Below are 72,089 nucleotides of genomic sequence, written 5' to 3' on the forward strand. Positions count from 1 at the left end.
GGGCATGTTTTCTGAACAACTGAGATAATGAAAACACTACCAATATTTGTTTCGTCATAGAATGCGACAACCTTCATATTCATGAAGACAGTTATGATAATCTCTTTTTTTACAACAAGGACAATGACAACATAAACAGTGTTTGTTCCTTCATAGAATATAATACTACTGAAATTATGTCGAAAGCATTTGAAATATGAACGTGTAACAAAATGTTCAGTTAGACAGGGTTGTGTAATATGAAAAAATTTCGGATGAGGTCGAGAATTGGCAAGAAATATACATCTTTCTACCTTAATCTAAAATATTGTGAAGTAATTCTATTGTAATATATTCGTTCTTTTTCTCTTGTCCTGCATTCTCTTACTCGTTCCAGTCTACTCTTTTTCGTTTTCGCTTTAATTTTCGGCGGTTCCTTTGAATGTTCTCTCTCATGTCATTTTTGTATTTATTCAGCTCCTGATTTCGGCAAATTTGATAGTAAAAAGCTTCTCAGAAATGTAATTTCTCTCGCCGTTTGAACTGTATAACGTCACAACTATACACAGAAGACGCACTGCCCGCCGGCAATCCCACTCCAACTAATGTATACACTAATATGTGCCGATAGCAACGGAAACTATTATTGTGTAGTAACATACGAAAGGTCCTCTTAACTCGTCTGTCAAAGAATTTTGTTTCGCAGCTTTCGAATCACACTTTGGCTAGAGAAGTTTCATTAAAAAATTAAAATTAAAATAAGCAAAAATGTTGGTATTACTGTCGGCTTGGGTGGCGCAGCCGATATAGTGCTAGTCTTCTGTACCCGAGGTTGCAAGTTCGATCCCGGCCCAGGTCGAGGCATTTAAATGTCAGTAGATTTACTGGCATGTAAAATAACTACTGTGGGACAAAATTCCGGCACACCGGTGACACTGATATAAGCTCGGCAGGTGCGAGCGTCGTTAAATAAAACATAATTTATTATTATTGGTATCAGTACACGAAGTCGAAACACATTCTGGACTAAAATAAGCCAAACAGAAACTAAGAACAGAAGAAATGAATACTCAAAGATCAATATTAGGAAACACGAAAGATGGAGTTAAAAACCAGTACATGGAGAGAATGTAACATATAAGATACAGCAAAATTTGTTAACCAAAGAAAAAAATGTGTATTAATCATATCTACAGAACAGAAAGTAGGAAATTCATTAGAATAGTAAGAGATAGAAAATCAAATGGAAAAATAAAACCAAGACGACAAAAGGGAATTTGGGTTCAAAGCCACTGACCGTCATCAAAAGAGAGAAGAAAAAGATGGAATTGGATGATGATGATGATGATGGTGATGATGATGATATAACAATAAATTATGGTCTATTTAACGACGCTTGCAACTGCAGAGGTTATATCAGCGTCTCCGGTGTGCCGGAGCAGGAGTTCTTTTACATGCCAGTAAATCCACTGATATGAGCCTGTCGCATTTAAACACACTTAAATACCATCGTCCTCGGCCGGGATCGAACCCGCAACCTCGAGCATAGAAGGCCAGCGTTATGCCAACTACGCTACAGAGGGCGACTGATGATTATGATGATGATGATGACGATGATGATGATGATTATTACTGAGCTTTATGAAATAATTGGAGTTGCAAAGTTGGAATTGCAATTTTGTGCACCCAGCTCATGTTCATAGTGTAATGTTATACCTATAATAATTCAATATACTGTATAAACAGACAGATTGTAAGGACTCAAAGACCAATAGCAAAACGCGCTTCCCTTCGCGTGTAATAAAGAACAAGAATATCTTGATAGACTTTACGTCTAGTCAAGTCAATTACTGATGGGATAAGCAGAGTATTTTGTTAAATAGCAATTGTAGAAGTCACTGTATTGTCTTCTAAACAAGACTTACTACTATGTACTTTAAGGGGAAAATGATCTCTTTTTATAACACGCACATTTATGTTACATAACGGTAAAGTAGCTCTTACACAAGCTCCATCTGCTTCTAAAAGCTTCAAAACACTGTAATACAAAAAGTTCATATAGGACTTCAAACCAATTATAAAGGGTCTCGGCCTATAAATTTTTATTCCATCAAGATTTCAACCTTGTGGACGCTGTCAGCAGTTTCTTATAGCCTTCATAGTTGCAGAATTTAGTTGTAGCGCAACAAGTATGTAGTGCTTCGACTCCGAAGCTGACGTTTCGGAATCGCCGAACCGTGCCACAGTAGCCTGCTTCATAAATCTAATAAAATTAAGATTTTTTCCAGGGCCCGTCCCTGGACACACTGCAACTCACTGACTTATTGTACATTCTGCTTGTTTTCTCATTTCTCTATCAGAGGATTCTGTGATCTCACATTGTTATACTAAAACAAGGCTGAGAAAATTTTTTCGCAAAACATAGAACTTGATGAGCAGAGAAGCAGTTTTATTTATTTATTTTTATTTATTTTGCTGATAATTGTAACATAAAATATAATGTAACAAGAAAAACTTTAGCTCACCCCTGAAAGAGTAGAATTCGTGCTCAGGGGCGGATTCCTGAATTGAAATTAAGAAGTATATAATACAATTTGTTTGTCTACTACGCAATAAGAATATATAAATTTAAATTTACAATTATTCAATTTTTATAAAATCCATACATAACTTTTTAAATTTAATACTATAACTATTATAATTGACAATATTAGGATATTTAAATATAAATTTGTTATATATTCTTGGGCCTAAATTACTACCATGATTAAATACTGTAGCAGTGTTGCATTTTGGTTCAAGCAATCTTAAAGAATTCATACCTCTTGTTTCATAACTATGAGAATACAATTCAAAATTATTTCAATTTTTATATATGAATTTTATTAATACAATATAATAAATTTGTCTAAAAACCATTTTAGAGATGGAAAATCAATAGCTGACAGATAAATTTTAACAGGGTCTTCTTAATCAGGACAGAATATATTTACGTGACATAAATCTATGACACGAAGCACCCGGTTTTCATTCTGTTAAAAAATACTTGCTCAGTATTTTATCGCTCCCCTTAAAAAATATAGCACACCATCGGGTTTGAACAAGCGAACTTCGGCTCTGCTACTGGGATCAGATGGCTAAAATATAAATAACTTTACTTCCTAATTAGAGAAAGTATTGTGATGCTACAAAAACGACTGCGAGATCTTTACTAAAGTATAATTTTTCAGCATCCCCGACATCGAAAAATGGTTTTATACATGATGCCTTATGTGCAGTGACTTCTCCCAAACTGTTTGAACGGATTTTGTTCATGTTCTAGAGAGTTGTTATCGTTTTGGTTTGCCGGTGTACTGGCGCGCGGCTTCTCGGCGAGGAATGCGGTTGTGGCCGCCAGAATTATTACCGTAACAGTGCAGTTAAACTACAACACGCTTACCTTGTAATAGATGCTGAAAATGTCGAATCTCTTGTTCCACACAAGTGGAATATCGCGTAAATGTATTATTCTCGTCCAATCTTCTCTGTTTTTCTACTGAAATTCTTATGAATTTCTAACTCAATATTATCTCAATTCATGAAACTAATTCGAAAATTAACACGCAAACGTGAAACCAGCTTCTTTTAGAGCATGTACTTGGGCATAGTGATACTGTTTAAGATATAATAAATGTGTTACGTGTCTTGCAGACGATACAAACACGCCAGTAGCATGTTCTGGGGTAAGAGTTAGTGATAAGTCGGATAAGGTTTAAGATGAAAAAAATACATTGCTTTTCTTGCAGATTTAACAGACACGCCAATCTCTTGCGCTAAGTTTTTAAAGTGATTTTTATTGCAAACGTTCGAGAACGTATTTCTTCACACCGACACTTTGTTCACAAATTTATTCACTAACTTGCGTCCTGTCTGTCTAGTCGCTTGTTAATTGTTCAAGTCCGTAAGGTGAATCCGATACTGTTTGTGGGCTATACTACCTCATTTCCTGATACAACCAGGTCCCATTTCGAGGACGAGTAGCCTGACAAGTTCCAGGGGCCAGGAGCCCCAAGTCCTTCCTGATCAGCCGACGCTGACTGGTGGGACATCCTGTCTCAGTCCCTGATAGAGCCAAGTCTCATCCGTATATGAGTAGCCTCATAAGTCCGAGGGGCCCGGAGGTTCAAGCCCTTCCTATATCAGCATCGGAAACGGTCAGCGCGTCTGGCCGCGAAACCAGGTGGCCCGGGTTCGATTTCCGGTAGGGGAAAGTTACCTCGTTACCTCGTTTTTTCGGGGTTTTCCCTCAACCCAATACGAGCAAATGCTTGGTAACTATCGGCGCTGGACCCCGGACTCATTTCACCGGCATTGTCACCTTCATATCATTTAACTCTAAGTAACCTTAGATGTTGACACAGCGTCGTAAAATAACCCAATAAAATAAAAAATAAAATAGACGAAATTACGAAAGATGGAGTGTGTTGTTGGAATGATAGAGGAAACAGGAGTACCCCGAGAAAATCCTCTGTAACGTTTGCTTCGTCCACCACAAATTTCACCATGATCTGGCCGCGAATCGTATCCGGGCCGCCTGGATGAAAGATCAGCTAGTTAGCGTTTAAACCACAGACGCGGCTGCAGACTGATCCTAGACCGAATATTTTTCCTTTAATTTCTTTGATATATTTTTGCACTGACAGCTAAAATAATTTAACACAAGTTTTCTTTTCATAGCATGTTTTCCCCCCCACATACTTTATTACTTTTGAAACATATAGCGAATAAGGAATTTCTGTATTGATTAAACAGTCTAAAGCCGTCTGAATAACTGTCAGACACATAACGAGTCCGGAAACAAACAGAAAGAAACCTTAAGTTACGTAACAACAGAGTACAGTTTCTTTTATGCAACAGATGTTACGACAGATCTATTGGGAATTAATTCCTAAACTATTGTAAAAACATGACGCGCCACGGTAATTTAGTGTGGCTCAATGAAATAGTTTATAAAGTACACGCCTACCTACAAAACAGAATTCTTTAAGTAAATAAAAACAAAATAATATTGCGCGACTCTTTAATACACCATCCTAGAACAAGTGTCATTACCATAATTTAAAACAATGATTTACTGAGGGACATATTAACTTGGATGAGCGAATGAAACTTGTCGGAGGGGACATAAAACAATGAAAACAACGTTAAAAATAAAGATATAAACAAAATAAATGTCTTTCAATATGTTTACTTCACTATACTGAGAATTACTACAATATATTGTGACGCTGTATTAGCTATTTACGATACAAATGTTTAAAGTAATATTTTATTTTTTGAGTAGGAATGTTTATGAAATAATGCCATAGGTCGAGTGAAGCAAGGCAAGTCATATGAGCAAAATAAAATGAATGTTAACATATGTGTTGTACACTATCTTTTAGACAGTCGTTCGTGTTCGTAAAGAGAGAATTCTCACGGCTTCTCCACTACGCTCACTCTATAACACATTAAAACCAAACGGTGTTATAGCCCAGATGCTCCTACATGCACATTACTAAGGAGAATAGTTCTGCTTGGCTCAAGACAATCAGATGTATTTTGATATGCTTTATTATGTAGTCCTCAACATTCACGACCAAGATAAACTACTATAAATCCAACGATTAGTGACCGGCAAAGAAAAAATACAAGATGAATAAAGCAACATATAAACCTTGTAGTGCATAGGAAAAGTTATATCCTCCATAGAAATTAAATACGAGGTGCGTCCAGAAAGTAAATTTTCTTGGGGCCGTTTACAGAAAGAAAACACAATTTCAGGTAAAAATTTTATGGAACAGATACAGCAATTGTTGAGCTATTTTTCAACATATTCTTCACCAGAAATGAGACATTTGTCATATCGTGGGATCAACAGACAAATGCAAAAGGCTGTCGCTCACTGGTTTCCAGAGAGGAGGTACATTCTCCCCTTAAAATATCAAGATTGTCGAAATATTATGAATATGAAAAAAGAAGAAAAAATCAATTGAGTTAAACTTGGAATTGCCTAAAACATGAATGTTTCTCTTTCCTACTTCTTCATAGATTCCAATATTAAATTTCATATTTTTACTCCTCTAGTTATTATTTTTTAGTAATATTTGAACAGATTCATGACAAGAAATCATATGTTAGACTTGAGTTCAAATCGATATCTTCATTTTTATCAAACAAATGGCTATAGCTTTTAACACTTCGAAACAGGTCTCATAATCATAATGCATTTGTTTTGCTCAAAACTGTTTCAAGGGTCATATCCTAAAGTTACGACGTTTCTTCGTAAATCACTCAGCATATATAACTTACATAAACTAAATACTTTGATTTTTCAACATAATTAAATGAACTTTTAATACGTAGTTTCGTTAACTCTAAAAATAAGACCTCCCCTTCTACTTCCATAGAATCAGCAACAATATCCATTGTTTTGAAACAAAGTTTAAAATTCTTGAAATATTAAATATGAAACCGTAATTGTTAAGCAATAGGCCTAGAGCGTAATGAGGTTTATACGTAAAGCTTGCTCTTACTGTGCAAGCAAAAATGTTTTACGACAATTCAAACACAGAACCATAAAATCAGAACATAAATAATAATCTTTCAAACACATCTAGTATTAGCTCTATAGTTTATTCGATAATTATGTTACCTACTGCCAGAGTTAATGAAGACATTAAACTATAACCTGCAATAATTTATCAGACGTCCATAAACCTTAGTGTAGTGAAGTCATACTTCATTCGTCCGTAACAAGAAATACTGGTCGTGAACGTTTGGGCTGAAATCACGACATGCCACATTGCGGAATGTAAGTAGCAAAGAATCTGAAAATGTGCAATGAATCACAACACGAATTCAAAATAAACTGGGCAATAACTTCGTTAATAATAGCACCTCGAACCTTGAGAAGTTGTTGTTGTTGTTGTTGTTGTTGTTGTTGTTGTTGTTGTTGTTGTTGTTGGTGGTGGTGGTGGTGGTGGTGGTGGTGGTGGTGGTGGTATAGGCGAGCCAAGTTCCAATTACCGACAGCAGGAGTCCGAATTACTGAGAGTAGTAAGAAACAGGAGATTATGATGATAGGGGTAAGATTGTAATGGTGAAGGTAGTTATGATCATGGTTAGTTTAGTGAAGATGGTGATGGTGATAGTGATAGTGATAGTGATTTAATAAGGCGCGTCAGCATCTATGCTATTTGCGCCCTTACCTAAATTTCTTTAAGACAGGACACTTATACAGGGTGATTCACGAGGATTTACCGTCCTTCACGGAGCTTATTACTGAAGACATTTTGAGCAAAAAAGTGTCATATCAACATAGTTCCTATTCTCAATATTTTCACAGTTACACTAATTTAAAGTTGTTTGCAAAATATGTATTTTCTTTAGTTTGAAGGTAAAAGAATAGTACAAATAGAGAATGAACCATTCAGAAGTATTATTTCTTTGATTGGCAAGTATTATGAAGCTAAAAATGTGCTGTGAACTCCTTAGTTGCTTCGTACAGACATCTTTTTCTATTTTTAACTAGAAAATTACATTATTCCTACGCATTTATTTCAACAATTATTACAAATCTCACCACTTCCACCGACTTAATTATTTGCAGTTTAATTGTGCATTTTAATTTACAGTCTTGGAGAGTTTACAACACATTAAAAAAAAATATCGCCGTCCGCTTGAGTATACTTGGCCGCACACTTGTGAACGGCACTCGTCGCTCTACGTAACTTTCATTTCCGTAGCGCTCGCGCTGGCTGCTGACTGCACGCTGATCAAGATCAGCTCAATGTCTTCGGAAATAAGTTTCGTAGAGGATGGTAAATCCTCGTGAATCACCGTGTATAATAGCATAAATAAAATACGAACGTTGTCATATTAAAATGAGGCATAGGAATTTATTATTAACAAGGAGATTCGTTATGTCATAAAATGAACAATTTATTATTACACCCAAAACAATGTTTAAAAGGAAAACATACAATTTTCGGATACATAGGATCCGAAATGTAAAGTGTAGGTAAAACAACAGGCAACTAAATACCCTCTGGAGGATAAGCAACAACTGACCAATAGTAATCTAAAACGTATATCATCTTGTCAAGTCCTGTAGTTGATAGAAACCTCAGCACTGCATTTACACAAATTAAACCATTTCCAAGAGCGACACGTAGTGTAGGTCAAATTGCATGTAGACGCCGAACACGACCATTTTTTCTACAGTGTAATAAAATATGCTCTACCGTAAGTGTCACATGGCACATATCACACTCCGCTTGAGGTTCACCAACAAGGAATGACCGTGTCAGATGGCAATGATCTGTCTTCAATTGGGTAAATGAAACTTCTTAGCGTCGTGACGCTTTTATGGACGAATCTCAAACTTGAACATTATTCTTTACACTTCGTAATTTACTTCCGTCTTGTGCAGAACATTCTCCTTCTTACTGCCACTAAATACTATATTTTAAGCACTTTTGTTTGTCTTACCACCTCTCACGCTAATACAGTATACCAGAGAGCAACCTCTCGCTGCAGTATCCGCTGCCTCTTTATTGGGAATCCCAACATGGACCGGAATCCACATTACTCCAATCTTGGAGGTGGTAAGGTGGTAGTAGGGATGATAATAGTAGTGGTAATGGTGGTGACTTTTTGAGGGACACACCAGGGACGGATCCTTGCTCTTAGGTTTCGCTTGGTCCACTGTGCGTTCTATATAGCCTAGATCAGGGGTCGTCAGCACAGAGCACGCTGGAGCTAGAATCTCTTACCCGCGGAAAACGCAGTGCACTATGGTGCACTCCGTAGCTACTAACGGGTATGTTCTCTATCTCTCCGTGCTGCACGATGGTGCACACGGGACGGCACCGCGTACTCTTTGCACATTTCAGCGAGTGCTGACGACCACTGGCCTAGATGCTTCCCTTTTATTAGATAGGGGTGTATGTTTTCTTGCGAATACTTTCTAATGGAAAAGACTGTACCTTGTAATAACATTTTAATGACTGAGTTGCACTAATCATTCAGCGTTCTCTTTTAAATAGAGATAGTATTGAGATTAATGACACGAATATGCGGTGACAGTATAAATAGTTGAGAATGTCTGAAGCTCTGAAAGACACCTTTTTCATACACATTTGTCCAACGATTTCTGAATTATACCTTTAAAAACTATTCATTATTTCCTTTTATTCTTTATTACATTCATTACTAACTTAATTGTCAAAGTTACGGTTTCTAAAAACGATAGCAAATTCTTCCACTACGGTGCGATTTTAACTTGGTCAACGTAGTATTCCATGTATCGTAGTAAACATGTCAAGAGTATTGTTGTCAATTTTTTGTTGCATTTTGGGGTAAGTTGTGTAATATTTCAAGTGCAGTGCACAGAAACCAGTCAAACTGCCAACTAACATACCGGCTTTTCAAAGATCCGGTAGCGGTAGGCGGTTGGTGGTGAGAGTCTCTTTAAACCAGCTACAGACTGTTCAATAATTTATTTAATGTTTCGCAAAATCTCAGATCTGAATATCAACATACGACGTAATATATTTAGATTCTAGTTTAATTAATTACTCTTTCAGGTTCTGAAGGTAATCTATAAATAGATGCAAATAAACAACATTAAATATGCGTTTACAAATAACTCGGTTCCTTTATCATGTTTCGAATGTCGTTATTTTCTTGAAATATTACAATGAAACCTTGGTTGTATGGAAATGAAGGGAAATTATTTAAATTACGCACAACTCGCAACTACGTATAAAAGAAGTTTGAATACAAGATAATTTTCGAATGACTAGGAATCAGTTTAACACAGAATATTGAGAACTGGGAGCAATTAAGGATTGTTTTAACATGTCCGAATATTATTTTAGAAACTTAAGGTTTCATAAACAGTAAATACACATACGCCTACATTTACTATGAAATTTTTTCTTCTAAAAACGGGTGCAGATTTTAAGATATCTTAATTGATTAAGGTTTAATGTACCCATGCGGTGGCAAGCGCTTGGGGTTCGACTCCCGTTGAGATATGGAAATTTTCAGTGAAAAATCCTTACTGACAATTGTGATGGACAAAGCCGCAGTTGAAGTTTTTCTCGCGGTTCTCCCGTTTCCCCATATTGGGCATCTATAGACTATCATTCCGTCAACATTTCTCCATTCCGCCATTATTCTTTAGAATTCCCCGAATGCAGGCTGGCGACGCACGGAGTTGTCTGGCCTGGGAACGAGGAGGATTGCCTGCTCGAAACCTGGAGATGCAGCTAACCTTCGTGTAGTCAGCGGTGTACGTTCCCTAAAAAATATAAGATTCTGGGGACATACTGAGCAGCTCATTTAATTACATACAACAAAATTAAAAATATCGTTTCAGCCAATTTTGAGCTCGTTGTCTCTGTGTATTTTTATTTCAAATAATGACATGTTAATTTTTAGTGTGATTACGTCTTCATTTAAGGCATAAGTGGGAAAAGGTCACATTTTATGTTTAACGCGAAAAGTGACGTCATGCAGTGACTGCGGACTGTCAAATAAACACCGTACAGTACATTCGCTATCCTAGACGACATCGCACCTCGCGCAAACTCGAGCAGCAGTACCTCCACTCAAGCAGAATAAATCTCCGATCTCCACTCATTCCCAGCTACTGTTCAGTAATATATGATATGATATGATATGATATGATATGACATGATATGATATATGATATGATATGATATATGATATATATTTATTCCACTAGCTTACATCGTGATGGCCCTTCACATTTCTGCATACAGTGCCATCACTCCCTTGGATACATAATTTTCTGCTTACGCTTTTTTAAACATCCGGCTATTACATATAAATAATCCTGATCACTTTTCTACTACGTCACTCACCTCTGTTTCTCTCCCTTCTTTTTCTATTTATCCTTCCCTTTCCTAGTTAGGCCTATCTATCTTATTGTGAAGTTCAGACCTGTCTTCGGACAGATGACTAAACAACACATTTTAAGAATTATACTATTGCTTACCTAACACATTTGGTTTTTATTTTTCATAATTTTGTGTTCATGATATTGAACAACTTTACAATTTAATATTATATTGAACTTTTTTTTTCATAAAATTGGTTGTTAGTATAAAGATGACATGGAAACATTTCACAATACTAGACGAAATAATATGTTAACTCTTTTATCTGAACCAAAATACAATGCAAAACCTGGGAAAATTCATTCTTTATATTAGGGACTAAAGATTGAGCAATTACTATATTAAAATAAATCCAGAATTAAGTAACTATTATAATAACATTTTCAGTGAAACAGTTAAAGATTGTATTTCTTTAAATTGAAGCTCTCCATTATTTAATTTTGTCACATAGATTTTTTCCTTTTCGCTTTTACGCTTATGTTTTTTTAGTTTCTATTTGCAATAATTTTAATCACATTACATAAATTCTAAAATAAGGCCTATATTATGTAACTGCAACTGCATCAGGAATGAGCATTTGCTCATTTGAGTGCGAACTGTGCATTTTAAGTAGGCCTATGCAGTATGTAATTTGTAATTGAAGGGTTCTTTGAAAAAAAAAAACAACCATAGTCCAAAAACAAAAATTTTCAGGAAAAAGAAAAAATTATCTACCATGGATGTTATTGACACTTCAAGTATGAAATTCAGCATGTCATTTCTTAAGATGTTGTAGAAACTTGGAAAAACTGAAGCACATATATAACTTAAATTCCCTCATAGAAATGTGTTACATATATAAATGTAGGGAATTGTGGACAATGGTCATTTTAAGAAGAAAATATACTCTGTTGTGGCTGAAGTGTGCCACGCCTTTAATTTTCTTTTTCTTTGTTATATCCTGTTTCTTCTCCTTTCGTTGCTTACATTTTTTCTATGGGATTACTTCCGCACCTAAAGATGACTCCACAACTAATACAATAATTCACGTGCTAAAGTATTTTTCACTGAGCTGACTTTTGCTCCATACGTAAGAAGTAGTACTGCCAGTTTACTACAGTTTAAAATTATATGGATAAATGTTTCAAGATGATAGGAACGGTATATTTGTAAATGCTACCATCGTCATGGCTGGACAATGACTTTTTTTCACAAAAAAAGGTCTTTGGACTCTGATTGTTTTATGAAAACCACTGAAAATTTCCACTGCTATAACATAATCCTAATTCCTCCCCCCTAACAACTAATTCAGTAGATGGCTGCAACAATATGATGAGCATATGCTTAATATCTCAAATTTGCATTTTTTGGACTACGGTTCTTCTTTTTTCTTCAATAAACCCTTCAATTAAAATTCCAATAAATTCAAATATACCTAAACAAATTTCATACGCAACTATACCCTCATATGCACTTATCTCGTGGTTGAACTTATATCGACTGGGCTAAATCTCAAACCTTGTAAAAAATACTTCTAAGAAGACCCATGACCCCTGCTTGATTCGTATGGCTTTAGGTACTCGACAGATATCAAAGAGACTTATCTTTGAAGAAAAGATTTCTTCTCTATTTTCTACAGCTAATGCATTGAATTGTTAAAAACCCTCTTTAAAGCCTGTTGAAAGGGTTAATAGATGGCGAGCAAGATTACACAGTTGTGACAGCTCTCATGAAAAGGTATTCTCCAAATGTAGGTCATCGGTTTGAATGGCGATGATCGTATCACCTCCAGACACCAATCTGCTCGTTCTTCTTATACAGGCGTTGAATGTCTCTTGGCAGTTCATGGTAGTAGGCGGTGATCGACGTTTGCGGCCTTAACACCGTTAAGGTCTTCTTTATATTTGAGTTTGATTGACATGATCTTCGTCTACGTTTAATTGAGTGAGTGTTACACAATATAACATCAATATGATTTTAAATGATCTGTCATGACGCAGACCCAACACTTCTTCATATAGAACTGTTACTGTCTTAAACTTGAATTTCGAATGTAACAAAATAAAGTGAATGCGAGTGATGAAGAGTTGGTTATGCTATCGTAGGTGTTGTGAATTTAATTTGTTGCCATGTCGTTAAAACAAACATGAACTCGTTTTTTAATGCCGACAGAAGAGGAAATTAAACATCTTCACATTCTTCTTCTTCCTTGGCGCTACAGTCCAAATTGAACCCTGGCCTCTTCAATCCTTCGCCTCAGTGGCGGCTCCTGCATATTTCTTAAGAGGAGGAAAAAAGTTAACAGCGCAAAATGACACCTTCTTGAGAGAAACATGCTACAAATTAGCCTACATGCATAAGTTACAGGTAAGACCAGGTAGTATTAGGGTTGGCCTTCCTCCCTTTTATATGGCAATAATCTGTTTTTGTGAACTGAGTTTCCTAAATTGTCCAAAATATAATATGTTTTCACTTCCATTCATTGATGAATAATTGCACAAGTTAACAATTACAAGGAAATTCACAACCTCGCAGCATTTTTCACGCACACTACAGCATCACATGTGTTGGAAGAGACCAGCTACTAACGCGTAATCGAAACAGTTTTACGGAAATGAGAATGAGAAATAATCTGTTAGGAAAGCGAGAACACTGCACCCCCCATGTGGTCTGTGTTGCCACATGTACATTTTACAAGTTCAGTATCACATGCTTTTGAAGAATGTCAGTTTTTGTAAAGTCATACTACCATTATTGTTCAAACCTGCCGGTGGCCGATTAATTTTTTTTAATGTTAAAAATAATGTAGTTTGCAGTACTTTGAATTTCAAACATATTTGTACAAAACTGACAACTTGGCTGTTGTCCTGTCTAGTAGACAATGAATGGAAGTGAATTTCAGGGGCCAAAAAGATCTGCGATACTAATGTAGAACTACTTCCTCTTTGTTTTATATAAATCCAACTTCAACTTTCAGATATCCTTATATAAAGTGCAATGATTTTGATTTATAATTTTTAAAAAGTTTATATGGTGTCTTTCATAGCTTTGCGTTAAAACTGTTTTTATTGTCTCTCCTTCTAGATGTGTTATAGTCTGGTTGAATGAAGCATCGTTAGATGCCAGCGGTAGCGAGCTTGCTGCAAGACCAGTCGGTTTCTATTTCCCGCCCATGCACTGATTCAGAGGAGGATCTCCTCCCTGTCCGTTCATTTACTTGCTTTGAACTCTGCTTTTTTCTCTGGCCGCTAGCGCGCTGTTGTCTATGTGTGTTTACTGCAGTAAAGGAGGAATGGAATGACTTTCCTCCACACAAACAATCTCGCATCCTTCTCACAGTTTTCTAGTAGCACATGAGTGCGCGTCGTTTAAAACTCGATCAACCGAGGTTTTCTTATAGCTGTGAACTTAAAATTATCGAATCTTTCTCGAATTTCAAAGCATATATTTCATTTGGTATTTACTTTCAAAAGAAGAAAAATGTGAGGAGGCAGTTCCTCCCTTCCCTCCCGCGAGGAACCGCCACTGCTTCGCCTCCATTCCTCTCTGTTCCTTGCCCTTGTTTTCCAACTTCCTATACCTAACAGGCTCCTTGCATCCTCTCGCATTGCGTCCTCCCATCTATTACTCGGTCTTCCTCTACCTCTCTTCCCCAAAATTGTATGTTCCAATGCTTTTCTTGGAGCCCTTTCTTCCTCCATCCTAACCACATGCCCAGCCCACTGGAGTCTCTTCAATCTAATGAATACAGATAGTTTAACTTCTTTGTATAACTCATAGATTTCTTTATTAAATCTTATTCTCCATTCTTCCTTTACTTGTTTTGGCCCATATATTCTCCTTAATATTTTCCTCTCAAAAGCATCCAATTTTTAAACATCCTCACATAGACATTGGTTATTCGTAGTGACAGGCAAAATATGAAACTTAATGTTCTAAACTTTTCATGCTAGCGGCTTGGGAACAAGGATTTTCACAATTCACGATAATTAGAATGAAATTATCGCCAAAATACCTTCATATTTCATACTGTGTTGGTAACATTAATATTTTTAAAAATCTGTAACCTTTTCCATGTTTTTTTCACGATTTTTTCCCCCTCAGTATTCTATAACAACTGAACAGACCATTCCAGACATTATAAGAAGAAAATAAAAATGTTTTCCAATGTTATACATCATGTACCATCAGATCGCTATACATACATACATACATACATACATACATACATACATACATACATACATACATACATACATACATACATACATACATACATATTCTGCTCATGGGCAGGTCTTTCACTGCAAACCCAGCATTCTTCAATCTTTCCTACTTTCTGGCTTCATGTTAGTCTCCGCATATGATCCACATATCTGAATGTCGTCTATCGTCTGATATCATCTTCTGCCACAAACTCTTCTCCCGTTCACCATTCCTTCCAGTGCATCCTGCAGTATGCAGTTTCTTCTCAACCAGTGACCCAATCAATTCCTTATTCCCTTTCTGATCAGTTTCAGCATTATGTTTTCTTCTCCCACCCTTTCCAACACAACTTCATTTCTTATTCTGTCTGTCCATGTCACACGCTCCATTCTTCTCCACATCCACGTTTCAAAAGCTTCTATTCTTTTTTCTTCATTTCGTCGTAATGTCCATGTTTCTGTCTCACAATGCCACACTCCATACAAAGCATTTCACTAGTCTCTTCCTTAGTTCTTTTTCCAGAGATCCGCAGAAGATGCTACTTTTTCTATTAAAAACTCAAGCCGATTAATCCACCATTATTCCGGAATTCCCAAGGGTAAGTAGATTCTCCAAACTTCGTTTTAGAATTTTAGAACTTGTGGCGTCATTGAATTGGAGAAGGCAAAACAGAATAATAGTTTCAATAATGATATTTCACGATGTTGGAAAACTGTTTAATGATGCAGATATATATATATATATATATATATATATATATATATAATTTCATAGAATATTAAATATAGCAAAACAATTAGTCTCTAAAATCTTATTTTGTAATGATGTAAACCTCTATAAATAATGTAGGAACGAAGATGCTTTGACATTGAAATGTTTATTTCATATTTTCTTATTTTACCAAAATACATTTCAGAGTTTGGATTTTTGTTATATATTATGCCGTCTATATTTATTTGTCTCTCTTTATCCGTTAGCATTACCAGTATACTGCCAAACCAACAATAAAATTGCTTTGTACAGAGCAGATCATAATATTAAGAATCACCAGACTATGTGGTGTTAGTGCATTATCCTCGAGGAAAAGGAACGGGTTAAATGGACCAATAAACATAAATACAAGTAAGTCAGAAAATGAGTACTGATAAAGAAAGAAAAAGTGAAGTAAAATGTAAAATAAAGATAAAAGACGAAAATTACAAAGTAAGTGAGGAAAATGAACAAAAAGAGTTACAATAATAAATAAATTATAGAGTTAGTAAGAGAGTGAAGATTAAATAAATTAGTAAAAAAGAGAGAAGAAAAAATTAAGGAACAAGGGTAGGAACGAGCAAAGAAATAGACAGGACAATGTAGGGGAAGAATGTGTGAATGAAATGAGAAATATAATTAGGAAAGAAAGGAGATAACGATATGTAAACATAAACAAAATAACAAAGAAAGGAAAAGGAAAAGAAAGAAAGAAAGAAAGAATAGAACCGAACGAAAGTAGGAAGAAATAATGGGAAAGTAAACATAAAAAACAATGTTACAAAGAAAGCAAGAAAAACACAAAAAAATAGAGAAACATAGAGAATGAAACAAAGTAAATAAACGGAAGAAAACAGAAGAGGAATGAGGTGAAAAAAGAGAAAAAAAAGAATTGAGTTATACCAAGAAAAAATTAAGAAAAAGCGAACACAATGAAATGGCCAAGAGAGAATGAATGAAATGAAAAACGGAAGAAAGGAAAGGAAGAAATAAAGTTAAAATAATAAATAAAGAAAGAAAGAACGGAAAAAAGACGAGAAGAAGAGAAATGATTTAAAGCTAAAGGAAACAAAGGCAAGCGAACACATGTATTAGAGAACAGGATAGAAAGAATGGAATGGAAAACACAATGAAGGAAGGAATAACGAAAACTATTTACAGAAGGAAACAAAGGGAGAAAGAAAGTAAAAAGATAGAATAAAACTGAATGAAATTAAGAGAAAAGATAATAAAAAATTCAAGGATACTAGCAAGTGAGAGAGTGAAATTGCTAAAATAAACAAATAAAAGAAAGAAAAAGGAAAGAAAGGTGAAAAGAAGAAATAGATAAAGATTAATAAAAAATAGGATATATATCATTATATACAAAATATAATAATTAAAGAGAAATCTCTTCCGTTGTTCTATAATTACATCTACTTTTCATTCAACTTCTAAGGTCAATATTCCAGCATTCAGTGCTCTGGCTCAACTAGACATTATCTTGGGAGAAAATGGAGTGGAGTTAGAAAGCTGGAACGAGACATGTTCACAACTAAAATTTAGGAGACTTTTAGGGTGTAGAATCGATGGGGAATCGCTTGTCACAGACCGAGCAGCTGCTTTACTAAACGCTAATGAAAATTATTGCCCCTTGTCTCTTTCAACCGTGAGAAGTGGCAGATTAAAGAGGCTCTCACCTGCCCTGCGTCCATACAACCCTCTCTCTTCTGTTCCTACTGCACAGACCCAATAAAACAACTAAGAACATTGTAAATCAATGAACGATACGTTTCAACAATGTGTTTCTTCAGCCAAAATGAATTTCAAGCCTTTTTACTAATAAAAATTGTACACTTCTTGATTCAATCACCACTACCGCCATCGAGGCATGATGAAATCTAGTGGTAAATTATGGTTTCAATTTATCGTTGTGAGTTCTTCTTATAAATCTCTTTCAAGAGTCAATCGTTAAGTTATAATTTTATTTTTAGTAAGAAAACATGTAAAGACTCACAAACAAAATTTGGGGCACCTGAATTTCTCAAAGTTCCAATTATAACATATTGAGCATGTTCAGTATTTTGGGTCTGTATAAAATTACAAACAGAATTCTTCCCTGAATGAGTAAAAACTCGTGCGCAGGGAGTGGTATGTATGTTTCCATCACATCACGATAATACCACTTTAGCTGATATTCCATTTTTATATTGTCGGACTGAATGGTTCAATTCATAGAATAATTATACTAGTTTAGTTGACTATCTCTTTGATATTCTTTAACTAATACTATTTCTAGTACAGTTGTTCCGATTCTCATAACATAATGTCACTTCAGTTGACATTCTGTTAGATACTGTGGCACTGATTCAGTGTATATTGTAGATGTTTCCACTCATAACATGATGTCAGATATTCCTGAATTGATTCCATTTCTAGGGTAGCTGTCTTAATTCTTATAAGGCTAAAATTCACAAAATCGGACAAAATGAGATACGTTCCACAGATATTTTCAATTATGTACAGTAGTGGCAAAAAAACCGGACCGAACCTTGTAGCTGATTTCAGAGCCTTGTTCACTCCAGAGCACGATAGACTGGTAACTAAGACTTTCATGGTTCGGATCCTGCCTGGGAAGGAAACTTTTTTTTTGTTCCTCATTCAAATTTATTCCCAATACTTTTCGATTGCTGGTAAAATTCATGTTCTGGGAATGATAAGTTTATTAAGTAGTAAAATATCGCTGCACATTCTTTCTGTATATTATTTGTTAATGTGTGGATCAGTGTTACATAACTGACCACGATTATTTAAAACATAATTTCATTTCATTTTACAATTTATGTAATAATATCCACAAAGATGTCAGTTCTGTGACGTCTCAGATCTGACAACCACAGAACCGACAAAAATCAATTTTCAATTTGTTATCCCTTAAATTTCATATTGATTATTAAGTTTATGATTAAGTTGAATATGCACAACCACATATCTCACTGTTAACACAAATTTACATGATGTATTTGACAGAATTTATGTATCTCAGAACTGACTGGTATTAAAGTACTCAGCGGAAAACAGTTACAGTATATATGTTTTTCTTCCTCTAATATAAAAATTACAAATAACCCTTTCACTTCTTAGCCTACGCTGTGGCCCATACCAAGAGCTGTTCTGGACTCTTGCAGTCATCCAGTGGATACTTATTTCGCTTGTAGTATGCCTATGTGTCACAGAATTGACATTAACTGCTAGGTACTGATTTAAATAATATGTAGAGTATTAAAGAAACAATTCAATGACTATCTGTTGTAATAAACTAATAAATGACAGGAGTATGCTAACATTTAATTTTGTCAAATATTTTTTCACTCTTTTAATTGCTGTATGGCAATAAAAATGCTTTTGAAGATATAGTCAGGAACACGATATTACTGCACTGTTGTCCAACTGCTAGCGGCAGAAATAGAAAGATAGAGAATGCGTTACTTGTCAAATAATACATATTCACGTCGCACTCTTGTCCAGTTGCCCTGGACAAGCTTCGCCTGTTCTCGCCCGATGTGCCTTCTAAAAGCGTATGAACTATAGTGAAGTTGTATATAAAGATAGTGAGAGAAGACAATTGAACACATGCGTGTGGGACATTCAGGTAAACGAACTGGAAAGTCACGTGCGAAGAAAGAACAATAGAATCCCAGGTCGTCCTCGGTGGTATCATGGTTTCAATAACGCCATATAACTGACGTGAGACTTGTGAATTTAAACGTACAATTGATTCTTAAAAACAATAAAAACAAAAAAAGCAAAATTTCATTTGGAAAGAAAATAAAATTGGAAGGTCTTTGTTGTGCATTTACAGCATAGGCTATAGTAGAATACGGTCCCTGGGAAGATGCTTCTAATCAATTTTTCAGGTTAGAGTGAATGTCTATAGAGAGTACAGCATTCCTTAACAGTCTAAACCAGGGAAATAAAAAGCAGAGTCTAGTAATACCAAGATGATTCTGAAAGATATTTCAATATGTAAATTTATGGAAGGCGTTTGAATGTTATACATCATGTACAATCAGATCGCTATACCTACATTACATACATACATACATACATATTCTGCTCATGGGCAGGTCTTTCACTGTAAACCCAGCATTCTCCAATCTTTCTTACTTTCTGGCTTCCTCTTAGTCTCCGCATATGATCCACATATCTTAATGTCGTCTATCATCTGATATCTTCTTCTGCCCCGAACTCTTCTCCCGTTCACCATTCCTTCCAGTGCATCTCTCCAGAGACAGTTTCTTCTCAGCCAGTGACTCAATCAATTCCTTACTCTCTTTCGGATCAGTTTTAGCATCATTCTTTCTTCACACATTCTTTCCAAAACAACTTCGTTTCTTATTCTGTCTTTCCATTTCACACGCTCTATTATTCTCCATATCCACATTTCAAAAGCTTCTATTCTTTTCTCTTCATTTCGTCGTAATGTCCATGTTTCTGCCTCATACAATGCCACACTCCACACAAAGCACTTCACTAGTCTATTCCTTATCCTTAGTTCTTTTTTCCAGAGATCCGCAGAAGATTCTCTATATATACATAGCGAAAGTCAACCTTATTAGGCCTAAAGGCTAAATTGGCCCAGAGAGTAGCGGAAAGTTAAGGCTCCCAACTTCTATCGACAATAAAATTGGCATTAATGACAGCAGAGATGTCAGTTCTACTCGACCCCACCTTTACACCCATGGAAATGACTTGGTACTCATTTCTGTTAGAGGCTGAGTAGACCTTATAGCCCAGGGACACATTGCAACCAGAAAGATTAGAGTAATGGAGGAAAACCATGACCCATCGAGAATCGAACCCGCGACCTTCCGGCTTAGCAGCGTTACGTCTTAACCTCGAAGCGACCGCAAGTCTCCAGACTGATATATACAGAGGCGAAATAATTTTCATTATGGTATGCAGATTTTACCAGTAAGGTTCTTGCTGGTTTCACATTGGTGAATTCAAAGCAATTAGTATTCCTACATTTCGTATCCTGTTGTCTAAATAAGCCTACAAACTGAAAGAAATATCATCCTCAATATCATATTCGTTATCCTTTTTTCTGCACTTCAGTCATTATTAGATATCTTTATGTCATTTTCACAGTATTCTTGCTCATAATTTATACAGGTTATTAAAAATAACGTTTACAACGCTTCAGGGATGATAGAGGAGGTAAAAACAAACATCTTTTTTAAGTGACAAAACTTTAGCAGATGCACCGTTTTGTCACAAGATGGCCTGAAGGGTAGATGGCTTGACTTCCGTCACAACACTCATTGGTTAGTTCTGTTTGTACTGATGTGCCTTCAACAAGTTAAAAGGGTCCCTAACAGTCTCCGTGGTGGTAATTATTTTGTTTTTCTACGCGACGTCCTATCAGAACTTTTAGAAAATATCTCATTGAATATCGGAGAACGAATATCGTTTCAGCATGATGGTGCCCTTCCACACTTTGATCGTCGTATCAGAAACCACGTAAATGCTACATTCCCCGATCGTTGGATTGGCAGGGGTGGGCCGGTACCGTGGCTACCTCGATCACCGGACCTAACCCACTGGATTTCTTTTTGTGGGGAGACATGAAACGTCTTGTGTATGAGACACCGATCAATACGGCAGAAGACTTAGTTGCTCGCGTTGTTGAAACTGCACATGTTATTCGAGACAATGTTAGCCTTTTTGAGCGTCGCAGACACTCCATAGTACGAAGGAACTAGTTGTGCAATGCCTTCAATGGACAGCAGTTTGAACACCACCTCTAAAACTACAATTGATCTCGTTCCTTATGGATTACACTAACACTTACGTACACAATAAACGGCGCATCTGCCAAAGTTTTGTCACTTACAAAATATGTTTGTTTTTACCTCCATCATCCCTGAAATGTTGTAAACGTTATTTTTAACACCCTGTATAACAAAACATTACGTAACATTACATTTCTCATCTTTTAAGTCTTCACCTTCATTATCATAATCTTAGACTTCATAAACATCATCATCAAGGCCACCGGCGTAGGACAGGCGAAATGCACGTTCGCTTCCTGATCCGAGGGGTTCGATTCCCACTGGGTATGATTACCTGTTGGTTTTATACCGAGGTTTTGCCAAATGTAAGGCAAATGTCAGGTAGTCTAATGGTGGATTCTCGGCCTCATCTCGCCAAATATGATTTCGCTATCACCAATTCTATCGACGCTAATTAATCTACTAATAGTTCACACAGCATTTTCCTTACGGGGATATTGCTCTCCGCGCAACTTTCGATTGCCATGCACGATATGTGATCGTTCCATTCTATTGTCCTATTATCTGCAATCCCTTAGCCTAGTAGAGAATGAAGTTGTAATGATCAGACAACGTTTTTAGAAGACTGATAGCTGATTGCTGACAAATATCAATGGAATTATTAACACCCTGCTCATTATACACTGAACTGTGTACCAGGCCTACCCTTTAACTATTCATAGAGACAGACACAACGATATATTGAACAGGAATCTGAATAGATTATTACTTTCATTCGTAGGTGGGAGTATAATGTTACACCTCAACCAAATATTCCAATATGAAACATAGGGCGTGACGACAGATGACACGTTCGGATATGATGATGTCGATATGGCGGCTTGTTACTTCAATCCTGATTTTTCATCTTTTAATCCGGGAACCGGACATAGATCCGTGTCTTGTATGAGCGAGCATGAAGGTCGGAAAGGAGAAAGTTTTACGTCTGGAATTTAACGGTGTCTTTGTTCCATCCAAGACATAAACTGATTATTTATTCACTGGCTAGAATACTATATGGTAATAGTACGCAAGTAAAACTAAGAGAACACGAGTTACTATATTATACTTTATCATTAAGTTGGAGTAATTGGGAAAACGCGAAAAAAAATACATACAATTTATAGAGAGTGGTTCAGGAGAAACAGTAAATATTTTATGGATGGTAAGTATTATTAGAGTAAAGAGGGGTAGTTTGGATAACGGGGAAATATGAATAATACTAAGACTTTGGCAGCATTAAGACAAAACGCTCGACGCCATGCTGAAAAGTGATAGGTAGTGAAAAGAAGGTGATGTTTGTGAACCCTCACTCTATAAATCAGATCCTTGGAGCTGAACAAGAAATCTGTGGATATTTTTTTTTTTCTGTTGGAAGGTGTGTAGCAAAATCCTACTGGCAGCTTATAATATCCGACTTCATTTACTTAAGCTTTTATAAAATCTGTGATAATGTAGTACACTTTTTTTGACATGTAAGCATTTCATGAATGTCTTTGCATTTGTAGCCCCGAGTTATGACGCTTTCTAGTATATGAGCTTCGTATTATGATCAAATTCTGTTTTGTCGACGAGCGGGGAAATTTGAATAGTCTTTCACGGGGCAATTTGTGTAACATATTTACAACACTATTAGTAATTTATAATCAGTTATTTATTACTCAGTCTTTATTTTCAAGGCAGAATGAAAATAAAACAATATCTTAGACAAAAAAGAAATAACTATCCACTAGTACTCTCAAAAGGATGCGAATAGAGAAGCTTGTAATGGAAAACTCCAGTGACGATTGAGGGCATGAGAGCAGTGAACATGGCTGAAAATGTGGATTCTGCAACAGAAGATATTATTCTGAACTTTCTTCCAAAAAGGGGAATTGAATTTGTTGCCATAATTGGAAAACTTCGTACCACGAGTGTTCTGCTGGAGCAGGAAGAAGAAAGCAGTTCGTTTGCTGTCGGTATGTTTAGAAGATTTCAATACAGTGATAAAAGAGACAATTTTTTAATTTATATTGTATATGATTGGGCCTGATTAATTATTTGAAGGTAATTATCCAGCATTGAAGTAAAACTGATTTTGAAAATAACATTTTCTAACTTTACTTCATATTATTCATATACCCACAATATATCCAAATTACCCCACCTTTTAAGTTCAAACCTGTCTTCGGAGAGTTGAATATATATTATATTATATTATATTATATTATATTATGTTAATATTATATTATATTATATTATATTATATTATATTATATTATATTATATTATATTATATTACATTACATTACATTATATTATATTATATTATATTATATTATATTATATTATATTATATTATATTATATCAGCGGTTCCCAAACTTTTTCAGCCACGGAGCCCTTTTTGAAGCAAAAGTTTCTCGTGGAGCCCCAAGAAATGTTTACTTTTTAGTTTATCTTGTTACGTTCTATGAAGCATATTTCACACGATACATAAACGGAAGTATAAATATATATATATATATATATATATATATATATTTATTTATATTAATAAAGGAAACAATAGTAAAAAAGTACTGGATATAAATTTATTTAAATCTACAAAATGATATTAACATGTAGTTAAGATATTTAAAAAATGTTACAATATTACATGTAAACCCGAAGTTAACGTGAAGAATGTGCCTGTTTCTTGCGACAGAGTTTGTCAATGTCCGGTGTCTTAGAAGTCAGTTGAAGACGTATATAGTCTTCTGTGTCCAAACAAGTTCGATAATTGGTTTTGAGCCGTGTACTTCGAAAAGGTCGTTTCACTGAGGTACACAGTAGGCTACCAAAAGGCAGTGAGAGAAATTTAGCTTTTGAACTTAATATCAAAAGATCATCCCCTAACTTAGCCCAAAATTCGTTAAATGGTTTGCTTTTAAATTATGCCTGACAGTGGCTGTTCGAAACCATGTCTATAAGGACCTCATATCTGAAGCAGTGAGGGCTGCTGGTTTTGACATCACTGGAAATGGATCTACAATCCACTCATATTTCTTTAGAATCGATTCCTGAGTGTCCCTTGGAAAGTATGAATTGATATTTTGAAGCAGATTGTTATGTTATGTTCTTCTATAAAGTTTGAAGTCCATGAGAAACGTAAGATCCTTATTGTCGACGCTTTCTATGTAGAACGCTATCTTTTTCTCCATGCGACAATTTCATCATCAGCATCGAATATAATCTTCCGTTTACCTTGTATGTATGTGCTGAATTCATCTTTGAAAAATATCTGCCAAGTAACATAATTTGTACAACCATTCCTGATCATTCAAATAATCTGCTAGCAAACTGTTCTGGTAATTCAAAATTGAATAAACTTCCGTTTGAAGTTCATGTAATCGGGATAACGCTTTACCGCGCGACAACCATCGCACTTCTGTGTGTAATATTACTAACAATTACTTGTGTATAGTACCATATCTTCACACAGGATTTTAAGTAGGTCGTGCCTTAACAAAGTTGATCATTTTGACGGCGTTGTCTAGTGCCTGCTTTAATAACGCTGGCATTTTTTTCGTTGAGAGGGCGTGTCGGTGTAGTACACAGTGACTACTTGTTCAGTTTTTAAAACTTTCTTGATCCTTGTAACAGCGCCAGCAACAGGACCTACCATGGCCTTTGCGCCATCTGTGCACATGTCAATGCAATTGCCCCACGGTATCGAGTTTTCAATGAAGAAGAAAAAATTTCAGTACCGCTTGTAGTGGATGGCAATGGCTGCAGAACAAACTATTTCATGAAAGAACCTGAAAATTCATACCGCACAAACATCATTAACATAGGTAATCCGGCAAAGACCGTGGATTTGTCAAGTTGTAACGAAAATTTCGTTTAACTGATACGAGAAATCATGATATTTTTTACGTCTTTTCATAAATTCTGGATTCGATTATGCAGTGTTATTTGATAAGGACACACTGAAAATCAGGTTTGCAGTTTTCTCGTCCACCATGCACTTCACTACCTTCACTAATAGTGGTTTCATAAGAGTTTCAGCAAGGGTGAGGTTTACCACCAAGAGTCTGGTCATGACGACGTTTTCAGTGCTTTCTCGTTTGTTTTTACACGAGGTAAAATTTTGTCTGAACTGCATACAGTTCGTCACTTTTCTTTCAAAGTAGTCTGCAGTTTTATTTGTGAATTTTTTAATTGAGAAATGCCGTCTAAGCTTGGCAGGGAATATAGAACTATTGGGAAAAACTTTGTTACATATCACACATTGTGGACGTTCATCAGCAAACTCAGTGAATCCCATGTCCGAATATAAATCGTAATGAAATACATTAAAGGTGATAGGCCTATGTTACAGTTGTATGAATACTAATAAGTAGTGTTCAAAGAACTGTAACATATCACCTTTAATGTATTTCATAAAATCAATGAACACTGTATTATTGACCTAACATGTGTGTTTTATCATTAAATATAAATCACAATATTTTCGTTTGTTACAATACCTCTAAACTAGGCATCGCAGACTCTGAGACAGGATCATGTTCAACATATTCCGAACTCAATTCCGAGGAATTCGCACTATATTCTTTGAAAGTAAGGTTATAGCTGTTATTATCTCCCTTTGACTGAGCACTGGTCTTAGGGAGCCCGTCTTAAGCCACAGTTCCGGTTCAACGAAAGTTTAGCTAACACATCTACTATCAAATTAACATGCAGTTATACAGTATATATATATACAGTATATATATATATATATATATATATATATATATATATATATATATATATCTTTTGAGGTAACTTAACAGTCAATAGATTGTAGATTCCACGAATAACAAACGCTGCCTGCCCAGTATATAAAAAATAAAATAAATTTCGAGAATCATTGAGTACTTGGCAAGCAAGAAAGATCGAGATAGTTCCAGTGACGAGTAGATCTAATATTAATGCTTCCATGTAGCAAGAAGAACGCAAACTACTTTCTCAGAAAGTATTTTTCGCTTGATGGAAGTAGTTTCCGTTTTCCCCGCTAGAGACTAGATGGAATTAGTAATTTTTGTCATCTTCATAACTTCCGCGGACGGAGCCCCTGAGAGTCATTCGCGGAGCCCTGGGCTCCGCGTAGCACACTTTGGGAACAGCTGTATTGTATTTATATTGTATTATATTATATTATATTATATTATATTATATTATATTATATTATATTATATTATATTATATTATATTATATTATACAGGGTGATTCACGAGAAAAGGTAAAAAATTTAGGATACGATATCTTAGGTCATTTTGAGTGAAAAAGTTCACATGAACATAGGTCCGTTTTCGAACGATGGCAGAGCTAGATGTATTTTTTTGGTGAAACGTCTCGCCGCAATGTGAATCAGACGTTACCATATGCTGCTGACGTGAGAACGTGAGACAAGGTCACCGATCGCAATGAATGACGTAACAATGGAATCTGCATTGTGAGCGATGTAGATAAGAGAAAGAAACCGAGTGGTGGGGCATTACAAATGTCCAATCGCCTGCCCTTGTCTGATGTAATGACACAGAACCCGCAGATAACACAAATAGCCTACACTATCACTTATCAATTCACAGCAATTCAGTCAGCTACCTACAGTACAGTAGTTATACAGATAGAGTTATCGGAAGTGTTGTTTTTTTCAAGTTGCCTTATCAATTTTCGACTACAGAATACGCCGATATTATGTATGTTTATGATTTGTGCGATGGTTGCGTCACTGAATATGAACGACGCTTTCCGAACAGAAGGGTACCATATCGAAGAGTACTTACTGTCTATGGGGTTGGATGAAAAACTTGGTATAGCAAAGGAAGGGGGAAACGAGAGAGGAGCTAATCGACCGTATTTTGGATGCGGCATGAAGAACAGCCACGAGCAACTCTCTTGAGCGATGAGCGCGATTCACGCCCGAGCGCAACAGTGCATTGAAGCAGGAGGAGATACCTTTGAAAATGTGCGAAAACATCGACCCCGACGTCTATAATATTAGGTGTGTATGCATAGGTGAATATAAACTTTAAATTTGTCCGTTATCTGTCCCTGAATGCGAGTTAGTACAATGGAATCTCAGAAGTTTTTGTGAAACCAAAGAGACATATCTCCGTAACAGTTCGAAAACGGACCCATATTCATGTGAACTTTTTTACTCAGAATGACTTCAGAATTCACATCCTAGATTTTTTACCTTTCCTCGTGAATCACTCTGTATTATAGTTGAATATACAGTTAAAATATTATATTATATTATATTATATTATATTATATTATATTATATTATATTATATTATATATTATATTATATGTCACATCATTATGTATTGCTGCGCACGTTGCTTTTGCAAACTTTCTATCGGAACGTTCACGTACTTTGTTGAACACCTTGTTGGCACTGCTTTAATTTTACTGCGGCTTCCTAGCTTTGCAAGGCTGCAGAGTCTGCGCTAGACAAACGTAGAATCATGGTTTCAGGACAATAGAGGTACGAGCAGGACAGATGCTAGCGAGCAGGATTCTGTAACTGCGAGATTAGTGAGATGTTGAGGGTGGGAGCCGGCCGGCCGGTCAGCTGTGGTATCAACGTCTCATCAGGTCTGCACTGACCGGCAGCAAGCAGCTGACCACGTGGCTTGTCTTCATTGTCAAGTAATGGCTGCATGTCAGCAGCTGTATCTGACTCTCCTCTCCACATGTTCTCTTCACTTTACTCTAGCCGCTTATATTTTTCGTACACTGTTACTCAAGCTGGTTTGTTTTGTGATAAATAAATAGCAAAGACAATGATTTTAATAGCAGGTGTACTATTCAGCACTCTCAGATTGAGGTTCTGTCCGATATGTACACTGGCGTTCAGAGAGATACCTGACCCTACTAATCGATAGTGATCGATAATTTCTTGGTAAAAGCATAATCATACAGTCACGAAGCTCAATACATAGTAAATATGCATCCATAGATAGTTTCTAACCACTAGGATCGCTACTATCGCTTCATTACAGACAATGCGAAATAGTCTATTGTTCCTACTATCCTCATAAACTCGAGCTTCGTGACTGTATATACTAGACTGTGGTATAAGCGTGGCTTCTTTAGTTATTACTTCTATGAATTAAGATTATAATTAACACTTTGTAGTACTATTAAGATTTTTTTGACATGTTCCATATTCTAGCTGTGAAACGATGTACGAATACTATGGAATGTAAATAGAATACAATACAATACAATACAATACAATGCATAGATGGCGAAGATACTAGTCACTGTTGTCAGTCGTACATAAACATACATCTTCATTTGCTGGTTGTAAGCAACACTGGGTTTAGCTGGAAATCGCCAATATTATCAGTTATGAGAATAATTTATGCTTAACCTACATCATTATTTTCCCGGACATTTTAATCGTTCCCATAGTAGTGTTACCTATTTAGAGCTAACGGACCTATCCCGCGGTTAGAAATTTCGCTTAAACGATCATAAAATCGTTAGTCAGATATCTTTGAACGCCAGTGTACATCTATAATCAGGCAGTTCATCTCGACAATGTGTGTCAGAAGAAAAACAATTATTGTTTGTAGACATCTTAAATACAATAATTAGTTAAGTATATTACTAGTCAGCGATGTTTGCAATGGAGGGGGAAAGAACTGGTCACCCTATCCCATTATCACCTGGCTTAGTTGCCTCATGAGTGATGCTTTAAAATGGTGACATAAGATTCCAACCGGTTTTCGAACTACTGACTAAATAAAAAAAGAAGATTACTGTTCAACAATATTAGTAACTATAATTCAGGCTACTATTGTATATAACAGAATATATTAAATTACCTTATTATTATTATTATTATTATTATTATTATTATTATTATTATTATTATTATTATTATTATTATTATTATAAGAAGAAGAAGAAGAAAAAGAAGAAATAATTTCCGCATCTATATTAGAAAAGTAATTATTAAATTCAGTAGCAATATTTTTTAATCATTTATATCTAATCCATCATGAGTAGGCCTAGGCCTATATATTTCTTTAATTTTATCATAAACCTTGGTTTGAATGTTAGAAGCTTCTTCTTTAATAGTTTACCAAAATACTTTCGGGTTATCTTTACAGTTTGCTAATTTACTAGAATAATATTCAATCTTCAACTTTTTTATTAAGTTTGTCAAAATGTTTCTATACATTTTATAATTGTTTTTTAGGTTAACAATAAAAGGCTCTTTCCTTAATTTTGTTGCAATTTAGTCTTTAGTTCTAATGGATTTAATAACATCTCTAGTGAGCCATGGTTTAATCTTTTTATTCTTACTGGATACTTTTTTTACTAAATAAAGTTATTTTGAATGTATGTGTTTAAATTTTGGTATAATAAATTAAGACATTCATCTGGATCAGGGTTATTTAATATATTAAACTAAGGTTCATTAATTATATCTAATATTAAGTTATCATAATTAATTATAATAATATTATAATCATTATTAGATACTTCATATTCTTTGTCATTAATAAGTGAGATAACTGCACATGTAGTATAATGATCAGTAATTTGACTATGATAAATACAAGGTGTGAATTCTATTAATTTATTGTTGCTTTTAAAAAATATATAATCGAGACAGCTCTTGGTTAACGATCTGGTTATGACATTTAAATACTTATAAAATCCAAATTCTTGTAACATGTTCAAATAATCTTGAGAAATATCATCAAAATATTGCTCTTCCAATATTTGAAGACTTGTCCAGCTCTTTCATCTGTCGGCTTTGTGGATAGGTACTGGGAGGCCAGAGACAGAATGCAGCAGTGCTGACATCCACTCCTTCATAGTTTCATTTACACATTGTCCACTTTATTTCGTTTTCTTTCCTTTTAGTTTTTATCGCCATTGTACGGCCAATGACTCTCGTCAAGTGCCACTGCATTGAATAAAAAAAAAAAGAATGAATATTAATATGAACAATGGTTAATAACATTTTTGTTATTGCGCAAAAAAATATTCAAGATCATTTAAAAATTGTGTTTTGTTTACACTAGGGGATCTATAAATAGTTTTTAGTTCAAATATATTACTGCTAAATTTGAGACAAGTGCAAAAAAAATTTGCATATGGAATATTTAAATCAGAAATTATAACATCAGTGTCATCTTTAACGTATACTACAATGACATCATATTTATTACGTTTATTTAAATAATCCGTGGCGCTACAGCCTACGAAGGGTCAAGACCGACCAGCCGGCTGCTGGCCTCACGGCCACATGCAGAAGCAGAGGTGGACGATCATTCAACCAGAATGGAGGTATCGTGCGGTTAGCACGATGATCCCCCCAGCCGTTATAGCTGGTGTGCGTAACCGGATTTTGCTAACTATTGTAGCTCCCCAAGTGCATCACGATGCTGGGTGGGCACCGGTCCCATACACTGGCCGAAATTTCATGAGAAAATTTCTTCCCCCATGAGGACTCGAACCAGCGCGCATTCCGTAACGCGAGTCCTAGGTAGGATGCCTTAGACCACGACGTCACGGCGCGGGACTATGTTTATTTAATTTAGTAAATTTACGATAATTGGGTAATTCAAACCCTTTATCATTACTAAGCCATGCTTCAGTCAATACAATTAGATAAAATTTAGTAGAAAACAATTCACATCCCTAGCATTTGTTTCTTTGTTTGCCAACATTTCAAACTGCAAATACTTTACGATACTATAAAACATGTCTTGCGATTGTCATTTGTTTACGGCATAGATAGTCAACTGAAAATGGCGGCTCCGTTCAAACGTTTTGGTGAAGCTAATATTAGTGAAATATCATTTTAGTAAATCAGTTAATATTTTATTCTATTAGAGTAAACTACTTTATTTCTTCTAATCGTGTAATAGTCAATTAAATCCCATTCGAGTTCTGATTTTCTCTAGATAAATCAAAGCCTCTAGTGAAATTACTATTGATAAAAAGTTTAACCCAATATTTCCAAAAACAGACAACCTACATAAATAAAATTATTAAATGTACGAATATTTTCTATACTCTCTGTAATCATAGCAACACGTATACACAAATATTATAGTCTATAATAGACATGGGCATTTTTTATTTGTTTTATTTTAAGAAATTTTGTCGAATATGCTTTTGAGAAGATTAACTCCATATGTAGATGAAATTATTGGGGATCATCAGTGTGGTTTCAGGCGTAATTGATCGACTATTGATCAGATTTTTTGTATTCGACAGATATTGGAGAAAAATGGGAGTATAAGGGTACAGTACATCAGTTATTCATAGATTTCTCTCGGTTAAGAGAGAAGTTTTATAAAATATTCTTATTGAATTTGGTATTCCCAAGAAACTAGTTCGATTAATTAAAATGTGTCTTAGTGAAACTTACAGCAGAGTCCGTATAGGCCAGTTTCTATCTTATGCTTTTCCAATTCACTGCGGGCTAAAGCAGGGAGATGCACTAATGCACTATCACCTTTACTTTTTAACTTCGCTCTAGAATATGCTATTAGGAAAGCTCAGGATAACACAGAGGGTTTAGAATTGAACGGGTTACATCAGCTTCTTGTCTATGCGGATGACGTGAATATGTTAGGAGAAAATCCTCAAACGATTAGGAAAAACGCGGAAATTCTACTTGAAGCAAGTAAAGAGATAGGGTTGGAAGTAAATCCCGAAAAGACTAAATATATGATTATGTCTCGTGATCAGAATATTGTACGAAATGGAACTATAAAAGTTGGAGATTTATCCTTCGAAGAGGTGGAAAAATTCAAATATCTTGGAGCAACAGTAACAAATATAAATAACACTTGGGAGGAAATTAAACGAAGAATAAATATGGGAAATGCGTGTTATTATTCGGGAGAAGCTTTTGTCATCTAGTCTGCTGTCAAAAAATCTGAAAGTTAGAATTTATAAAACAGTTATATTACCGGTTGTTCTATATGGCTGTGAAACTTGGACTCTCACTTTGAGAGAGGAACAGAGATTGAGGGTTTTTGAGAATAAGGTTCTTAGGAAAATATTTGGGGCTAAAAGGGATTAAGTTACAGGAGAATGGAGAAAGTTACAAAACACAGAGCTGCACGCATTGTATCTTTCACCTGACATAATTAGGAACATTAAATCCAGACGTTTGAGATGGGCAGGTCATGTAGCAGGTATGGGCGAATCCAGAAATGCATATAGAGTGTTAGTTGGGAGGCCAGAGGGGAAAAGACCTTTGGGGAGGCCGAGACGTAGATGGGAAGATAATATTAAAATGTATTTGAGGGAGGTAAATAAGTAAATAAGTAAATAAGTAAGTAAAAAGTAAGCAAATAAGTAAAAAAGTAAGTATGTAAATAAAAACTTAAGTAAATAAAGAAATATGCAAGTAGATAAAAAAAGTAAACAAGAAAATGAAAATGTAAGCTAGTAAATAGGCCTACAAAATATGCAAGTAAATAAAACACTGAACTAGATTATATCAGTTGTATATAAAAAAGTAAGCAAGTAAAACTAAGTGAGCAAATAAAAAAAGTAAGTAAAAAGTCGTCGTCGTCGTCGTCGTCGTCGTCGTCGTCGTCTTCCTAACAAGCATTAGGCCGAGTGGTCTGTTACGGTCTGAAACTAGAATTTTCAGTCCATCTCTTCTTCGGACGACCTAGAGATCTTTCGCCATGCGGATGGTAATGAAACAGTGCTTTTGGAATTCTGCATCGATACGAGGCTTCTGTTGAGACTTGAAAGCAATGTGAAAATGACGCTCAATGGGTTGCTAGCCCAGAGAGGTACAATTGGTGGATTTCCACCTATGCAGCATTTCCTCTGCATATGACATTTCAGTTATACCGCTGATACTCGGTCCCCAGAGCCTCGTTCGTTCAAAACGGGTTGCACCACGTGAAGGTGAGGATGGGATTTGGGTAGGAGAGGTTGTAGATGGAATGCACATCATTACCTATTAGCAACCCGTAAGTAAAAAGTAAATAAATATGAAAGTATGTAAATCAGTAAATAATTAAGTATACATAAGTACATAATTAAATAAACAATAAACAATTTAACAAATAAATAAATTTATAAATAATTAAATACAAACATAAATACTGTAAATATTTTCTCCAGAAACAAAGCCTTATTTTAAAGACATGCAAATAATTATAGCCGTTAATGAAATAATAAGTAAGTAGGCCTATGTATGCCTAATGAATATCTTAGTGTATAATTATGCTTAATGAGTTGCATATTCCCTAAATAATTATTGTTTATTTTATCTTATAAGTGCGCATTGTATTACATTAGACTGTCTACCCGATAATTAATTTTAATGTTTACTATACTTTAAGTTTCATATGTTACAAATTAATGTTTTTCACCGAGAGATTAAAATATATTTCTATTAAGAAGTCCACACTATCTTCAGAGACTTTTTAAGTCAAGCTTCAGTCATTTTTACTTCCACCACTATATTTATGTATAGGCTCATTTATATAGCAGTCTCAAAATAAAGATAAATTGTAGTTTAATTTTAATTAACTATGTGATCGTATACTATCATCACTTTATGACTAATTGGCGGCCAAATCAAGTTAAAATTCTCTATTTACATATTTTGAGGGCTGAGAGTGACATAGCCTAACGTAGATACCTCGGTAACTTTTGGTTAGGCCTACTAGTTTTGTAGGTTAGGCCTAATATGTCTTGCGCGGTGTGCAGGAAAGAAAATAGATGCTAATCATGTAGATTAAAAATCATCTTTGTTAAAACCTCACTCTGAGGAAGAAAAAAAAAAGCAGAAAAATGCACTAACCATTGTTTTGAAGATGCCATTAAGAAGACTAGTCTGGTAGTAGTTTTGGGTTTTCTCATCTTGAAAAGTTCCATCCCCTGTAAAGAAATAAATACGGATTCACGTAATACAAATCAGACGCTGCTGTAACAAATATATTATGAGTAACTATTTTTGGTCAATGTAGAGTATCCACCGCCCACTGAACGAATATTGGTTAAACGAGCGTTCCGCCGATTTTGGAATAGACACCGACGCACTTAGGTTAGGTTAGGTTAGGTTAGTTCAGGCTTTTATTATCCCGTCAAGATGAAGGTGAAAGCGATTGAGTGTGATTTTTTGTTTTCTATGTTGGCAGTTCAAGTGCGTCGGTGTCTATTCCAAAATCGGCGGAAGTTGCTCAACGCTCGTTTCACCCAAATATTTCACAATTTTATCACTGCCAATGTTTCGCTATAAACCAATTTTCGCAAATCTAATGTAAAAGACTGCCTACACAAGCAACGAGTTATACTAAATGTTTAGGATTAGTGTAAAACTGGCCTATGTCTCCTATAGTGGGCGGGACATAAGTAACATTCACCCTATTTTTTAATTACCGTGTAAAAATTTGTTAATATAGAGCTATATTCCCTTCATCTGTTTAAAATTGCTTTAAAAATATCAATTCAAGTATATTTTTATTATTCACTTACAAAACTAGTCAATGGAGATATTTGCAAGGGGTATATTTGGATGTTACGTGAAAAGACGTGGATTTTTGTATAGTTTCTTTTGTCATATTATTAGGGCCTACTCAGTTCATTTTAATTCGAATTCACGTGCCCCACTGTAAACGAATGTTTGACACTTTTACAACTTTCACATCATATTTCACTTCACTTTTTACTGCACTACATATAAAATTTTCACCACATTAACGCATTGACTATTGAAAAAAAACCTAAGGACCAAAATGTAAAAATTATATAGACTAAAATTGTTTTAGGAAGTCACCATATTGTCTTCTATTGAGAAACTTCCGGTTCTTCCCGCTTTTTCCACTAGGTTGCTTCCGACTCGGCGTCCAGCAGGGACGGCAAAACCTCAAAACAAATTTATACTAAGCGTGAGGAATGTTGCTATAGGGCCTACGTTAAATATTAATGACGTTATATTCGAGATTAGTGTTAGGTTAGGTTAGGTTAGCCGTACATTATTCATCCATAAATTTTTTCTTCCGAATATACGTCGTGCTAAAAGCAGTCTTCGTTACGCGATTGGAGTTTCTACGCAATGGTGACACTGAAAAAACAAGGGAATTATGTTTATATTCCGTCACATTAAGCAAATCGTAGAAGGAAATACGGCGGTCTTTCTTCGCGTACGACGAATTTCATATATAAGTATGGTATACATTTGGGCAGCGACACAGCTTTCCTGGTGACCAGCTGATCGCATCTAATCTATATTACTCCGTACTATAAGCGCTAGAGACTTCCAAGGTATTTCAGAAATGTTTTCTAGTCACGCGGATAGGTTCAACATTCACCTTCAGTTCCATATCCTTTTCATCGCCACTTAGTCATATTAGCGAACACTTTAACCACTTCCAATAGAATCTATGTTTGTTTAAAACGAACATGTTAAAAATACAAATAAATATTACAACACACTCGAAATTCAACGATAAATTAATGTAACGTACGTTTTTAAATATATGCAATTGTGTATTACACATCGAAAACGATTTCGAGCTCAATTTATCATAATTTTATTAATTAAACCAATACAAAACCACAAACGAAGGTAGACATCTTGAAGAAACTAATAGACGCAGTCGATTATCGAGAGTAGTATCGACTTGTTTCCGATTTCTCGATTGGCCCGAAGCTAGTTGATATATTGTGTGTAATCGGTATCAAATAGTTTTTTACTGCTGTATGAAATCCTAGTCAGGTTGCTGCATATACCAGAGTGAGCTGGTGGACAGTTTGTAGCAGCAGCGACTAAACATCCCACAAATCTAACCTTCTCGTTTCCATAATTAAGGTTTTTAACCGCTCTAAACTTTTATCATGGGATCAGTGCTTTTCTTTTAACTTACAAATTGGACAGCGAGTATTTTCGTAGATATTTATTGGGAACGAAGGGCAGGACCAGTACGACATCTAGTGACAGATCTATGTAACAAAATTGGATCGTCTCTTTCATGTAACTACGACTGTGCGACTCATGCATTTATTTAGCAAGACAAAACAGTAGGTGGTGGCTTCAAACGGTGTGATCTGTGGGGACAGAGGTGAACTATTGTTATTGTCAGTATTGGTCACTTTTCCAAGAAAGAGCTTACCAGTCCGAAGTGTGTTGTGGACATTTCAATCTTCACAGTGGTCAGAAAACCCTCGTGTTACTTTCGTACTGCCTATTCGCAATTATAAATTGTAAACACCAGCATAGCTAAGGCGGTTTTTCTATAGCACGCGACACTGAAATTTTCTATATTGCGGGAATCTGTGACAAGTTATGTTAGGTTAGTTTACTTATAGGCCTTGCATGTACGAATCTGTGACAGATTAGGTTAGTTTAGGCTTTTGGTATGCTTTGCATATAATAAGTGAAGTGAAATGTGCGTTTCGCGATCTTTTGAAATGTTTACTTGGTTATTTTATTTAACGACGCTATATCAACTACAAGATTATTGAGCGTCGATGGAATGTTGATAGTGAGATGATATTTTGCGACATGAGACCGAGGATTCGCCATACATTACCTGACATTCGCCTAATGATTGGGGAAAACCTCGGAAAAAACCGAACCAGATAATGAGCTCAAGCGGGAATCGAACACGCGCTCGAGCGCAACTCCGAATCGGCAGGAAAGCACCTTAACCGATCGAGCTACGCCAGTGGTTTGTATGTATGTATGTATGTATGTATGTATGTATGTATGTATGTATGTATGTATGTATGTATGTATGTATGTATGTATGTATGTATGTATGTATGTATGTACGTATGTATGTATGTATGTATGTATGTATGTATGTATGTATGTATGTACAGGGACATCACTTTATTTTTACCAACATTTTTAACATTAACCTGGCTATACTCGGAAACACTGTTGCCCCCTTCCATTACAGGAGTTTGATGTTACTAGTGCAATATATAAACAAATCATTTTACTAGGTATAGGAGGAGAGAAAAGTAGTGTATCTATTTATGTTGTAGGGAAATACGATATTACGATTTTCAGTTTGATTATCACTTTTACGGAATTTATCAAAATACAGTAGAGTAGTAACATTTTTTTTCTAAAAACTCAACTTTTCAGGCGGCTATGTTCGTTATGTAGTGTCTACTTTATTTAGCATATTAATTATTGATGTTAACATACAATATAGAGAGTGCATTTAAATTGAGGGGGTCATAAGTAAAGGGCTGTAAGTGCACTTAAGTTACTTTTGAGAAAATGGGGATTAAATAGTTAAGCTTTCGTAAAACCGGTGAAATTTTTATTTAAATTTTAATGTGTGATGCGATTAAAATATCCCTTTGCCACTAAAATTTTAGATACTTTAGCTTACACTGGATGCACTCATGTTATTACAAATTTCACTAGCATTCCTTTGCTTCTAGCCACCTCAATTCAAAATAAGCTAATATGAATTTTTAAACAAGTTGCTGAAAATGGTTGCCGTTCATTACAATGCAGGCTTCAATTCTTTACGCATATTATTAAAAACATTTTGAATCATATCCTCTGAAATTGAATTTATCGTTTCTTCAATATAATTTTTTAGTACGATATTATTAATATAGGCTCTTTCTTCTATAGAAAACGCAACCATATTTCTGAAACACACTATACACTGCAGTGTTTACTTCACTGCTTGAAGACTTCGAACGCAACAGCGGCCATAAGTTTGTGTGTCTGACGGGAGGAAGGACATTAGTGAAGGGGTGAGAGTGAAGTACATTCAGAAATGCAGGTACAATAAAAATGCAAGTAAAAATAAAATGATGTCCCTGTATGAACTCTATGCAAATCTACAGGCTTTGACCGATATTTGCCAAAGTTTGCACATTTAACCTCAATAGCCAGGGGGAAAACATAGGCTACATTAAAATTGGGTAAGTGGACGATAAATTATTGAAAACAATAAAAAATAAAAAATAATACCATCAAGCATGCATGTATAATATTAAAATGGCCTATTCTGCAGTCAATTGTCTTTTATTTCTGTTATATTCAACATCGAATTTCATGGGGACATGAGAAAAATAACACAAAATTAAAAATAACATTGTTGATACACTGTGAAAGCTAAAATCTAGCACTTGATAGTTGTAGGCAGTTAGTAGGCTGTGATTTATCTAACTGTATTTTTGTAACTACAAGAAATATCACCACGTACTTAATATTGAATCACCAATAATACTATTGCGAAATGCTGACCCACCAAAATTACGCAATCGAACAAGAGTTATGTGAATTACTCATGCAAAACGTAACAGAAGCGACAATATTAACTGATAACACGATAGAAAATGTTTTTTCCCCTCACGTATTCATATGATACACACTAATATGTCTTTCGATTTTAAGCAACTGCAATTTTCAGTACGATATGTAAGAAGCATCATCACAGATATTAGGCAGGTATACAGAACACTCACACCCAATGGAGAAGTGACCATTCCTTGAATGGAAGGTATTTTTGTGAGAGAAATAATAAATCACGGCGTATCTCTGTAGGCAGCATTCTAGTCTCATTTCAATTCAAATACGCAGGCTTGCGCCCACTCATTTTCAAGGCGACACACAACGCCCGGCTATTTGTTCGCAAAAGCGTGCGTTTCGTGAACACAAAGGACGAACTGACCGTGCCGTTCTCCAGAAGCGTGTGGACGACCTACAAAAGGCTAAAAGAAGAGCAAGGAATTACACATTTAAAGTCCTTTATGCGAACTGTTGAAAAGAGCATCACCCACGGTCAATATCTGCTACACAATTATATTTAATTTTATTGTGTTTTACTATAGTACTTAGAGTCACAAGAATACCTGACTTGTGGTGATAAATGCATTGACATTACTTTATAATTATATTTTTTTAACTTATATGCACTAAGAACAATAAAATATGCATGATAATGTGCATTTAAAATGCCAGAATATATACAGACTAATCCCCGGTTTCTGGTACTGTCAGTTACTTAACTGCACTTATAAATTTAACTGCACTGATAACTCTCATGAGTTTCCGGAAAGTTAAATGCAAATTTATCAGATCTTGTAACTAACAGTTGAGGCAACTTCAAGTTCATTATCTCTTCTTGTCCATAGATGTCTCCACTATTATTTTGTTAGTAATTTTTTTAGTTATTTTTATTTTCAGAAGTTTTCAGTAGTAATATGGCAGTGAGCTCTGTAGTAGTAGGAGCAAGGTTTTTCAATTAAGGAATCGTGTGATAAACGATAATGTACATGTGCACCTCCATCTCAATCGTAGTATGATTAAAAAGCAATAATTATTGGTATTTGGCGTGATCATCGAGGTAAATAGGCTAATACTAATGGAGAAAGAGCTAGATGTAATTTATGCCACAAAACTGCAACCGCAGTCAGCTGTGGTGGTTATGGCAGCCATATTGGTAATGTAATAGTAATATACGTTACAAGAGCGGTATGTTGACGTTTTCATGGTCGAGGAAAAGATTGAAAAAGCGAAACGTAGTTGAGCTTTTTTAATTTCCGAGAACATGAAAACAAACATACCGCTCGTGTATCGTACATTATTTTGTGCGAAGATCGTTTATTACATACCTGAAAGACGAATTTCTAATTAGTCGCAATGAAATCTTCATGTTGGTTTCTGTTTAATGACGGCAACTTCGGAAAACCAAAATATCTTTCTTCAACATTGTTGCTATAAAATATTTTATGTGTTTACTATACTCCAGCAGGCCGTGATATACGTCTGTCCTTTTTCCCCCAGTCTATAAATGCGAACTTAAAACAAACGGTAAGGTTATGTAATGATTTATTTTTCATTTTAATATTTTAACAATATTATTTTTATAACATATTGCAGTAATAACATCGGCATCTGGAATCTTGTTGATTTTTTCACGGCTTCCTTAATGTTACTTGTATCAGGAATGCAATAAGTTTCGTGGAGTAGTAGACTTTACTTAATTTTTGCAAATATTTAAAAACAATAATTAACATTGCAATTTAGGTGAAATTGCAGTGGTAAGTTTCCAATTTATAATTATTACTATGTTAAACGTCTCTAAAAATAATATATTAAAAGCCTAAAGCAGTAAAATGAATGTCGCGCTTAAGCGGTAAGAAGAGGGAAATTGTTGTGTGTTACGTTGGGAATACCGAATGTGGTATTTCACACTTACCGCGTATTGGTTCTGTGCGGAAAACAAGCAAATACGCACGATCTCGCACAAAAATATATTACATCCGTCCATATGAATGCTTTCATGTGTTCAAGTGGACTTTTCGGAGACCGAAATACCATTGGCATTGGTAAAGCACCCAAGAATAAAATATTCCTTGGCTGACGACATAAGAATCTGAAGTTTATGACGCAAATTAAGCTTAAGGTATTCGAAATTGTCTTTACAAACACACATTATTATTCTAATATGTCATAGAAAGTAGAAAATTTACCATAAGTTACGTAAATAAAACGCCAAATTTTTAAAACTGTATCGATAATATAGTAAATTAATTAATTTCGGTTTATATTATTATTTAATATCAATTATTATAGTTTAAGAAACAGTAATGCAGTAGCGCTGCATGTCGGTATTTGTTCGAATCAGTATTAACAGCCAGGTAACTACAGGCCGAAGCACAGTTACCAGTTGAAGCACAGATAACTGTAAAGATGACGATAACTGTTGTTTCGGAAACTCGTTTCAAATATATCAGCGCGTTAAATCGTAGATATTTACGTATGTACAGGTAACTGTCTTTCCAGAAACCGGGCATAAAAGTTGAAATGTCGAGAAAACTTAGCACGATCCAACGAAAAACGAAACATTAGCCATATAAAAGGAAATATTCAAATTATTGCGCTTAAAGTAAAACAATCACTGTAATTTCTTAGTTACTGTTTTACTGGCTATTGCTAATTCAATTAAAATCAATTGATCAAAACAATTTTCGTTCATGATTATATAGGCCCCCTAAAACTTTGTGATACAATCTTTTTTTAGAATCCAACTCGTTTCTCTGTCAGTAAAAATAAACTTTAGCAATGAAACAGTTCTTCCTACATCACATGAATACCACAGAATTATGGTATTCTTGAAGCGACGCTTAAGTGGCCATTAACGATTTACATTTACTTTTACTTAAGTCCAGGAAACTTTAAAATATTTATCTCTACAAAAAGAATTCAAAGTATGCATGAAATATGCTCTTAACGTCGAAATAAGAGTATGTGTCCAAAATGTACACACATATTCAGGGACAACCATGCATCATTCATCTTAATTAAGGCTTGCAGAAATGAGCGCCAATTGTGGTGTACGTCATAAGGCGCAATACGTCACTCATCCTTTCCTTCCACTCCCGCGTCATTGACTTGATAGGGGAGGGGATTTGTGTTTAGTGTCTGTGTTTTGTGATTGTGTATGGGCCACAGAGACGCCAGTTTCTAACATCATATCCCACCTTCATCAAATCCATTTTTATATTATCTTCCCATATACGTCTCGGCCTCCCCAAAGGTCTTTCTCCCTCCGGCCTTTCAACTAACTTTCTATATGCATTTCTGGATTCGCCCATACGTACTACATGCCATCTCAAACGTCTGGATTTAATGTTCCTAATTATGTTAGGTGAAGAACAGAATACGTGCAGTTCCACGTTGTGCAACTTTCTCCATTCTCCTGTAACTTCATTCCTCTTAGCACCAAATATTTTTTCTAAGCACCTTATTCTCAAACACCCTTAACCTCTGTTCCTCTCTCAAAGTGAAAGTCCAAATTTCACAACCATACAGAACAACCGGTAATGTAACTGTTTTATAAATTCTGACTTTCAGATTTTTTGACAGCAGATTAGATGTCAAATGCTTCTCAATCGGATAATAAGACGCATTTCCCATATTTATCCTGTGATTAATTTTCTCCCGAGTGTCATTTATATTTGTTACTGTTGCTCCAAGTTATTTGAACCTTTGAAAGGATAAATTTCCAATTTTTAAATTTCCATTACGTACTATGTTCTGGTTACGAGATATAATCATATAGGCTACTTTGTCTTTTCGGGATTTACTTTCACACCTATCTCTTTACTTGCTTCAAATAAAATTACCGTGTTTTCCCTAATCGTTTCTGGATCTTCTTCTAACATATTCACGTTATCCGCATAGACAAGCAGCTGATGTAACCAGTTCAGTTCCAAACCCTGTTTGTTATCCTGGACTTCCCTAATGGCATATTACAGAGCAAAGTTTAAAAGTAAAAGTGATAGTGCATCTCTTTGCTTTAGCCCGTAGTGAATTGCAAAATTATCTGATAGAAACTGGCCTATACGGACACTGCTGTACGTTTCACTGAGACACATTTTAATTAATCGAACTAGTTTTTTTGGGAATATCAAATTCAATAAGAATATTATGTAAATCTCCTCTCTTAACCGAGTCATATGCCCTGTAATAGCCTACTTCTCAAAATGTTTTTCCCAAAATGTATTAAAGTTCAATGGTACTACAAGGAAAATGTGCAAGAGAAATTATTTTTTCTGCAGGTCGAAAATTCATTCATCTCAGTCCTGACTGATTTACAGTATTCTGGAACTTCCTAAGTTTCCATATTCTATAAATGAATAACCCTTCCAACACCCTCGTCGTCAATAAAAGGGTTGACGCCATTCCTTTTTGAGTCACGTCTCAAGCTGACCACACGTAAACAGGGGCTGCCCTGTGGTCAGGTAACAATTGAGATAACAAATGCGCTATTCGCACTTCTATTTTTCGTCTCACGTATTTTGCCGTCTCGAATGACAGTGCAATACGAGACAATGATCATTTTTCATACAACACATTTTCATGTCACTGCAATATTGATTCTGCGTCATCTGGGATGGTAAACAAAATCCATAATGGAATATTAACAGGAGGCTACAATTTAACGTAGCATATGTCGTTGTAAGTGTATCAATTTTATTTGATTATTTCTTTATTTTGTCTATAAAATTACATTTCATTCAATGCACTAGTTCTAAATTAGTAATAAAATGAATAGGAGAACATTAATTGCGAAATACTATTTCCAAATACAATATCTGAAATCAATAGAAATAAATCGACACAAAGAATTTGAAACAGAAACGGAGTAATTGCTGGTGACTTAGGGTAGAAATTAGGCCAGGAGTTAGCTGGTTCAGCTCCAGCAGGGGCTGGTGAATTTCTAATAATAGTACGAGTAATAAAAGTTTCTAATATGGGTTCTTAAGTAAGAAACGTTAACCAGAAAGCCTCACAAATCTGGTAGATGAACGATACTTATAAGAAACCTACCATTTAATGAGCGGTATTCGATAAAATTTACAGATATTTTCTACCCCATAATTCCCTCTGTTTCGCGGATAGATATTTCTGTCGAACTGTGAAAGTGCAGAATGTTGGATATATAATGATGATTACGATGACGACAAAGTTAGTAATGCTAATGATGATATGACGATAACGGTAACGAATATGGTGGTTATGTTAATGAAAATGAAAGTGATGGTGATAGTGATGACGGAGATTATTTTGATTATAACGATAACTAAAACTGTGATGGGAATAATGACAAAATAGTTCTCATAATAATGACGATGATTACAAACATTGTGGTGATGATGAGATGGTGATGGTGATAATGAAAAATGGTGATGATCATGATGACATCGAAGATGTCTTTGGTGATGACAAACGAAGATGGCGATGGTAAAAATGGTGGTTGTGGCGGAAATTGTGATGGTGATGATCTAAAAGATGGATATGATGATCATGATTATAATCAGGACGAAGATAGTAGTGATGAGGATGATGAAGCTGGTGGTGGTGGTGGTGGTGGTGATGATAAAGATTTTGATGAAACTGAAAATGTCAAAAATGGTACTAGACTATGTAGAGAAGAAAGAGAAGGTGATTGATGATGATGATGATGATGATGATGATGATGATGGTGGTGGTGGTGGTGGTGGTGGCGGCGAGAAAGATGGTGATGATGATACTAATTACGAAGATGGTGATACTGATAATAGGAATGGCGAAGTTGATGATGACAAAAAATGGTAATAATATTGATGACGAAGATGGTGATGCTGATAATAGTGATTACGAAGATGATTATGATGATAATAGCAAAGATGGTGGTGGCAGTAGTAGTGGTGATGATGGTGGTGATGATTATATCAAGAATTATCAATGAACAACAATGATCAGGTCTATCAGCGTAGCTCAATGGTAAGGAACAAGGTTTAAGTTAGAAAATAAATAGGCCTATCGTAAAAATGCACAAATGGAAAACATTTTAAATCATTTTACGGAAAGATAAAATTATATATATTCTTTCAATATAGGCTAACTTATCGGAACTTCAAACAAAATTAACTATGAAAAATAATAAAAAATTAGTAAGGTTTGCAGAAACAAAGAACTATGTAATTTACTTCTTGGAGTTTTATTACTTTCAACCAATCTTACCATACTGTAGGTAATTGTAAGTAAACGATTAGACGTGTGTTCAGGAAGAATTACTGCTGAATTTACATCAAATTAAAATATGTGTATGCCTATTTTCATGAACACTCAAAACTTTGAAACACTTGGAAAATAACATCTTTACGAGTAGGGTCTCCAAGATTTATTGTTAGCAGAGTGCTAATTCTTTTTACTGAAAGACGGCTTCTACTTTCAGTTTCTCAAGTTTCATGCAACTAAATCCTCGTTCAAAATCTACACTTCTACAGTATACAATGGAATTGTTGCAGCATTCTGTATAACTAAATCAATGAGAGAAAATTTTTCACTTAACTTGTTAACATACATGAACTCTCTGACATTCATTCCTGAACATCTATTGCTCATACATTCTTGAACATTGCCCTTTCAACTAACATTTTATTTAAATTTAGATTCTACAGAACTAATTAGTTCATACACGTCTCTGATTTAATTTTCTCCATAATTATCTTCGTTTCTAACCTCACTTCATCTCGCCAAAAATTGTAACCTTGTGAAATTTTAACTTGTTCCACATCTTGAAGTTTCAATGCTAATGTACTCGTAAGATCTATATTATATGGAATACAATAAATGATATAAAACGAAATTTTCTCAATTTCAATATGATTTTCGCATTTTTGCACATTCGCATTGAAAATTCGTTGATGTTTTCAAGAGTCAAGTAGCAAACTGCGACAAATGCGACTTGGCTTAAACCTTGGTAGGGAGCCTATTTCCTGATCCGAAGTTACTTAACACCAATTGCATCTACATAAAACAGTCACGCACTTGGCACAACATCGTTAAATAATTGATTAAAAGTAATTTTTATATTTATCAGAAAAGAACATCGATTCAGACACTTCACTGCTGGTTTCTGCCATAGCAAGAGTAAAAATATATGTCAAATAAGGAAATTGAATACAAATGTAAATTCTCATAAGCTGCTAGTTTCGGCTGAGCGAGTTCAAATGGCCGTTCAGTCAGTCTTTGTCCATTTTGAGAACAAGAGATTAGAAGCAGAGAAGAGTACGAAGGTATTCTATTGTTCTATTGTTGAGCTTCGAAGTATAGTATGTCTTCACAGATACAGGCACACAGCAAAGACAGCAAAGGAGGACGGAAAAAGCACTTTTGCTGTTGAAATAAGCAATTACAAAACAATCAAACATCTCTTACAACAAAATAAACTGAAGGTGTAAAGAAAGTACAGGTATACAAAGGAAGAAAATAGCGTCTAACCCTTACAAAGATTTCAGAATTATGAACTGAGCAACTATAATATATAAACTAGAAACCTTTGAAGAAAAAGGAAAAGCAGCCAACCCACTGGCATTGTGTCTTTATTATTTATCGAATCACAATATGGTTTTTTCATTTTTACACAAACTACAGATGCTCTAAACTTCCAATTTTCAGAGAGACGTCGACTTGTATTTCGTTGTTGAGACCTATCGTTATTGAATAATTTGCAATTAAATATATTAAAAATAATTCAGTGAGTACTGGATGGTAAGTGTATCCAAACATAAGCAACGAAATACACATTCAAATAGGGATAAATGTTTACTAATGTGCACATTAAAAATGCAACTAAAATACGACAATCATATACCATGAGTTATCATTGTCCTTTAGTGTACAGTGAATGACTAAGTAAAATTTAACAAAGGAATTTAACCCTTTCTTTAGTTACGTGTTGTTTTTAAGAAAATTGCCTAAATAATTTTTGCATTTTTATTAAGGATTCCATTAGTCTTTGGACCGATAAATTGATCTAATTTTTTTACAGATCAAGCAGTGGTATTTCGACGTTTAGAACACCATAAACACACAGTTGATCATGTTAAGAATGCAGCACAGCGAAGTGAGCTTAATTGAAAATGTTCATAATTTATATAATCATTAATATACATTGTTAACATTAGTTCGAATTTTTAGTGCCTATTTTAGATGTTTTAGTGCCCTTTTCCTGTCTATTTTTAACGTCTTAAGTGCTTACATGTCTGAGCTTTAGTTACAATTTCAATGAAATTTTTATGCTCACCAGTAAAGCTATGAGCTCTACACAATAATATTTTTCTTTCCCTTCTCTTCAATAAAATTGAGCAAGCTGAGAACTATACATTTTTTTACTGATCGGTCACCAGACAGCCAACACTGTTGAGAAAGTAGGCAAGTAACACAAAAATAAATCCTCTTTGAAAGAAGGGATTACACGGTATACAAGAAACCCTGAACTGCAAAATCTTCTCGGTACGAGGAGAAGTAAGATCTCTATGACCACACAACAAATGGATTAAATACATAAATATTCGTATTACGTTTTCAACAATTTTTGTTTGAAAATATGGTTATCTCATAATTTCAACATATTGTTATAAGACTTTTAGATTATAGAATTATTTTAGGAAGAGGGAAACAATTTTTTTAAGTAGGAATTTTTGGGATTTCTATATAATTTACCTACATGAGCCATGTCTCAGCTGTAGTAATTAATTAAGACTGTTTGGGATTTAGGCCTATACGCGTTACCTATTATACATACCGGCACTTTCGATGTTTTTATCTACCACATGGTGCAAAGGGAAATTTCTCTACATCTGTTTCAACACAATGAATGTCTGAAATCGATCTCCAGTATATTCTAAAGGGACACTGTTACTCTAATAACAAGAGGAAATGATACATCCCGAATGATGTAGATTACACGAAAAGGTTAAAAAAATGAATATTTCTACAGAACGATCCATAAAAATCTTTAAAATTTTAATGACTTATAACTTTAGAACAAATAATAGCAAACGTGTGCAATTTGTTCTGAATTACAGAGTAACTGTGGGAGATTCATCAGTAAATGTTGAGAAAACGTCTTCCACCTACATACATTCACAACTATACTCGTCGCACCATATTCCGTGACGTTCTCCGAAATGTATTCTCGTCAATGTTGCTGATTTAATTCCTAATGGCCTCAAGGAGTTCAGCAAGTGACCACGAACTATTCTTGTATAGGCCTACTATGTCCTTATTAGCTCCATAATAAGAAGTCCTGCGAAGTTAAGTCAGGTGATCTGGAGAGCCATAGATTTTTTTTAGACTAGGCGACCACCGAAGAAGCTGGCTTGTAAGTCCGATTTCGTTGCAGCCTTCTGAGTTGTGCCATATGAGTAGCCTATCTCCTGTCTCAACCCGCGCAATGATTTCTTTGGCGAGTTCACTAAACGTCCTCGAACATCATCAACAAAAATCTTGACTCACTGCAGGTCTGTGTTTTCCACTCTCGGTGCGGAACGAGCCAGTTGTCTCCAGCTTTCTGCCATCGATAAAATTGTTGGCGCGGTAGTGTGACGAATTAAATTTCTTAGTTTGAGACATCTATGAGGTCTAATTAATGACAACGTGTATGTTTACAAGAGTGAGAATTTTGCATGGGCAAGTAATGACCGATGTATTTCGCCGCGTGCCCTCCGATTGGAGGATAAGCCGTGTCGTGAATCACGATATGGAGCCCATTTAGAAAGCATGATCGTAGTAACTGAAAAATAGTGATCCTGTGACCAAGGAAGTTCGTTATTTGTTAATTTGTATTGCTGGCATTGAGGATGGAACGGGCCGTCGAACTCAATTCCTGAAAACAGACCTGATAATGATAATGATTATGGTGGTGGTGGTGGTGGTGGTGACGACGACGATGATGATGATGATAAAATTTGAACACCGTGATCTTCGGCGGTCTAGCGTTTACCATGCTAGTTGTGAAATGCGAGGTTCACAATTCTCACTGGGCCGAGGACGATGGATTTTTAATGAGTGACAAAGCTCTTAGCATGGATTTCTACGGGTGGGAAGTAAAGCTGCTAGGCCCGTGTCGTGTATTTATGCCACTTCAAAGAACCCTGATAGATGGTTCAAGAGAGAATTTTCGGTCATTTATATTGATCCACATTCAATTTCGACTCAGAATAACCTCTGTAGTTGAAAATACATTATGATTATGATGACGACGACTACGACTTTGACGACGATAACGGGATGATACCGATAATTATGACAACGATTAAGATAGTACGACGACGACAATGTCGATGATGAAGGTGATGGCGATGATGTTTATAGCAACGATGATGACGATGACAATAATATCGATAATTTCGACTATGCTGACAGTGACTAAAATAATGCTGATGACGACGATGTCGATAATGACGACATGAAATCGATAATGACAACGATGTTCATGATGATGATGATGATGATGATGATGTCAGTAATGACGATGATGATGAACATGACCACGATAACGATGTCGGTGATAACGATTACGTCGATAATGACGAGTACGATGTTAACGATGATTATATTGATGACGATGACGATGATAATGTCGATGGTGATGACGACCCTAACGATAATGGTTACGATGATGTCAGTGATGATTATTACGAGATGATGGTATCGGTAATGACAATGGTAAGATGATGATCATAGTGACGACGATGATAACAATGATGATGACGATAATGACGATTGTATTGATGACGATGACGATGATATCGATAATGACGACAGTAAAGACGACGATGATGGCGATGACGACGACTATGATGACGATTATGATATCAATGATGAAGACAGTGATGATTTCCTGTGCTCGAGAATTTTAAACTTACATACGTAGATGTCATTAACGATGTCAAGGCTGCATCTGAAACTCTATGCACACCGCGAGATTCAGTTTAGAGTAATTTATTAATTAGCACTATGTTATTGTGATTGGATATAATATGCGAATTATAATAATATAATTGCAGAATCACTGGATTGTAAGGAGAATAAAAGGAATATTACACGAGAAATTCAACTAAAATGAACTGAAACATGATCTTCGGAATATTTTTTCTTGGTCAGTGTGTAGTTTGTATACCTGTGGTTTTATTTTCTGGCAAGAAGGATTGAGATTTTTCAGCGGGGACTGGACAAGCCTCTGTATCAATGTCAGAATCTCGAAGCCTGTCCATTGATGACCAACCACTCGCACTCCGTCACACAGATTGGCAGCGGTTTATGGAGACATCCGGCAGTGGCGGATCCTGGACACTTCTCTCCCACAAAGTGACTTCTTTCATTGTACTAATGAGACACAAGTTTCGCTTCAAGCTAATGCTTGTTAAAACCAAACATGATACGTCTCTTCATTTGAATAAAGAGTAAACACTTTATGATTATATATTTAGTTTCTAGTTCACATTATGTATTGTACTTCTTATTGTTTTAGTGAACAAAATCACCACTACTTGTAATATTTGTTACTTCAGCATCAGTAGTAATATTTCAGATCCAGCGGTCCCGGTTTCAATCCTCGTTTACCTTGGGATTCTTTCAAATTGTAACTACATATAAAAGAAAGCATGATGATAGAGATATTCCGACAGTCAATCTGATGTAATATAATCTAATTTTATTAGAGTTCAGTCTAAATGACATATCATAGTTTAAAATCAATAACACTTACAAAAGTAAATGATCATTGCATATTATAACATTGAAATGCAAACGTTTTCGCCCTTGGGAATCATCAGGCATTTGACTCACAATATCTTATACAATTTTTACTATATATTAGCTGTGAAATATGTAACAGGTAATTTATGTTTACAATCTTGTGTATTTAATAAATAACTATTTGCATGGTAAACTGTATGGTAAGTAACAATCTGAAAATTTAATGATTAGAATTTTATAATTAAGAAATATAAGACCAATATTACATTTTAGTTACAATTTTATTACATATAATTTTAATATCTGTATTCATTTTAAATTTTCAGATTGTTACTTACCATAGAGTTAACCATGCAAAGAGTTATTTATTAAATACACAAGATAGTGAACATAAATTACCTGTTACAATATAGTAAAAATTGTATAAGATATTGTGAGTCAAATGCCTGATGATGCCCAAGGGCGAAAACGTTTGCATTTCAATGTTATAATATGCAATGATCATTTACTTTTGTAATTGTTATTGATTTTAAACTATGATATGTCATTTAGACTGAACTCTAATAAAATTAGATTATATTACATATAAAAAATGAACTGCAGACGGAAAAGGTTATCGATCTAATCTTCAAAATTAGATGGTGATTAATGATTATGGTGCTGACGTAATTTTAATTAAAATAAAAAGTATTATCACCATATCATAATCATCATTAATTTTCTATAGTCGTAAAAATACCTCTGGCACATAAATCAAGCTATCGTATTGCAAATGTTTCATCTTGAGTCTTATTACAGCTTTTTAAGAAACTGGTATGTACAATTTATTCATAATAAATAAGTTCAGAGTCTATATCTCCCAAACTGTAGTGGATGGATTGCAACATGATGCACATGAAATACGTAGAGAATCTCTTATTTTCGGCATCTGCAATCGGATTCTGTGTAAATAAAATTACTAAATAAATCACTAATAAACTATATGCATACTGCCTGTTACCAAGTAGCCTACCAGAGTGTTACGTTAGTGCAGGGATGTCGAAACTCCTGTATTACGTGCTCTTACTATAAACAATACAAATCCAATACGGTTCACTTTTAAGAAAGTTGAAGTCCAATCATCCCTCTTAAGGAAATATTGCCGGGTTCTTGAGAGCGCACAGTGGAGGCGTTTTGACATCCCTGTGTTAGTATCTTCAGTAACACTATGTCAAAATATTTGGCAAAAGCATAGGCAAAACAACTACCATACACGTAAAAGTCTGATTACTTATATGTAAATTAAAATGCACCCAAAATCACTGTACATGATTGCCTTAATTATAGCCTTACACACGTAGCCTATTTCAAGGTAAGAACTATCGGAATCCAGCTTCTATTGCCAAATTTGTGCTGTCTTTCTTCCATGACTATCTTGATTTTTCTTTCATGTAATATTCCCATCATGTGTTCAATATACAGAGTGTTAAACAAGAATCCAATATTTTAGGAGGTGATAGTATGCATCAAAACAAGAAAATAATGTCTAATAAACATGGGTCCTATAACACATACTTTCTGAGATCTGAACACTTGGTCATAAGAGGTGCTCAATGTGACGTCCATTTCTCTGCCCTACAATACAGCAGACTCCCAGATAACCATACGGGCTATTCCATATGAAATCGATCAGTAAAAAACCTCGCATTTTTTATACTCTAATTTTTTTCCTATTTATACAAGGTGCTGAGGAGAGTGTATTTTCAGAAATATACTATCGAAAGTCAAACGGTTTTTGTATTATTGAGCGACACATTTAGCGTATTTTATAAAAACAAGCCTCTTTCAGCGCTCAGAACTCTGGAACCATTTACTGCAGAGCATTGAACGAGAGCTTATTTTGAAGCTGACATTTGGTAGGTTATGTTAAGAAGTAATTCTTATTTTTATTGTACACAGAGAGACAGATAATCTGATTTTACTTACTTTTAGGCTATTTGCTAATTTGTAAAAATGTAAAAGAATATTGAGAAAAAACCTTGCATTATTAAGAGGGATTCGGCATTGTTTGCTTAGTGGTACGGCAATAAGTTTCGAGAGTATTAAATAAATTATTTTCACACGCCTAGACTTAAACGGCGCAGTACCGCATGCACTGGCCAAGAGCTGAAGATAAAAGAGCGTTGGGCGTCATTGTACTCCTGTGTTTATGAAAACCTGTGATAAAGCTAGCACAGTCATGACTGCTAGACAAGACATCACGTGTTTATGTCTCCTGGCCCTGCTTACCTCGGTTAGCTCCCGCCTCACAGTCAGCTGGTTAGTTCACGCGCGTACTATTTATTTTCTTTATTTGATATTTTCAATATTTTCTTATCAACGTGCCATCAGTAAAAAATGTGTTTATTTGTACTTTCAATGCGGAATCTAACTATATATTTTTAAAATATTTTTTTCCTTGGCAAAGGCGTCTTAATGAGGAAAAATCTAAATTCCTCCATTTCCAGAAAAAGTAAGAAAATTTGTTTATATGTCAATATAAACTTTAATTTCTCAGCATCAAAATAAACCATGATTTTGATCATTGGGTGAAAGGGTTTCGGAGCTACAACAGTTTAAAGTTTCAAATTTTATGAAAATGCGATAAATTTAAATATTTTTAAATTTAAACACTATGAAGTTCTGATGCCTCAAACTTTGCACAAAGCATTGTATCACAGTTCTCTACGTAAAAAAAAAGTTTTATTGTATTTAGAAATTGTAAGGTCAATTTTCTCTATATTTCGGTCGATTTGAGATGGAATAGCTCATACCGTAGTTGGCACCCCTGGCATGGAATAATGATACGTCGCAAGGAATACTGAAAACAAAAGTATGGTTGCGGATATGAACGGGGTGCAGTGGAGATGGTGTTGTGAATTTTCGTAATCGACATGTGTAGGCTGATGAAAATCCCCATGCAATTGAAGAAACAAGGTATCGGCACCGATTCTCAATCAACGTATGGGCAGGCGTTCTTGGTGATAGATTAATAGGGCCATACGTGCTACCACAAAGAATAACTGGGGATCGTTATCAGGACTTTCTTATTAACGTATTAAAACAAATTTCAAAGAGTGCGTGATTCCTTACGCCGAAGGGCAGAGGAATGCATTGCCATGAATGGACGTCACATTGAGCATCTCCTATGAACCAAGTGTATTTGTTTTCTTAATACGCCATATGAAAATATTGGTTTAATTTAATAACTTAATTTTTCTGATTTCCCATTCGTGGCTAATGAAGTCTCTTGCAGGTTCACATATTATTCGTAACACTTCTTTATACCAATAGAGATAAATAATGTGTACTGTACTACGTTATATTTACGGTAAGAAAATTTTAGAATGATTAAGAGCGTGTTACGAAACTAAAAATGTAGTTTCTATTCTCTTAAATTTATTCCGAACAAAAAATAACAAGTTACCAGGTCGAGCTAATAAAGACTTCTGCACCACGCCTGATGAAACAAGGGGCGTTAAGCGAGAAGTAAGGTACGAGGTTAGTCTAAATTAATAGCGTAGGAACACGAAAGTTTCTGACTTCCAACAAACCAAACAGTCTTCGTGGATTTATGGACATCATGGGGACTGTGGCTGAGATGGGGCTGACCACTGCAGCGGCAGGGGTTGACCTTTCTGACATCTGTCGACTAAAATAGCGTGAAAGTGCACATAAATAGCCAACATTTAAAAGACCACCGACTGCACGGAACAGGCAGGCTTGTGGTCACGGTGATTCTTATCTTATGGGCATTTTGCAATTTGTTACAGAGAGCGGACGTGGAAGTTGTCAAAATCAATCTTACGCTTATAAGAAATGTGTATTTCTTGGGTGGCCAAAAGGGAAAAACAATAACTTAGGAATTCGAAACAGTTTCTGGTGAAAGCAAAAGTCAATTTAAACATGTGGATGGTAAGAAACAGAAAAGGGCAAGTTCCATTCCTTTGTGAAGAGTATGATACAGTAAACTCCAGCAATTTGAAAATACAACAGAGGACGGATAGAGAAAATAATGGACCTTGGGTAGTGATGACAGTTCTTAATGTACTTAGTTTTACAGCGCATTGCTTTTTTTCTCAAATATAGTTCACTTTCTGTAGTGTGAGGTTCCTGAGTCTATTGATTCATCCATGTAGATACAACCATAATATCGGGATTGCATATCGAGTTCATCATAGGAAGACAGGCAAAGAGGGAACCTATCTGTTAGAGCTAATATTAGGAACTATTCTCTATGACTGAACAGAAAGATGTTCCCCTTGTTTGTCTCCCTTTCTAATAGAGCCGAAGTATAACACTGACAGACTAAGGACATACATACAAATGGCTTTTAGTGAACCCGGAGGTTCATTGCCGCCCTCACATAAGCTCGCCATCGGTCCCTGTCCTGAGCAAGATTAATCCAGTCCCTAGCAACACATCCTACCTCCCTCAAATCCATTTTAATATTATCCTTCCATCTACGTCTCGGTCTCCCCAAAGGTCATTTTTCCTCAGGTCTCCCAACACTCTTTATGCATTTCTGGATTCACCTATAGGTATATGTGCTACATGCCCAGCCCATCTCAAACGTCTGGATTTAATGTTCCTAATTACGTTACGTGAAAAATACAATGCGTGCAGTTCTGCGTTGTGTAACTTTCTCTATTGTCTTGTAACTTTATCCCCCTTAGCCCCAAATATTTTCATAGGCACCTTATTCTCGAACACCTTTAACCTCTGTTCGTCTCTCATAGTGAGAGTTCAAGCTTCACAACTATAAAGAACAACCGCTAATACGAATGTTTTATAAATTCTAACTTTCAGTTTTTTTTTTAAAGCAGACTAGGAAACAAAAGTTTCTCAACCGAATAATAGCAGACATTTCCCATATTTATTTTGCATTTAATTTCCTTCCGAGTATTACTTAGCTATATTTGTTATTACTTACTTACTGGCTTTTAAGAAATCCGGAGATTCATTGCCGCCCTCACATAAATCCGCCACTGTTCAATATCCTTAGCAAGATTAATCCAGTCTCTACCATCATATCCCACCTGCCTCAAATCCATTTTAATATTATTCTCCCATCTACGTCTCCGCCTCCCCAAAGGTCTTTTTTCCTCAGGTCTCCCAACACTCTATACGCATTTCTGAATTCATCTATATGTGCTACATGCCCTGCCCATCTCAAACGTCTGGATTTAGTGTTCCTAATTATGTTACGTGAAGAATACAATGCATGCAGTTCTGCGTTGTGTAACTGTCTCTATTCTCTTGTAACTTCATCCCCCTTAGCCCCAAATATTTTCATAGGCACTTTATTCTCGAACAACTTTAACCTCTGTTCGTCTCTCAAACTAAGAGTTCAAGTTTCACAACTCTACAGAACAACCGCTAATACGAATGTTTTATAAATTCTAACTTTCAGTTTTTTTTAAAGCAGACTAGGAAACAAAACATTTCGCAACCGAATAATAGCAGACATTTCCCATAAATTTATTCTGCGTTTAATTTCCTTCCCAGTATAACTTAGCTATATTTGTTATTATTGGTCCAAGATATTTGAATTTTTCCAACTCTTCAAAATATAAGTTTCAAATTTTTATATTTCCTTTCGTTGTCTTTTCGGGATTTACTCCCAAACCTGTCTCATTACTTGTTTCAAGTAAAATTCCCTTGTTTTCCCCAATCGTTTGTGGATCTTCTAACATATTCACATCATCCGCATAAACAAGCAGCTGGTGTAACCCGTTCAATTCCGAACTCTCTCTATTTTCCTAATTTCATATATTCTAGAGCACATAGGCATGCATACATACATGCATGCATACATACATACATACAATACATATATACATACAGTACGTACGTACGTACATACATACATACATACATACATACATACGAGGCATGTTCTTAAAGTAAGTTCCGAAAGGGTGTAGTAAGTGAACGGAAAGATATTTACAAACCATTTTTGTTGCATTGTATTCCCCACACTTCAATTACTTCTCAACATAATCTCCACCATTATTGAGGCGTTTATCGAGTCGTGCCACAAGTCTTTCTGTCCCCTCATTGTAGAATTCGCCCGCCTGCGATGCGAACCACTCCCGCACTGCTGTTTTCACTTCATCGTCGCCATCAAAACGTTGACCAACGAGGAACTTCTTGAGGTGCAGGAAGAGATGAAAGTCACTTGGAGACAAATCCGGGCTGTAGGGGGGATGGTCAATTTGTTCCCAGCCAAATTTCGAGATGAGATTTTGGGTGTTGTCGCCATCAAAACGTTGACTACCGAAGAACTTCTTGAGGTGCAGGTAGAGATGAAAGTCACTCGGATCCAAATCCGGGCTGTAGGGTGGATGGTCAATTTGTTCCCAGCCAAATTTCGAGATGAGATTTTGGGTGTTGTCGCCATCAAAACGTTGACTACCGAAGAACTTCTTGAGGTGCAGGTAGAGATGAAAGTCACTCGGATCCAAATCCGGGCTGTAGGGTGGATGGTCAATTTGTTCCCAGCCAAATTTCGAGATGAGATTTTGGGTGTTGTCGCCATCAAAACGTTGACTACCGAAGAACTTCTTGAGGTGCAGGAAGAGATGAAAGTCACTTGGAGACAAATCCGGGCTGTAGGGGGGATGGTCAATTTGTTCCCAGCCAAATTTCGAGATGAGATTTTGGGTGTTGTCGCCATCAAAACGTTGACTACCGAAGAACTTCTTGAGGTGCAGGAAGAGATGAAAGTCACTTGGAGAGAAATCCGGGCTGTAGGGGGGATGGTCAATTTGTTCCTGCCCTCATGAATTTTTTCATCGACAGCACGCACCAAATCGTCATTGATCAAAGATGGCCGACTGGTACGCTGCTCGTCATGCACAGAGACGCGGCCCTCGTTGAACTTCCTAACTCATCTCCTGACCATTCCATCACTAATGGCATCATCACCATACAACTCACAAAGTTGACGATGAATGTCGGCTGGTTTGATGTTTCTCGCATTCAAGAAATGGATAACAGACCGCATCTCACATCGGCGGGGTGCTCGATCACTTTAAACATTTCAACTGATCACAAGTAATCACACACACGGACTGAAGCTCTGAAACTGCATGCACAGCTTGTCTGAGGACTGAAGAAGAAAACACGCATGTGCAAAATAACGATTGCGGCGACGCGACGGCTATAATTGAAAACGGAACTTACTTTAAGAACACGCCTCTTACATACATACATACATACATACATACATACATACATACATACATACATACATACATACATACATACACACACACATACATACATAACAATTAATCGGAACAAATTATTTATGCCTACAAATGTTACCGATAAGTTATTTGGTAATTTGTTTATCCATGCATGATATCTACTTATAATCTGAAGGACAAAGTGATCGTCGTTTTCATTCTAGATAGAGGCCAACAACATTCTGCTGTTTGTGTTATCAGTAGGCCTAATAGTAGTCTACATGAGAACAGCTAGAGCGCTATTTAAATGACGGAGTGATTCCAAGAAACAGTAATCCGTGATTGTTTCCCCTTATTAGTAAATTTAACTCTGAAGTACCTTGCAGCTGAGCAACTTCGGTGCTTAGAGAAAGGGTGTTTCCTAAAGCAGACGAACTTTTGTCTGCAAGCCTATTTATATGAATGAACATGAACAGAAATGTTTAACATGAAGTATGGATATTAAGAAGTTAATGTAAACATTTCATAATAAAAGTTTCGTTTTGCTAGCATTTTGATCAATTTTCTCAGTGCGTCTTTCATGAAGTCGTAAATACTTATTGTTATGTTATATATATATATATATATATATATATATATAGATTTTAATTTTCCCTTTTTATTTATAGATTGATAATTACAACCCTAGTTTCATCAAGGTAATATAGTATCACATCTGAAGGTCCTTTACTCACTTCGATCGGATATGCCTCCCTAAGCTAAGCGACACTCCACTACACTACGTTCCATAATGTCTGACAGACGATGTAAACATTGCCGACAGAGGAAGGGAGAAAAGTAATTGCTACTCAACCAGGCTTGTCTTGAAGTTGGATGGAGGTAGAACGCTTCAGACCGCCCAACTTCAAAATAAGGCTAGGATTTCAACTCTTGTCGTTGGTTGAATGACAATATTATCCTGCTCCCTTCCTCTGCCGGCAATGTTTACATAACCTGTCAGGCATTATGGAACACAGTGTAGTAAAATCGGAGTCAAATGAATCACTCCAACGAAAAAAACAATTATTTATTTATTTATTTATTTATTTATTTATTATTAATATTTGTGTGCTGAACAACAGCCAGAGGCCAATTATATAATAATAATAATAATAATAATAATAATAATAATAATAATAATAATAATAATAATAAATTATTTATTTATTTAATCTGACAGAGCTAAGGCTAGTAGACCTTCTCTTCCGCCCAGCCAGACCATAATTGTAATTAAATACAATTGGTTACATAGCTGTTATTACATTAATATCTAGACCATAAAACAACATGAAAGTAAATAATGAAAGTTGGATATGGTTATATAGGATTATATATACGGTAGAACATTTTTGAACTGTCGTGAGAGCTGATTTTTAACTGAATCGTAATTGTGTTTTTCCATTTCAAATAATGACACACATTATTCTATATTTAATTAGTAATATTTGTAAAAACTGCCTTCGCAAACAGATCACTCAATTCAATCTATCACCTGTTGAATTTGTAGAGTACAAGATAATAGAATTTATTTCCCACCATATATAAACTCAAGGCTCTTTAAAATAAACCTCACATTTTACAAGTAGAGAAATCACTGCTGTCAATGGTCTCCGATCTACATTCTTCTCAGAATAATACCCAGAGTTATTTAAACACTCCTAAGTGAACCTAGAGAGAATCTGCGACATTTCTAACGAGTTTCTTTCAAGTGTCTGGACTCAACCAGTTGAGTCGCTTCAATGGCAGTCGGCAGCGACATAAAATGCATAACAAAGCATAGCAGTGGATTATGTCTGCGGCAATCTGTACTTCTATTTGATGTCAAAGAGAATAACCCTTTGGTACAGAGAGTGTGCCAGCAAGTTTTCTTTTACTGTTTACCAAATTGCATACTTGTCGCAGAAGCCATATAAACCTCGTTGTCTTTTCTACTCTATCTTTATATGGGAGAGTAATTGGGCTGCCGCCATCTGGTTCAAAATAACGAGGTAACATAAAATGCAGCGGCTGCAGTGTCCTTATCCTCTCCAACATGTGTAATTACTTAACATCTTCTCCTGTTTTTATGCATCTCCTTTTAACAACTCACTTAGTGAATTCAGTTATAAAATTATAATATAAGTCTTTCAGTTTTAAGCTTCATAAGGTACTGGCTGAAATGTACATCTATTATCAGGCAGTACATGTCACTTGACGATATGTGTCAGAGGTTATTGTCTGTATGCATCTGGAGTCTGATTAGTGGAATATGTATGCTAATCGGCGATGTATGCATTGGAGGGGGAAAGGAACTGGCCATTCTACCCCATTATCTCCTGGCCTAGTTGCCTCATGAGTGATGCCTTATTGGTGTTACTTATGAGTAGAGACCGAATTTTAAAGGGAACCCCTTTTTTATTTCAACACGAAACATGAAATAATTAATTACGATGTTGAAAACTATCTTCTATCGACCAGATTATGTGGTTTTGTCTTCCCTTTTTTCCCCTTTCTTTTAAAAATCTCTTATTTTGGTCCTTTTTTGGCAGAATTTCGCAAACATTTAGATAATTTTCCTATATATTTTTCCGATGGGCCTATAACTTCCTGAGAAAGCGAAAATAAATATCGTTCTTCCTCTGATTCCAGACATTGAAAAACTAAGTTCAGGATAAAAAGAAAATTTTCACCTCTGATTCAGTTCATGTTGAGTGGTTATTTTCTGTTTATAAAGACATTCTGCATTCAAAGAAACAGAATCATATTGAAACATATTGAAATGTTGAATGTGATCAAATACAACACTTTCCTTATGTTGTGAAGCGAAAAATAAATGCTTGTGTGTGCTATGTGTATTCATGAATGTGCTGAAGTATGTTTTCAATTGAAATAGTACCCTTTTGAGGGAGTAATATAGTCCTTTTTTGACTATATCAAATGCAACACTTTCCTCATGATGTGAAGAGATAAATGTAAGATAGTGTGCCATGTGTATCCATGAATGTGCTGAAGTGTGTTTTGGGGAGTAATATAGTCCTTTTTTCGGTTATACCTTTCCCTTTTTTGTACCTTTTTGATGAAAAATTTTCCCTTTAAAATCCGGTCTCTGCTTATGAAGTTCAAACTTGTCTTCGGACAGTTGACTAAACAACATAGGTATGTACTGTACATATATACATACAGGATACTGTCATCCTTCACTTCATCGACAAAATTAAAGCAGTTAAACTAGGATATTTATATCTTTACGTAGAGAATAGAATAGAGGAAGAACTAGAAGTTATTGTGAAGCTCTGAGTTATAGATACACAGACTGGATTTAGCCTTTGATGGAATCGAAAGAGAGAAAGTTGTACCTATATAACCGCTACTTTCCGAGCATTAACGTCTTTCATTTGCTGAGGATGTTCGTGTTAGGTAAGAAGTTTAACTATTCGCTATTAAAGTAAGAGAATTATGAGGTATAATACAAATTTCATTTATTTAGGGAGACAAATTAATCAACCTATATTATAGGCCTATTCGAGTTCCATAATTTCGGAATATATATTTTTCATAAATTGTCATACATGATTCACTGACGATATTATTTTTTTCACCGTTAATATTATATTATGTAATTTCATTGCAGCTGTAATTTTACTTTTAAATCCTATTTTATTTTATTTCTATATTTCTGTTATATTAATAATGTATCTGAACTGCGACGGCAGCTGCATCTCTCCAGGCAATAACCTTTATAGCGTTGTCACAGTGCATCACGTTTTAAAATTCTCTTGCAGAACGAAAATTTACACTTGTTTAGATCAAACTTCTGCACATTTAAAGGACAAAACTAAAATTCTTTCAATCCTTCATTATAAATCACTGCTCTCTTAAATTGACCGAGCATATTGGGAATTAGTTCAATAAATTGCCCAAAATACGCTAAGAAATGTTTCATATAAAAAATTCTAAAAAAAAAAACAGCAAAAACGAGTAAAATTCTGTGGCCGGGAGGAAAAAGGTCTTAAGTAAAAATTTTGTATTTTTCAGGAGAGCAGTAGAAAGATTGACATTGGTGTCAATTATAGAGTTCTTTTAATTAAGAGGTTTTTCCTGAATATTATTTGTTTATATATTTATTCTAAAATAGGCAATGTTGCTCATTTAATAATTTTCTTGATTATTTGCAAAAATAGCCGCACTTAAGCCCTTTTAAGACTACAACCCAAACTGAGAAGAAAGGACTATTTAAACAATATACCTTTTTCATGTCAAAATAAATGGGAAATGTAAATTATTAGCAATGCAAAATAGGTCTTAAACAATATAGGACTGTTTACCTGCTACTTAAAGTTTTAACAGGAAAGGGCATCAGTTTGTGATAAAATGGCTAAAATACAAGTTAGACCTTTTTAATAGGGAAGCATGGAAAGTAAACATGTGATGGTTTGTAAAGAATAAAGTATTAAATATTCTGAAGTCCTATACTCTGTGTGTGCTCGATTCAAAAAGTACTTAGGACATTTGGTAACGCTCTATAAATCCAGTCAGGAGTCTTATTTGACTTTAGCCGTTTTACCAGATTGTAGAGAATTGTTTCCGCTTTCAGAATATATAAAAATCTCATTTTCACAAAAATTGACTTAAGATCTTTTTCCTCCCGACCACAGAATTGTACTAAAATTTTTTGTTTCAAATATCTGAAAGAATAACCCTTTGAAATTGATGTCATTACTTATGGTTCACCCTGTACCCTATACTGATTTGCAGAAGTAGAAAAACTACCTTTACCGCGTTTTAAATTACAGATTCAGACAATTTAGTTCAACGATGCCGCTGTAGTCTCATCCAGCTACATGAATGAAACCAGCAAGAACAATAACACACAATTTATCATTTAAACAGTTTTCGAAGAAAATACTAGGGCGGAAGTTTAGAAGAAAGACACAAGAAGCAGCAGCATTGTTCCCGGAGGAATATGACTTGCAGCCTCGAGTTATGACTTCATTGTATATATTCACCCATTATTATTACATCTTCCGACCGTCGTCGTTCGACCATCTTCATTTTTCTTCCACATTTTATGTCGTCTCATTTTTTGTGTCCCTTACGTACTACTTCGTTAAAAGAAGGCGGACGGATTTAATAATTCAAAGCACGGAAAGTCTCGACAATGTTTGGCCTGCGGTCTGCATAACTTTGTGGTGCCATTATTTCTTGCTTCCTAGTGGTTTAGTGTCGTTGTAATGTCAAAAGTCTCTACAATGGTCGTGTTTTGAAGCTTGTAACTCTTTAACTAGTTTAGTGTTTTGTGGTTTTAAAAATGTTGCTCCTGACACATGAGAACACATCAATTATTTTTCTGAGACTTCAATCGTATAACATATTTTTTTTCTTAACGAAATGTAATCCCGGTACTATCCTTTACTGAAATTTCAATCAGCAAAGAAATTGAAGGTAAATAAGGCAATAGATACAACATGGTGTATGGATAAGCTTCAGGGCTTCTACCGCGTTGTCTTGGTGTTATTGGCTGACGTTTCGACCGCTGTGTTGTGGCCATCTTCAGAGCAGAGCAACAACTGCTCTGAAGATGGCCACAACACGGCGGTCGAAACGTCAGCCAATAACACCAAGACAACGCGGTAGAAGCCCTGAAGCTTATCCACACACCATGTACACCAGCCGCGGAAGCCTACGCGAACACTTAATAGATACAACAGTTCATATTTTTGTCCATGAAATACGCGGCATGATAAAATGAAACCCTGTAGAGCCGATATATTAATGTATTTATTGAAGAGTACAAAAAAGTATCATAGATATAGAAAGGTGAACACAGTACATTTCCTTACAAGAAGTTTCCACAAGCACACATACAGACGACTCGTTGTGTTTGGAGGCGTCAGAGAAAAAAAATATCTTGGCTGCTCCTTGAATCATATCATCGCTTCGGCCCTTAATTTGAAATCTGTCCCGAATCTCTGCTCTTTTTAACCTTTCTTTCAGGTATTACGATGCACCGAAGTACATATGATATTTCAGTGCAGAAATTCTGCGTCATCATATGATGATGAAAGAGTGGAACAGAGAAAAATTCTCTCCGGCACCGGGATTTTAAGCCAGGTTTTCAGCTCTACGTGCTGACGCTTTATCCACTAAGCCACACCGGATTTCCATCCCGATGTTGGATCGAATCATCTCAGTTTAAGTTCCACCTCTTGGGTTCCCTCTAGTGGCCTACCCTCATGCACTACGTCAAGATGTATGACAGTGGCACAATGTCCACACATGTGCAGAGGTGCACTCGTTATGAGTGACTACATGGCCGGGATCCGACGGAACAAGCGCCGTCTAAATCACAAAGTGATTATTTCCGCTTATCATACATTACGATGTACCAAAGTAAATATGAAGCTAAAAACCCGGGTTCAAATCCCGGTGTCGGAGAGAATTTTTCTCTGTTCCACTCTTCCATCATCTTTGTTTAAGGATTCGACTAAATAAAAGTCACATAATAAATCGGGGCTGTAAGCTGGAAGAGAGCATCCCATCTTTTCTTATAAAACATCCTGAACACGTCTTCTCTTTTGAAAGAATTTGGAATAACACTAGGCCTACCTGTATTTACAGTTGCCTGATACCTACACACTTTCTGCTTATCGAACGAAATTGTTCTCAATTTCTTTACGCTGTGGGACTCTCATATGGCATATCAGATCAGCTGATCACTTGAGGTGGCGCAAATGGGCTTCATAGGATAATTTCTCCGCCAGTCACTATTGATCCTCAATTGATCAATGCCAATCGAAGTACATTTGTGGGTTGTGCATTTTTATCGCTCTCGTGTAATTAAAGAGCTCGGCTAATGTCTTCAAAGAGACACTCGAGGGATAATAATGAATTTATCTCACTATAGTCGCGACGCTGTTATTCCCGGCGTGACTCCTCCTCTTTGTTTACGTCTTAGCAGGTCAAGGCTTTATAAAGTCTAGGTAGGTAGTATCGTTGCCATTTTTGTTCTTTCGTTGCCGAGCTACCAGACGAGGGATCTATTTGCCACACCGTTAAACATTATCATGTCGTAGCTCCTATCATAATAAATCAAACGCACTGTAATTCAGCAAATAATTGAGCGGCAAATAACGTCATGTGCTTTCTGCGAACGCCAACAAAAGAGCCAAAATGGCGGGCGATTATATTAAGTATTTATCCAGCCTTAGGAAATGCATGACGTCTTCATCAGCGAATCACAATACCCACACGTTTAAATGTAGCCGACCTGCAACGTAATTGGCTGCCGGAAATTAGAGCGACGGGACTTTAGTTACATAAATAACTATTATTGTACCGGTACTATATTGAGAAATTGCCTACTTTTCACACGCAAAACTGCTTAGAAAACACCTACTTTTTGTTATGGTAATAAATAAAACTAGTTATACAATTAAAATCAAAACAAACATGGAAATGTATCAAGCACATAATAGGTCTATGCTTTGCTCGTACAGTCTTTAAAGTATCAGTGCTGCCATCTTCATGCATACAATTGCACCAATTAACAGATTTAAATATATGGTAGGCGAGGCTTTACTTCATTAGTAATAAGTAAGTCTTTCCGTTACACCTCAATAGCTACCAACAAGATCTGTCGTAAGATGCTGCGAACGTATGTCCTCTAGTCTTTTGTTTCTGTTTCTCGTAATGAGTGGGCCAAACCCATGAAGACTTTCCTTGAGGCACATTGACAGAATTTCTTTAAATATATTTATTTCGAACCACTTACATTTTTATTATAACTTCAATCTTTTGAAGCATTGCTACGTTGTAAAACTTTATGACGCAGTCCCTAATAAATATTTGAATGAAAATGCCCGCTAGCGATTTCTTCCATGTGTGCCACAAACAAGGTTTCGGTGGTTTCTGCTCGCCGGTAGCCTGCTCACCATCTGTAACGCTGCAAATTTTACTACTGACCATAAGACTGGAAAGGCCTGGGCAGAAGGTCCTCCTAGGTATAATTCAGTTTTGTGTATGCAGAAGATTCGCGCCGCATTTTCTCCTTATTCTTTCACAAACTAATTTTGTTGGAAACAAACACATTTTGGTAGCCTCAGGACTGTGTTCGTCTCGTGTTCGGGAGGTCTGTAGACCGCGCCCCAAGGTCGCCGATTCCAACTGGGTGTTTTATGAGTTTTTCGTCGGACATTTTCACGGTTGCCTTTTAAAACAACCGCTGTTCACTACCTGTAAAGCGCTCCTCATTTGTGAGGAGGTGAGAAAGGACGCTTTTACAACACGGAACCACTAACTTTCATTTTCTAAATTATAGCATTATAGCCACAATAAAAGTAATAAAGTTAATAAAAATGATAAATTCTATTACATCATTTGTTTATATTTCAGTTTATTAATATTAGAATGAAGAAATAGAAAAAATCTCAACTCATTATTGAGAAACTGGGTTCTATAAAAGAGAGAGAGGGGAAGAAAAAGTGTGTGTAATAGAGTGGAAAAAAAGCGAAAAGAAACTGGAAGCGTAACATATGAACTTTGTTACATCCTAAGCGAGTTTCAGACGAATGGGTGGAACTTTAAATTAACTACAAAAAGTAAACAGGGAAACCTTGGTTAAGTGAAGAAGTTTAATTTCCATTACACAGATACAGTGCTTGGACATGGAGTATAAATTAGATGCAATAATAAAGTTATAAAATAATAAACTAGTAACATTGGTAAATCGTAATTACAACAAAATAGATTAGATATTTACGAACAGACTTAAAATGAGATCAAAGCTGATGAATTATATATACAGATTAAGCATGATATTTAGTATAACGGATGTTTAAATAAATAGCAAATTGCAAGATAAGTAAAATTAACAACAGTGCAAATGAATGTTTAAATACTCTATACAGGTTGGTCCACTTAACTCTTTCACCTCCGATAATGTGTGAAATAGCCTACTGTATTTCAGATATACACAAACCAGCTGTTACAAGTTAAATTACATCAAAATAATTTTCAAGATATTAGAGTCAACTTAATTTTTTTTTAAATGGGAACCAACTATGTTATATATTGCAAATGTTGCTTTAGCTCTGTCTAATAACAACTGACTACTTTAGAGCAGCGGTGACAAAAGCGGGTGTCGTAATTACATCGTGTTATACATACATTCAAACGGGTACGAGGAGTTTCCTGTACATTGCTGTGTGTTCCATTCACGTACTGAAGGCAAACATTGGCAGTATCATTTCGCTCTACAAACTCTGTCTCTAGAAACAGTAAGAGGTGGTTTCGTAAAGAATGAGAAGGAGAACTTTTTTGTTGTTCTGTCGGACAAAAGGTAATATGTTTACTTCGCTCAACGGTTCAATTAGGAGTACCGTATATACCGTAGAAACATTAATTTTCACACTGAATAATGTATTATTATTATTATTATTATTATTATTATTATTATTATTATTATTACTGACCACTAAGTGCAGTATGTGTTTCTATAATTCTTCTGTACGTGCATGAATATTGATATTTTTAGATCTTCTTCCTAGAAGGAAAAAATTATTAGGTTTTATCTCAATTTTAATCTTCTTAATCTTTATAGTTTTTTTGTAAGATGGGACACGACAGTTAAGCGGCCGAGCTTGAAACTACAGTGCTATGTTGCCAATATGGACTACAACGCTGTCAGCTGATGGAAGCTAGCAATTGACGTTAATATGGCTGACGTTAAAACATTCATCGACAATTGACGCGAAGATAAGAAAACTACAAAAATCGACAGAGAATCAAAGACGAAACGTACCAATGCTAACACTGTGTGCACAATAAATGTCACCAAGAGAACTATTGAGCACTCGCCACATGGGAAAGGTAAGTTTGGCAACTCAACCGTTCTTACAATAGCAACAGACCTACCACGCTATGTGACATTCAGTTGTTTTTCCGATCGCAATGCTCCTGTCAATGCTAAAAAAACAAGTATGGATGAGGGTAACTATTTATTTGTTACTCATTTAATAATAATATTGTAGAAAAACTGATTCAATATTATGTCCCAACGAACTGTTAAACGCCAGGAATTGACATGTCTTAAATCATAGCCAGGAAGAGAAAGATGAGATAAATAAATGTAAAGAAATTAGCCACCTAATGGGTTTTTAAATATCTCGTGCTCTAAAGCCTTTTAATAGAACAGAATTTCTCAAAAGAATAATGATTAAAGTAGCTTAAATAACTTGCCCATAAGAAGTTTTTAATTTTGAAAAACTATGAATTTCTCGACCAAATATCGAAAGAAGAACTTAGAAAATTCCTGATTGTATTCAAGAGGAAGGTTAAAAAAGAAGCTCTTGATGACAGCAGTGACATTACTGATACAGCAAAGTTTGAGATTTTTATTCGCGGGATTGATCAAGATGTTAGTATAGGAACCACCACAGGTTGTAGTTTTCATGTCAAGTACCTTTCCTCCGTCTCCTTACTTCATATGCTGTCTGTCGCATGTAATCACTGCAGCTCGAGTTTTGGTCACCTCTGCTTTAGAGACTGAATGTCATCGGTAAGAGTAGACATAAACAATGTCTGACGCACCCTTTTTTATGTCTAGTTCATAATGTTGACGTAATTTAAGATAGAACACATCCATAGTACTGTACATTACCCAATACAACCCTTATTTTTTCAGTTCTGTACTGGACGAGTAAGGACAGATAGAGGCAGACAGAGAGAGAGAGAGAGAGAGAGAGCGACTGAGCCCACTTGACAATAAGTGAGCTGGTCTCTCTGTTCCCACGCCTCGTTATTGCACCATGCCTGGGTGTTACGACGAGGAGCGCAATGTGACGGTGTCTCGCGTCACGTGGCGACGTCGTTAAATCCAGGTACTTAATTAAGGCTCAAGCTCCATTGCTGTAAATCACTTCCAGCAGTAGGTGACAGCCTTGTTAAACTCACCAATAAAACAGGGACACCAGCAGTGCCAGTTGGTAGCTTATGGAAGGCACACGCTTAATCGTCTGTAAACTAATGAACTGCAAATATCAAGCGATGGCGTGTTTATATTCCTCTTTATCCATCGAGAGTTCTATATATTCTTGGCGGAATATAATGTGAACGAAAACTATTGGTCTTTTTTCAATGTGCAATAGACGAATAAAATAAATAATAATAATAATACTTACTTACTTACTTATTGGCATTTAAGGAACCCGGAGGTTCATTGCCGCCCTCACATAACCTCGCCATTGATCCCTATCCTGAGCAAGATTAATCCAGTCTCTATAATCATATCCCACCTGCCTCAAATCCATTTTAATATTATCTTCCCATCTATGTCTCGGCCTCCCCAAAGGTATTTTTCCCGCCGGTCTCCCAACCAACACTCTATATGCATTTCTGGATTCGCCCATACGTGCTACATGCCCTGCCCATCTCAAGCGTCTGGATTTAATGTTCCTAATTATGTCAGGTGAAGAATACAATGCGTGCAGCTCTGCGTTGTGTAACTTTCTCCATTCTCCTGTAACTTCATCCCTCTTAGCCCCAAATATTTTCCTAAGAACCTTATTCTCAAACACCCTTAATCTCTGTTCCTCTCTCAAAGTGAGAGTCCAAGCTTCACAACCATATAGAACAACCGGTAAAATAACTGTTTTATAAATTCTAACTTTCAGATTTCTTGACATCAGACTAGATGACAAAAGCTTCTCAACCGAATAATAACAGGCATTTCCCATATTTATTCTTCGTTTAATTTCCTCCTGAGTGTCATTTATATTTGTTACTGCTGCTCCAAGATATTTGAATTTTTCCACCTCTTCGAAGGATAAATCTCCAATTTTTTATATTTCCATTTCGTACAATATTCTGGTCACAAGACATAATCATATACTTAGTCTTTTCGGGATTTACTTCCAACCCTATCGCTTTACTTGCTTCAAGTAGAATTTCCGTGTTTTCCCTAATCGTTTGTGGATTTTCTCCTAACATATTCACGTCGTCCGCATAGACAAGAAGCTGATGTAACCCGTTCAATTCCCAAACCCAAACCCTCTGTGTTATCCTGAACTTTCCTAATGGCATATTCTAGAGCAAAGTTAAAAAGTAGAGGTGACAATGCATCTCCCTGCTTCAGCCCGCAGTGAATTGGAAAAGCATCAGATAGAAACTGGCCTATACGGACTCTGCAGTAAGTTTCACTAAGACACATTTCAATTAATCGAACTAGTTTCTTGGGAATACCAAATTCAATAAGAATATCATATAAAACTTCTCTCTTAACCGAGTCATAATAATAATAATAATAATAATAATAATAATAATAATAATGATGTTTATTCCCAGAAACATATAATACAAAGAACTATTACAAATATCGTCGTTGTTCCTGAAATAACTCCTATGTGACATATTTATCAATTTTCAGATTTTTGCTCTATTAAATACCTTAAATAGTGATACAGCCAGTGCTGTTATGAAGGCCATAGGGGGCCATACATCGTAATGGTAACCTACAATTTTTTTTTTAATTAATCGTGTGGGGAAAAGAAAAATTTGTCTGTACGGAGCCATACGGTATATGGGTGGCTAAGTTCTGTACGCGGAGATCTGTGCAGATCTTAGATCATCTCTTGCTGTTCCTAATATATTTTGTTTGATGTACAGTGAGTAACAAAAATATTCGGACATCCGTCAACTAACAATTCAATGACATATATTTACACATAAATATATAAAAATAAGCTTTTCTTATTTTTTCCCTAAAAGTATCCCATTTCATATAAATATTTTCAACACAACAATTCCAATTAACTTAATCTTCTTCTAATTATTAAAACATAAAGGAAAACATTTCATTTCTAATACTAACAAAAATATTCGGACACTTTTTGAAAACAAAGAATACTATTTCAGCTCTTTATTATTAGTACATTGTAGGACCACCCTTCTGTTTAATAACCTCTTTCAGTCGGCGTGGCATGCTATGTACTAATTTTTTTGTTATGTCTATAGGAATTTTCACCCATTTTTCTTGAAGTCTTGCTTTTAGCTCTTCTTTAGAAGAAATAGACCTTGATCCAACCCTCCTGTCAAATTCTTCCCATAAATGTTCAATAGGGTTCAAATCCGGCGATTGTGGAAGAGGATGAAGCACTTTAGGGCATTTGTAGAGCAGAAATTATTGTACAATATAGGAGTTATGCTTGGGATCGTTGTTCTGGTAAAACATAAATTCCTTTTCAATTCCAAGCTTTTCTGCACTTTTCACTAAATTATGTTGCAGGAGGTGTAGATAGTCTTCCTTCTTCATGAGATCCTCGATGAACAGCAACTCACCAACCCCAGAAGCTGACATGCACCCCCATATCATCACATTTCCTTTACCATATTTAACAGTAGCTCGCAAATTCTTGGTTTTCATTTCCTCCTTAGGCTTTCTCCTGACCATTTGTCTACCATCGCTGCCAAAAACATTGAATTTGCTCTCATCAAAAAAGAGCCTTTTCCCACCAATCTTCGCCTTTATTTTCATATTCTTTAGCAAACTGAAGTCGTTTACGTCTGTTCCTTTCACAAACATAGGCTTTTTTTCGCGCTATTCTTCCGTTGCAGCCCCGTTTATGTATTTCCCTCTTAATGGTTTGGGCATGCACTTTTTTACCCGTAGCCGATTCAATTTCAGAAGCTAACTTCGGGGCACTTATACGAGGGTTCTTTTTAATCTATCTGATAATAAGAAATTGTTCTCTGTCTGTGAGGACTTTTCGGCGGCCTGTTTGCTTTCTCAGCTCTATTCTGTCCTCGTTTTTATATCTGAGAATTATGTCAGACACTGTACGTACTTCTCTTCATCTGAAGTAAATCTGCTATGTTTCGAATGGTTTTTCCTTTTTCGTGAGGGAATATCACTAACTGCCTCTGATTAAATATTTTTTGCTTACCTTTACGCCCCATTTTGTGTTCCGTCTTGCTGAAACGACAGCACAAGTAAGACTAAGTACTCTCGCATATTACTGAAGCTCGGTACCTCCACCTACTTTGTAATGTAAGTGATCAACAGGGGTATATAGAATAGGTACAACAGGGCTGTCCGAATATTTTTGTTACGCAGCAAATTGTATATTTGTTTATTTTTATATAAATATATTAA

The sequence above is a fragment of the Periplaneta americana genome, chromosome 2 (assembly GCF_040183065.1).
Source record: "Periplaneta americana isolate PAMFEO1 chromosome 2, P.americana_PAMFEO1_priV1, whole genome shotgun sequence".
Lineage (NCBI taxonomy): Eukaryota > Metazoa > Arthropoda > Insecta > Blattodea > Blattidae > Periplaneta > Periplaneta americana.